We start from the raw sequence: 72,089 nt of genomic DNA, 5'->3' as shown, positions 1-72,089 counted from the left end.
AAGTTAAGTTTTTAAGAAAATATTAATAGAGGGATATTAGTATGCAACGCATTAATTGTCAGGAATTCGATAAGTCACCGATGTATATTTTAAGTACCAAATTATCTTTCAGTAGAAAATACTTATTTAAAAGACTTTATCTCACACTCTCGTGATTGTTGATTCAGACTATACTTTTAAGTCAGAATGTACGCTCCCGTTGTCCTATTTGAAGTTAAAAATACTTTTTGAAAATAAATAAGTTCTAATTGCTTTTAAAGTGCTCTCGCTGTTTTTAAAATCAATGCCTAGTTTTTACTATCCAGTTCGACCCTCACGCTCTCGCGATTGTCGGTTCTCACCTTAGTTAATTTCCCACTCTCGTGGCAAAATCGTATTAAATAGCTTCTCACTCTCGTGACAAAGTTAATTAAATTTAAATAAAAAACCACAACCAGAAAGATTGTTTGAGAAAAGAAGTTTTACACCGATTATTATTAAATCCCGTCTAATTAAATTGTTTACATATCGATACCGGTAGTTTAGTCGGACATGTTAAATAATACAAACACAGACGAGCATAAATAAATTAACAATACAACAAACATAATTATAATAATAATAAAGCAATAACAATAATAATTGAATAAAAACCTGGAAATTGGATTAATCGAATATGCTGAATCTTGAAGTACTTGAGTAATCCTCCACAGGTCGGTAGGATTCTGTTTCTTCGAAATAATTGCTTAAACTAAATTAAATAAATTGCAGTAGTTTCCCAGTGTAGGAAACTACTACTTTGGCTAAATGAAAAAATGGAAAGGGAAAGGAAAAACGGGAACTCTGAACGGAATGGTAAATAAATTGCGGTAAAAAAAAACAATGTTGCTGAAGAAAAATAAATAGAAAATAGAATTGCTGTGGAAAATAAATGCAGAGAAAAATCTTGAAAGCTGGCTTCAGGGAGAAAAATCAAGCGTCCCTGGAGGTTTCCAACTTCCATCCTTTTATATTCTCCATGTGGTCTTGGCAGTTGAGAGAAATAAGGGTGACTTGGTTGAGTGAGAAATTCACGGGAAAGTGGGTTGAGGAGCGAGGAAAATGGGCGTGTGGGTCACTTCTGTTGACAAATTCAATACGCTGCTTTTAGCCTTGTGACGATCGTGGTGGGCCTGTGACGGTCGTGACACCCAGGGCGTGACAGTCGTGATAGGGTTTGTGACGACCGTCACATGCACAAGATTTATATTTTCTGCTTTTCTGCTGTTTTCTCTTCGGTTTCTTCTTCTTTTCCTTCCTTTTCTATACTTTGCTCATTTAAACATGGGAATTGAAATACCTGCAAAAATAACTCGAACACTTGCAGAATAATCGGAATATAAATGAAAGTGGTACGATTTTTGAGTGTAAATCAAGACAAATATACGATGTATTTTCGCATTATCAGAGCTGTTTAAAAAAATTATAAACTAAACCGAACCGTTGATTTGAACCGAATTGAAGTTAAAATAACCGAACCGTTATGTTTTGTTAATGAACCAAACTATATTGCACAAACAATTTTAGAGCCGAACCGAAACTAAAACCAAACCAACTGAACCTGTAAACGATCTGAATTGAAATTGAAAAATGAAAAATACTAAAAATATAGTCTTAATTTAAAAAAAAAATAGTATAACGGTTTGATTCTTTAATAAATGGTTCGGTTTAGGAAAATTAACTTCTAACGGTTCAGAATTGTAAAACCCTATACCAAACAAATAATTGTGGTTCAGTTCGGTTTTGAGTAAATTAAAACGGTTCGGTTTAGTTCAGTACATTTTGTCTATGATTTGATTAAGTTCAGTTCAGTTTTCTCACTAACCATACCATGAACAATCCTATTTGACATATCCCAAAAAATACCTATACCAACGATACTATTTATCCGTCCTTTTTAGTTTCACATACCCACCGCCAAAAACTACTGTGATAACTTATAGGGGTGGTTTTTATATTTGTTGGACAAAACTCTGATGTTATTCCCATCATTTCTTTTGGAATAAAATTTATTGAGAACAATAAATTTATTGCACCCATAATTTCTAGTTAATTTTCTATACACATAGTTGAGTCATCGTTGTTATAGGTTTTATTGACACCTTATTTTCCACCAACTTTTTTTCCGTTGGTATAGGTATTATGTTGTCAACATTTTTTTAATGTAATTTGTACTTGTCAAAAAGTACAGGAGTGTGTGGTACCTCTAAGTTAGTAGGGATAATCATATGCATTAGTAGTTTATAACGATTATGGCTTACCCACGAAAGCGAAAAGTCTTGTTTGGCGGTGTTTATGATGGTGAGAGAGAGACAACTCACATGAGGTGAGATACTCCGTGTTTATGTGTCATGCTTGGTAAGTTATGATTTGACTATATCCCTTTAGGAAAAAATGTATTTATAGAGAAACTTTGGGCCTAAGGTTTCCTTGGAAATGATAATTACCCACCCCATTAACAATGGACCGTTGAATCCCTATTTCATTAGGAGTGTTTGGTTAAATTGTTGACCTTAACTTCTCTTTGACTGAGGAACGCCTTTTTCCACATTTCCCACGACCGAGCGAGTATGAAGCACCTAAGGCGAGGCAGTCCCTAATAGAAAGCAGTAGATCAAAATTGCCCCTTAAGGGAAATATCTAGTCATCTTGCATTTAATAAACCTTTCTATCACTACACAGTCCCTCAAGCACGAAGTCTTTTGATAAAGGGCAAATTGCTTTAAACACATTGCATTGGGGATATCTGTTATAGGGGATCCAAGTTCTTCAAGAGAGATGTTAAGCCCCTTGGACATGACTTTTATCAAGCCCTTAAAGCCCATTGGGTCGGATTTTGGTTGCACCCTTTAGAATGAACTTCAAATTAGATCTCGCCCGATAAATCTCCAAGTTACTTCAGAAGGGGCGTTTGAGATATGCTTGTTTGATGAGACTCTTAGTCCTTCGGGTGAGACTATATATTTATCCTTCACTAATGAGACTTCATGTCCCTCGGACAAGGCATTGAGCCCCTTAGGGAGAGACTTCTATCAAACTCTCAGACAAGACTTTAAAGTCTCTTAAGCCAAACTTCAGTCATGTCCCTTGGGCTAATATTTAAGTTAGATCCCTCCTGAGAAAACTCTAAGTTACTCAGTCAGGGTGTTTTGAGATAAGCATGTTCGATGGGACTCTTAGTCCCTCCTGTGGGAGTCCATCATAATTATATTCAAAGTCGTCAAAATGAGCTAGCCCATATTGGCCGGCCCGCCAAGCCCGAAAAATCTTAGGGTTTGATCCTTAAAATTAGAGTCTATAGTTTTCAGGGCTTTTTAGCCAGACTCTAAAAAAACCTCTACCCATTCAGGCTAACCCGTATGGGTTGTAACACCCTAAACCCTGATACTTATGTATTAAGCTTTACATGACAATCTAAGGTGTCACCAATGAAAAAACCTTTAACAAAACAAACATATATCAAACACGCAATGGAATATCCATATCTTACAACACCTATCATCGCATGTTCACCTTCACTTAGGGTATCATCGCGGCAGTATCGATCTTATTTCAAATGATAAAAACATTGCAAATTAGAATTTTAGTCTCAATCTTCAAATCCCAATAAATGGTTTTCAAAAATAAAGAGTTATCATATTATACTCTTTAACCACTTCAACACAAACTAAATGAAACCAATTAAGCTCCAACAAAACATATTAAGCAAACAAACGTTCCCAACCCCGATGTTACATGATCAAAGTAAGACTTCTAAACAACGATGAAACTAAACGAAGTAACTCCAGGAGCTAACTTCCACTTACAACAACAAACTCTACTCTGAAGTATCTATAAGATGTCCATGGTAGATAATATGAAAGCAAAAGGGGGTGAGAAACAAAAAACCAATATAAATAGTGTAAAGAATGCTAAGGTAGAGAACACATCACAAAACATACATTCAGTTACACAAATCAACAACCACATATTCTCACACCCTTCACAACAACATATACACATTCACATCCAATCATCAACATCATGAACAACTAACTACATATGCAATCATGTATGCAAATGTAATCCAAAATTGACTCATTATGCATGCGTTACCATTCTTGAAAACTCAGGTTCATCTTGCTCCCGATCTCCACCATATGACCAAAGCACACCAAATTGTTACCATCATTATAGGTAACGCTTCAATGATTCCCACCTAAAACCGATTATTCACTCCCCATCCCCACTGTAGGACCAGAGCACACCATAATTCATTATCATCACCATAGTTAACACTTCACTAATTATTCATTAGAATTAACTACTCGCTCCCGATCCATACCATCGGACCAGAGCACACTAAAACTGGACCAAAGCCCATACACCATGATGCATGACTCGTAATAACATGCATTATCACCATAAAGTTCACCAAAAGAATCACCATGCACATTTCACCATTTAAGCACCCCATCATTCATCATATGCAACAATTATTTAATGTTACGACATCAATAAACACAACAAGCACAAAATAGCAGTAGCTTAATAAATGAAAAATTTGTAGGCATTTATTAATGTTAGTTCACCATAACAACAATACATCATTGGATAAACACAACAATTTGCTAATCGATCATACAAATCATCATTAACATTGATATAGTAGGCACAATATTATAACTTAAATAATTATCCAAGAACCATAATAAGGTGGCTATGCGTGTTAGCTTTCCAATGTTTCGAACGGCGTCTCGTTTGGACTTACGGAACAAAAGTTATGGTCAAAATCGACAAAGAGGTCAACTATCCAAAACATGAGCCAATCGATTGCTCCAGGGGGAACAATCGATTGTCTCAACTCAATGACTTCAATTTTTTTTCAATTTTTGACTTAACCAATCGATTTCTCAAGGAAGCCAATTGATTGGTCTATGCTAAAATTGCCCAGAAACCCAATTTTAACGTATATTAAGTATCCTCTTCATCCTATAACTTCCTCTAATCATTTTAGTAAATTCATCCAATTTTAATAGACCCTAAAACATGAATTAACAGTGAAACATATCATCAAAATCAATACTATATACATCACTTATTTCTTCATGATCCATGGCAATTTCATAATCAAATTTAACAACAAATTTCATCAATTCATGAAAAACACTCAAACTTTCACACCTTCATCAATGGTAAAACTTCGTACACACATATTCATGATAGTTCATACATGGATACATCAAAGAAACACATATAAACACAAGATCCATCAATAATTTCCATAAATTCATCATAAACCATTCATAAGAAGAAAAACCTGAGAACCCTAATGAGGTTAAGGACTCCTCATCACTACCCCGTCATGCAATACACCTAATTGGTAGCCCTTTCTACCCCTTACCTTGGATTTCCACCAAATGATGATGAATCAAGTAATTTCTATGACTTCTCTCTTCAAAACTCAAGCTTTCGCTCTTCTCCCTTCCAAAAGCTCTTTCTCCCCTTTTGCCTCTTTTCTCAAATTTTACGTACTGACAAATTCTCCCTAAAAACCTAGTTTCTCTCCCAACTTTTAAAATATATAGTACACTCATTTTGCTTAATTATTATTTTTTCCCAAATTAATCTTAGCTTTTCTCCTCCATCCCAAACTCTCCTCAAATCCCCCAATGGTCAAAACTCATATTTTCTCCAATTTCTTATTTTACCAATAATAATAATAATAATTAAAATTCCAATTATTATACTTATTTTCTAGTTTAATCTACCTTCTCACTACATCCTACTATTTCTACCACACTCCAACAACACATATTCAAAAAATTTATTTAAAATTACACCAATATCCAATAATTAAATAAAATAAATCTAAATAATTTAATCGAATTTTAGGGTGTTACAACTCTTCCCCACTTAGAAACAATTTCATCCTCTAAAATTACCTCAAGGAAATAGAGTCGGACATGACTCTCTCATCTGACTCTCCAGCTCCTAAGTTATGATTCCACCAGATAGTCCTCCCCACACTACCTTCACCAAGGCAATCTTCTTACCATGCAACTACTTCACTTCCTGATCCTTTATCTGCATGGGCAATGCCTCAATAGTCAGGTTATCTCTCACCTATATATTGTCTACTTGTAATACACGAGACATATCTAGAATGTATCTCCGCAACTGAGACACATGAAATACATCATGAAGATTATAAAGTGGTGGTGGCAAGGAAATTCGACAGGCCACATCTCCTATCCTCAGTAAGATTTGGTATGGACCAACAAAACATGGCGTAAGTTTTTGAGACTTCAAAGCTCGACCAACACTAGTTACTGGAGTAACTCTTAAAAACACATGGTCTCCCTCTTGGAACTCAAGTGCTTTCCTCATCTTATCATGGTAACTCTTCTGGTGACTCTGTGAAGCTTTCATATTTTCTTGGATCATCTTGATTTTCTCAGCAATGTTTTTTTACTTTTAATCATCGTGATAATGGACTAATGGTGTCTTGTCTTGGTGCATGTAAGAACAAATATCAAACAAAAAATATAATCAAGGCGGATATCTCTAACCTTAAAGACCCTTTTACTTTTAGGCTTGCACAACTCCACACATCTAACCCGGGTAATCTTCGTACCATCCTCCCCAAGTAATGTCGTTGTAGGCAAAAAATATCTATTTCTCCATCGAGCATAACATTTTCATTGTTGAGAGAACATAAAGAAGAATATAATGCACCACCAAATTGATGAGAACCACCATCCCATCCAAATTAATAACATGAGTTCTCAACAAAAACCCTGAAGTGCATGAAAGGTATTGATCCCACTTTATAGTTAAGGAAATGGTTTGTCAACTTCATAAAAATACCACCTACATTGACCTCTAAAACCCTATTTTATGTAAAGTTAACCTAGACACTAGAGACAACATAGAGTTTTTACCTGCCACCCCCACACTTAAACCAAACACCTCCCATATTTTAATATTGATGAAAATACCCTTCTCATTATTTACCTATTCGATATATTTCATTGGGGTCAAAAAATTTAAGTTTCGAGAAGCTATAAAAAACTAAATATTCAGTATGAAAATTTTCAAAATTGGGTGAAAATTTTGCAAGTTTACCATATTTTTAAAAAACCGGTATGAGTTTTTACTAAATTTTTTAAATATCTGGTCTTTTTTGGAATATTGTTGCATTTTTAACAAACTTTTTAAAAATCTTGTAGATTTATACCTGATATTCTTTAAAAATATCTAGAGATTTTGAGGATTTTTAAATCTGGAGCAATTATATCAGATTTTTCCAAAAAAAATCCTGTATTTATGGGGAATCCTATTTTACGTACCAAGTTTTTCTAAATATTTGGGAAACATAAAAAACACTAGATTTTTTTGAAAAATCCAATATACATAATTTTTTCCTAGTTTAAAAGTTCTAGTAGTTTAGAATGATTTATTTTTGCGGTTCATATCTTGATGATTCCTCTATCGATTTTATGCAGTTTTTCATCATTGATGCTATATATTTGACTTGCATGTTTCCTTTTTGTCTTGTTAAATATTTAATATACTTTCGGTATCTCTGACATTGATAATTCATTCTTTATATATTTAAAATGATAGATATTTCCCTCTTGAGCTGACCTGTTAGCATGGCCACAATCCATTGGTAATCAACATGGTATCATTGTTGTTACTATTCATTCTGATACTGCAAATGGGATCAGAGGAAGGAAGGATAAATTGATTATGAGTTATAAGAGATGAAAAAGCTATAAAAAGAAGAATTCTTCTAAAGGAAATTATAGTATGAAAGTTAAATGTCCATTGATGTCGAGATCTATGCCAAGTGGTAACAGTTGGAAGGTGATGATTAGGTGTGGGTTTCACAATCAGAAACTAGCTACAGATTTAGATGACCATGACATATTAGCACGTTTAAAAGATGAGGAAAGACACTTTGTGAATGAAATGACAAAATACAATATGGCTCCCATGTACATAGTTGTTGCTTTGAAAGATAGAGATCCAGAAAATCTCACGAGTGTTACGTATGTGTTTATTAAATTTCATATTTTGTTGAGTAATGAATGTACATATAAAACAAAAAGGAACCAACTACCACTACTTGAGATTATTTGTGTTACATCAATGAATTTGACGTTTTCGATTGGATTTGCCTATTTGGAACATGAAAGGGAGAAAAACTTCACATGGGTTACCTTCTGCGTGTCAACTTGCCAGTCTTCAAATAAAAGGTGAGACCGTTCCATTATAATCGATTCATGTATTTAGAAAGAAATTAAACATTGAAGAGCATGATGTCACTCAAGAAGATAGTGGGACATAGTTGGATTTAGAAGAAGAATGTGAAGAGTTGAAGAAGTAATTCAATATATTAGATATTATAGGCCAAAAGGTGATGAATAAAAAAGTCAGGAACTAACACCTCCATCCACAACTTCCATGTGTCTACCACCAGTGAAACACAAGTCAAAGAGGGGAAATAAGAAAAGTAAAAAGGGTCAAAAGAGTGATGTGCATCGTGATCCTTCACAGTGGGAGTATGCTGAGGGCTTATAAGGAAGTGAGACTACTAAGAGATCATGTGCAAAGCCAATTGGAAGTCAACCCTCTAGTCAGTCTTCAAGACGTCTTTACTTGTCTCAGTGTCCTGTTTCTTACACGAATACATTAATGATATTGTTGATGCGGGCCAATATTGAAATTATGGTTTCCGTGCTATTGTAACTTTACTTGGACGGGGCAAAGAGTCTTGACCTTTGGTTCAGACGCAATTAGATGTCGATGTTTATCAACACTTTCAATTGTATTCCAATGTGTTTCTGAAGTTAGGAGTTTGTTGCAAGTAGCTAGCTTGGGCGTGTAGTTTCGTGAGAAATAGATGAAGATTATTGATATGGGTTACCCTATTGCTTCTAGATATAGTGTCATATCGGTCTCGTTATCCAAGAATCTTAACATCATTTTCTTCCTATTAGTGGTATGTCCATCCATAGTTGTGAGTAGACTTAAGCTTATTGTAATTGATTTTATTAACAACAATCATTGGGTTCAATTGAAGTTTAAACTCATTCTCTATTGCCTCCCATCACTGACTGTTGGAGACAGAGTTGTAGTGAAGGTACAAAAACATGGGAAACAACATATACGGGACATATAAGATATTGGGAAGAAGAAGTTAAGAAGTCAACATATTCTTTTTTGTATTGATATTCTAGTACGTTTTGTATCATATTTTTCTGATTTTATCAGGTTAATTGTATATATTGTCATACTATTTTGTTAAAAATATAAAAAACTTAAGTTAAAAAACAAAAACTTTTAAAAATCCCCACTGCCTACCGGATTTTTCACATATTCAAAAAATTTGGTATGTATCGGATTTTTCAAAATATCTAATAAGTAGTATAGGTTACCAATTTTTTTGAAAAAACTGATATAAATGCATGGGACATTTGAAAAATCCAGTATTTAACCCTACAATTACCAGACACTAATGCGTTTTTATTGGAAATTTTTTAACCCTACAATTAACCAAGCACACGAGTTACTCATAGCAGTTTTATCCCCATGCATAATTTGTTTGCATCCCCTAATTTGACGCATAACCAAGAAAATATTGCTGGTAACGAATTTTTTTATTAATAATGTTTTTATTCCATATAATAAAAGTGTATAACTAATACGTTACGTATGATAACGAGTACACACATAATTCACAACGACGCAGAACAACATACATATGCAGTCCTAGATAGTTATACTGCGTATTATTTATTTATTTAAATTATAATTTTATTTATATGTATAATGTCCTTGCGTGGTGGAGAAATGGCATTCAACAGTTTTTAGTGCACCAGCAGCGAAAATCATCCCTGCACCTGCCACTAACTAGTCGCTCTTTGTTTTTGCAATTATCGTCACAGCCACCATTTAGGAAGCATGGTCCCTTGTATTTGGCAGACAAATTCTCACAAGTTTTTGCCTCACACACCACGATTTCTTCTGCATCAAGAAACAAATACAGCAAATGCTATTAATTAGTATTAAGTAATCATGAATATTGAACTAAGCAATGATGATTACTTATATTAACCAAATGTCTCATAATTTTTTTTTGAAAATGTGATAAATACAAAGGAGGATTTATTTCGGAGATACATTTCCAGAATTCTCCTGAATTATATAAGAACAACACCATTGTCTAAAATTCAATTTTTGTGAGGCCAACTTATATTAACGTAAAATCAAAGTAAAGTTCAGTTTTGCCGATCAATTGACATATCTTTCCAATCGATTAGATGGTTAAGAAAATGTTTGGATAGCTTTTTAATCAATTGGTCTCGATTTAGAAAACCGTTTCATGGTAGAAACATATTTTAAGGTTTGTGTGTTAGTTTCCTTAGTACCATTAAGTTACTACATTACTTTTACAATACTTAATTCACTCAGCCAGACATGACTTGACAAACTTTTACATCTTTCACCAGAGTAGCTTCAACACTTTTCAAGATAATATTTGAATGTATAAACACTTGATCTTGAGTTTTCTTTATAAGATGTTTTGATTAACATTAATGTTGAGGGATATGCATGCATTTTCATCATCAAAATTGTGGATGATAGTCTTTATTACATGCAAGCATATATATTCATATTTCTCCCCTTTTTTGATGATAACAGTGTATCTCTCAAGGGAGGTAGAAAGAAAACAACACATGTATATTTTTGGAATAGTTAAACTCCCCCTGAGTTAATTAAACACCTCCCCTTGAATGTAACCATTTAGAAATGCATTTTCCATATCCATTTGGAATAATTTGAAATTCGTGATGTAAGAGAAAGCTAATAACATCCTTATGGATTTTAATCTACATGAGCATATGTTTTATTTAAATTTATTCCCTTTTGTTGATTATACCCTTTCGCAATGAGTGGCTTTATTTTAAAAAAAAATTCCTTCTTCATCCAGCTTGTTGCAAAATGTTAAAACAAGAATTGTTTATGTCCTTAAAAGGTTTAGATGATAACAAAATATGTAAAGAACAATAGAGTTTGCTAACATTTTGTTTAATTGTGTAGGATCACAAACATAGAACTAACCCTGATTGTTAGCATATGTGGATAAGTAATTTAAAGTCTGATTCTGATTTGTCAGAATATGAACTTGTTCATCGCCTTTGAAGGCATCAGACTCTGGCGTCATGAACCGACTTCTGATGACAACTCAGACTCTAAAGGTGTGAAGAGCAGTTGATCTGTACCTTGAACCAAAGTAGTCTTGTCTTATCAAAGTCCCAAATTTCTGGACAAAGTCAATTAAGATTTTTACTTTAAAAGGCTCAAGAAAAAGGGATGTGACACCTTCAGACTATTCTACCTTTTGGTAGATACTTATTATGATTAAAGATACTGAGAGCAATGTTATAATTCACTGGATAAAGATTGATACTAGATGCAAGTATCCAACGTCTCTCTTGGCATACTTCTTCACTAAATTTATTGTTGTTCAAACCTTCAACGACTCTTTTTCTATCGCTATAAAAGGAAGCTGAAGACTCAAAGGAAGGTTACAACATAATAACATATAGAAAGATTCTAGCATAACTTTGAGTTGTTATTGTAACTGTTATAGCAAGGTTAAAAACCTTTTTGGTTGTTGCATAACTATTATACTTATGATTATGTATCAAATTATAATAGTTATCTTGTCTACTAAATAGTTTATTTAAAGTGGAAGAAGTCTCTTGCATGCATGCCTGAGTTAGGAAGTCTTGAACCAAAGGGTTTAAGCAGGAAGTCTTGAGTATTGGCTTAAGCAAGGAAGTCTTGAACCATATGGTTTAAGCAGGAAGTCTTGATCAATGGCTTAAGAAAGGAAGTCTCATTCTAGGTAGATTGAGGAAGGAAGTCTTGAACTAGAGGGTTTAAGCATGAAGTCTTGAGTAGTGGATTAAGCATTTGTAATCAATTATGTTAGAGTGAACAATTTTTTTTGAGGCAAGGGGACTGGATTGCTCTCAGTTAAGGAGATGAATCAGGATAATGTTTGTGTGTTGCTTGCATTTACTTCTTAACTTTATTTTCCGTTGCTATTACACTTTCTGTTAACTGACTCTAAACATAGTTCAGACTTTGAAGTTCTATGTTCAGAAGCAGAACGAATTTTGGCATACACAATTCAACCCCCCTTCTCGTGTATTTTTCTTACCTTCAGTTGGCATCAGAGCACGGTCTATGCATCAACACTTAATAGTGGCACAAAAAAGATCCTGAGAAATTTACTAATCTTATCATGCCTAGCACTTCCTCTGTTATTGATGAAGATTCACCTTGTGGCAACAACAACCATAACCAAAATACATCTGGTTATACTGCCAGACCACCAACATTCAGCGGTGATTCCACTGAATTTGAATGGTTTAAGACCAAGATGTACACTCATTCCTGATAAGAAAAATAACTATAGAAAACATCGTAGAGTGAGAGACATTCTTGTTGATGCCTTGCCTCATTATAAGTATATAAAGATTATTGATAAGTCTACTGCTCAGACTATCTTTAAATCCTTATGTGCTACCTATGAAGGTAATCAACAAGTGTAAGAGGCTAAAGCTAATCTTCTGGTTCAGAAATATGAGTTGTTCAGAATGAAGGAGGATGGGAATATTGAATCTATGTTCTCAAGATTTTAAGTTCTTGTGTCTGTACTTCAGGTCTTAAGTAAGAGTTACACTACTGTGGATCATGTCAAGAAGATTCTTAGGAGTTTTCCAACCAAATATAGATCCAAAGTAACTTCTATTCAAGAAGATAAACACTTAAACACTATAAGTCTTGAGAGTCTTGTTAGCAACCTCCAAAGTTGTGAAATGTTTTAAATGGAGATGAGCCTGAAAAGCAAGTTAAAACCTTGGCTTTAAATTCTTGAGAGATATGAGAGATCTTCTCAAACTAAAAGGCTCAAAGAAGTCACTCATGATGAAGCTTATGATGAAGGATTTGATGATGATGAACTAGATTTTATCATTAGAAGATTTCGACAATTGGCTAGAAGGAAGAACAAATTCTCTTGTAAGAGAGATTGCTTCAAAGGGTCAGGATTTGGGAGTAAAGATCAGGATGGTTGTTTCAACTACAACAAGCTTGGTCACTTCATTGCTGAATGTCCTAATCCCCACAAAGACAAAAGTAAGAAGGTAAACTTCGAGAGTAACAACTTCAAAATCAAGTTCAAGAAAATTCTCATGGCAACATGGGAAGAAGTCGACAATGAAGGAGAAGATGAAGAAGTCAACCTCACCCTGATGTTTTGAACCTTTTCAAATTCAGAATCCGAAGCTAGTTCTAATCCAAAGTCATAAGATACAAATCGGGTACTTTATAAACTCTCTATATCTTACTTGGGTGCTCTTTTTCCTGATTTCATGGAAAGATGCTAGTAGAAAGCTAGGCATGTGAAAATGCACTACGCCAAATAAGGGAAAAGATGACGCTTTTTTTGGCCTATAACAGCGCTTTAAAGCGCCCTCTAATCTGGCGCTGACATAGGTAAAGACAGCGCTTTTTTCCTGGTGAAAACGCTCTCTAAAGTGGCTCTTTAAGCCCTTTAAGGGCAACTTTAGAGGGCGCTTTTTAAAGAAAGCGCCCTCTAAAGTGGAAACTTTTAAGGGTTTAGAGGGCGCTTTTACTGGAAAGCGCCCTCTAAAGTGGAAACTTTTAAGGGTTTAGAGGGCGCTTTTACTGGAAAGCGCCCTCTAAAGTGGAAACTTTTAAGGGTTTAGAGGGCACTTTTACTGTAAAGCGCCCTCTAAAGTGGAAATTTAAAGGGTTTAGAGGGCGCTTATTTTGGAAAGCGCCCTCTAAAGTGGGTGGTTATTTAATTTTTTTTTTTAAAAAGCGCTTTATTTTATTTATTTATTTTAGACAACCTGTATATTGAAGCAGTACACCCAAAACTGTATAATTTGAAGCCCTTTTTCACACATTGCATTCAACAAGCCTTATATACAACAATCCATACATATACAACAATCCACTGATATATAATCATTTAACTTCTAAAGATTCTAAATATACAACCAATTCATAACTTAAAAAGAAATAAAACTAAGTAGCAAAAGCATCTCTGAGATGTATGTTTTTTTTGCTAGCAGCAGTCTTCTTAGCAACAACCTCTTTTTGTTCAATATCAATAGCATGAACCTAAAATATCATAAAATTAGTTAGGTGAAGTATAAGATCAAGAATTAACATTTTCTATGCATAAATATCATATAATTGTGTTTATACCTTTTTTTTTGATGCAACTGACTCGATTTGCTGCGTAATCCCCTTATATTTTTGGTCCCTTATCTTTTGAAGATAGAATTGATATTTGTTTAGATGGACATGTTCCATTGTCGTAGAGGGATACTTTCAAATATCCAGCATCATCATCTACGCGAATGAGGCTTGACGACAATGGAACATCTCCATCTAAACAAATATCAATTGATACTTTCAAGTATCCCTTGCCCCTTGCACGAATGATTGACTTCATAATAGCCATTTTACCTGTAATAAAGAAAACAATTAAAATCAGATGACAAATATAAAAACAATTAAAATCATAAAAGTCATTTTACCTGTAATAAAGAAAACAATTAAAATCATTTGACCTGTACCTTTTTCACTAAGTTCTCTTTCTTTTCTTGGTTGGAATATGTTCTACATGTCTCTTAACAACACGGACGGTTGGATTGATCCAAATACCCTCATTATGATCATTTCTAATATATGAATCATTTGATATAATGTTCTCATCTTGATCATTTCTGGTAAACGATTCAATCTCAACATCAATATCACCTTGATCTCCAGTGTTTTCATCAATTACTTTGTTGGAAAAAAGAACTATAGACCATTTCGTACTTTTCGGATCATTGACATAGAACACTTGTCTAGCTTGAGAGGCTAGAATAAAAGACTCATCTTTGTATCCCACCCTATTAAGATCCACTTGCAAAAATCCTGACTTATCCATTCGAATGCCGTTATTATTTTCAACCCACTTGCAACCAAATATAGGAATCTGAAACTTCTCATAATCAAACACCCAAATGCGCTCGATAACACCAAAATACGACAAATTTGCAAATTTGGGGTTTAAGTCCTTCACACTTGATATGTGCATTTCTTCAGCTACCACGGTGACACCACTATTCTGCATAGTACTTTTATCATCTTGTTCTTTGGTATAAAATGTGTATCCATTAATCGCGTATGCGCTATAAGAAAAAACATGGAAACTTGGACCATATGCTAAGTGTCGCACCTCGAAAAAATGGGGATACGACTTCAAAGCGAAGCGCGATCGCACGCTCGCAATGATGGACTGAACAGAGTCGCCACCGAACTTTATTTATTCCTAAAAAGGAAAGGGGAAATATCGATAAAACCCAAGACAAAAAAAAGGATAAGATATGGTCATCGCAACCAATATCAGGGTTCGGGAGTCGATTACGCGAGGGGAAGGTATTAGCACCCCTCACGTCCGTTGTACTCAACGGGAACCATTAGGTCCGTTGTGTGCATTAATGTTAGCTGAATTGTTAGGCTTTTCGAATTATTAGGTGGGAAAGAAAGAAAGGAAGATAGAAGAAATGTTTTTGGATTTTTAACGAAGGACTAAACCTAAGTTTTTTATTAGTGGGTCTGACAAGATTTACAAATCCTGCTCCTACGTATCTCAAAAGAGAAATCAAGGCTTACGTAGTTCTGGGTAGAAAATGTTTGTTTGTTGGTCGATTTTAGCGAAAGCTACTTTGTGTCAAATCGACGAAAACATTGTTGGACTACCTAAAACAGGTGGAAAAACATTGCCTTGCATTGTTTTGAAACAAAGTACCTTTCGTTTGTGAAAAGGTTTAAGAGTCAATCGCACGGCGACGAGAAAAAGAAATTGATTGGTTTGGTGTATTTTGAGTGATGGCGAGGACTTGGATGAGCGAGATATACATCTCGAATCCTAGTCTCAGGAGTGCACAGCATACGCCATGTTCCATTTCCATCTTTATTGAAAAAAGTATTAAGTAGGAATTAAGTATTTTGAAGTTTGAAAGACGAGTACTTGTGACCTACAAGCTCTTACAACTTGGGTCTAATACTCGGGACTACGTCTGGATATTCCACCCAGGCAGTCTGTTTCTTTCCAATATTGCCAAGAAAATGATTCGAATATTTATAAATGTTTTGGAGGGAAGACGAATATTTATGACTTACAAGCTCTTACAGCTTGAGCCTAATATTCGGGATTACGACTGGATATTCCCTCCAGGTAATCTTTTTCTTCCAACTTTATTAAGAAGAGGTTTTGAATCTTGGAGTGTGAAAGAGAAGACGAATATTTATGGCTTGCAAGCTCTTACAGCTTGAGCCTAATATTCGGGATTACGACTGGACATTCCATCCAGGTAATCTTTTTCTTCCAACTTTTTATTTAGAAAATAATTTGAATATTAGAGTGTTAAAGAGAAGACGAATATTAACGGCTTGCAAGCTCTTACAGCTTGAGCCTAATATTCGGGATTACGACTGGACATTCCATCCAGGTAATCTTTTTCTTCACGCCTTATTAAGAAAATGGTTTAGATACTCATAACGATTTTGGAGAGAAGACGAATATTTATGGCTTACAAGCTCTTACAGCTTGAGCCTAATATTCGGGATTACGACTGGACATTTCATCCAGGTAATCTTTTTCTTCACGTTTTATTTAGAAAATGATTTGAATATTAAGTTAAAACAATTAAAGTACCGAGGTTTGAAATTATTGAAAGTTAAGTTGATGTTACTTAAGAGCTCATTGTAAGAAGGCCCAAGAGTAAGCCATGTGAAGAAAATAAATAACACAACAAATTATATTTACAAAACACTTAAAAATTAAATCAAAGAAAGATAAAATCGGGATTTGCACGGATGGAAATTGAGGAACACACAAAACCTAAATAATGTGCTCAAAGCCGGTTTGCACATATTGACAACAATTGAAATGTCATATGCGATTAATCGAAACGCGATGAAATACTATCAATATATCGATAAAAATATTCATGGATAAATAACAAGAAAATTGTCAAATCCATAAATTACAAATCGATGTTTAACATTAAAATCAACAAGTGTTTACAAAAAGGAGAAAAAATAAAAATAAATAAAAGGTTTAAAATAATAAAAAATGGTAATAATAATAAAAACTAGTAGAAAATAAAAAATATGTTAAAAACCAAGGATTGAACCCAGAACTTAAGGTTTAACAAACAACATCTTTACCAACTCAACCAAATCGACATCCCTGTTATATAGTTTCAAACACTAATACATAATATAACAAAAGATGCACCAAACCTTTTAAATAAAACACAAAGTTGGAAAACAGTAACTACGAATAACAGAGCTCATGTTGAAAACAGTGACTACTAATAACAAAGCTCATGTTGAAAACAGTAACGATCCAAAGCTCAGTTTTCTTTCCATTTTGAAAAAATCAAAATCTTAACAGCAAGTTAACATCACAAACAGGCAACGGTGTTGCTAAATCAAACATGGAATTCAAAGCATAATCGAAATATGGAAATAAAGCTCGGAAAGGAAGCTAACCGGTTGCGGCGAGCTCGACCGACGAATGTGAGTAAGCGTTTTACCTGAACCGGTTTTGATCTTCTCGTCCGCTCTTCACCACCAAGAAAAACTATGGCTTTCTTTTCTTCTTGCCGACTACTCCTCTTTCTCTTAGTGAACAGTAACAACGGTTTTTGTGTTTTTTTCAGAATCCTCTCTTCCCTATAGGTGAACAGCGGCGGCTACTATATGGAATTAGGGTTTTTTCTGGCTCTCCTCTTATGAACAGTGGCCTCCTATTATATATCTCTCATCTCCTCTGCTCTCTGCTCTGTTTCCTGCTGTGTTGCTGTGCTTCCTCAGAGTAGTGGGAAGTGTCTGTACGGAGGGTGCTGTGTAGTGGAGAGGTCTTTTTGTCCTCACTCCAGCTTGTGGTCCCCTTCTCAATTCTCTTCATTTTGAAAACTCTACTGTTGGTAAGAAAAACTTTCACCACTGTAACTTACTTAGCTGAAAAGTTTGTTTTAGAATTAACTGATTTTGGGTATTTGTATTGCAACAGCTTCGGCGTGGATTGAGGTTGGTCTTCTCGAGCCTCACTGTAAGGCCGACGGCTGAGACATCCACAGTTGAGACAATGAATGACATACCGGTAAATTTTCCATTCAAGGTAGGAAGCACTTTACCGACAACCTTAGCAGCTCAAACACTTAGCAGCAATTTAAACCGATGGCTTGGAGTGCTTTTGTGCTATTCCGGGATCCGTATTATGTTGTTTGTTTTTGTACTTAAGGAGGTGGAGACGAATGGAATTCAAAAGCAATTGAAGTATATGGGATGCTGAGACCGCGACTTGCTCATTGGAAACTACTTGAGAGTGAAAAGTTACCAAAACTTTGCATGCTGCTGAAGAACAAACAGAAGAATGTCTTGCCGGAAACGTCGATGCATTTGAAATGAAGTCACCAATACCGAGTGATCTTAATATGCATCACATGGTTGATTCAGAAATTGAGCAAGTTCGCAAACTTGCTGTTATGAACAAAGTTGCTCCAATGCGCCATTAATCGATTCCCTCGTACTGTACGTTGGAATGCAGGCAATGGAGTAGCTCAAGTCTCGAGTTCCCCACGCACAATCACCACAAACTTGAAGTATGAGAGGTGCTCAGTCTGCTTGTTACTTCCTGTGATATATTATCATTGAATTGATGACTGTCGGTATCCCGTTCTTGGCTCATATCAGGAACTTGAAACGCCTATTGTTTGATTCTGCTCTGTGAAAGTAGAATTTGAATTATGAGTAATATCTTCCAGAGTTGCTTCAGAAGACTCCTTGGTGTTATCTCCAATAGCATCACTATTCCGACATGAATTCTCAGTAGCCCCTATAAGTTGGTCCTATTGAACCTCAGTCACAGATGATCCTGAACTTCCGGAGGATGCTTGAATCCATCTTGACCAACTGTTGCAGTTCCTTATCTTATCACCCTGCACTTCCACATTTTTTACAACTCCATCTCGAATACGATCAATAATAGCCGGTACTGCTGTCAAAAGGGTGGGCTTTAAGACAGTAACATCTCCTTTGGTTCCTTTGATTTGCCGAGTCCAGGCTTGGAGAGAAAACCATCAATTTCGCAACTCTCAGATATACATAATGACGTGGGTTCCAAGCAGTTGAAAGTGTTCATGGCAAGCACTGTTATGATGTTATCTTTTAGAGAATCATTTCCTTGTGTCTTAAGTACCACAGGCTTTGCATTTTTTCCAGTAGTGTTGGTACAACCAAATCAAACACCTTTTGCAATAAGGGCATAAACCAACTTGCCATATTCCTTGCGAATGTTCCGCTTAAACTCTTTGCTTCGCACCAGAAGATTATAGAACAACTTTTTAACTGTGACAGTCGTTCCAACTTGCCGCGCGGTTTTCGTTTCAACTGTCAAGTTTCCAAGAGCACAAAGAGAACTCAATGCCTCTCCTCTAAAGCCAAAAGTAGTAAGAGACTGAAGATCATGAAATTCCGATAATTTTGAAGTATGATGCTTCAGTGCAAGAACCTTGCAATTGTTTGGGGAAATGCCGCAACCGTTATCGATGACCTGAAACCATTCTTCATCAGAGTCTTTGAGAGAGATTTTGATGCTGGTGGCGCCGGCGTCTAAGCTATTTTCGACAAGTTCCTTAACAGCGGAGGAGAGCGATGGATGTAAAGCTCTAGGGTGTTCCGCAGCGGTGCTGAGTTTTTTCATGACCTGAGAGCCGTTTGTATCTTTAACAATGCCATTTTGATGCGTTTTATTTGGTAAATCTTTCAGTCTGCGTCTTGGGCTAGCAACAGTGTATGCTACCTGTTGGGGTTGTGGTCCAGATTGGTGGTTTCTGTTCCATATTTGAAGGGTGATACACCAAGATTACTTGGTGAAATGTTCCTAAGATTACTGAAAATGTCATCACATCAAGATTCAATTCTGTGCAGGTTGGATTACCATATGATCTTGAGAATCCCTTAGACAAATGCTGAACCTCTCCAGGATCAATTAGATTACCTTCCAGATTTATGCAAATTTCAGTACGAAAGCAGTGGCTTATTTATAATAAACACAACGGAGCCAGTCTTGGGTTGTTCATATTGCTGCAGCAATTCTCAAGACAAAACAATGCAATGGTTGTAGTGTGGAATCTCAGGAAGTGTTAGATGTCGAAATTTCAGCCTGCGTTCTGCAGTATGAGAATTGCCTTGAGGCTTTAGAATGGATTGTCCAAATTTGGAAATTGAATCAGCAATATTTGGCTAGCACTGGATTTGGAGACACGGCTTTGGAAAATGATGAATAAAGAACCTCGCGCAACGGCTCTGGCAGAGCTAGCAAAGCATCAGCTGCAAACGGGTCTGAGACCGGATTAATTCTTTAAGGAGTAGCATTTCCACTAGAGCCATCAGCATCTGATTTATCATCAGAATTATTGATCTCAAGAACTTCAATTGTCGTCTCATGACATCATGCAAATCTTCATCATCCACAAGGTTCACCGAGTCACCATCTTCATCCACATATCTCAGAATAAAATTAGCATCAGTAACAGCCTAGAGCTCTCGCACATAAGTGGACTATTTCTGCATCCTTGGGGACAACTTCTTAGAGAAGTATGCAATTGGATGTTTATCTTGGCTTGGCACTACACCAATACCAGAACCCGAAGCATCAATTTTGAGAATAAATTGTTGATGAAAATCTGGAAGAGCGAGTACTTAAGCTACTGTAATTGCCGCCTTAAGCTGCTTGAAAGCAATGGCTGCTTGGTTATTCCACTAAAAAGCATCTTTTTTCAATAATGATGTCAATGATGCTGCAATAGAGGCATATGATGAGTTTGTGGGCGTAAAGGTTCATGGTACAGTAGCGGGTCCATTATCGACTGAACTGTTTTGACTGTCCCCGCTGCTTCCCGTGATAGTGTCAAAAGTAGATTTTTTGAATATCAGTTTCAGGGACTGAAGACGGTCTTTTATCAACAGAATTATCAACCGGTGGTAACACACCTGTGAGGGTATTGATTGCCTAATCCAAACACGGGTCAGACCAAGAGTAGTGGAATGCAAAGGACAACTGAGGTTCTGATTTATCCTCATCCGCTTCAAGTGTTTCCAATTGATTGTCTGCAACAGGTTCCCAGACTTGTTGAACTGGACAGTGGCACATCTGGGGGGAACTTTTCTTTGTCCTTGGACGTAAAACCACTGCATTTTGAAGGAATATTAAACAATTCTACTTGGTCATTGCTGCTACAAAACTCCTCCCAGTAGGGGCAATTCTAAGGCACTTTGTTTGAATAATATGTCTTCCACGGTTAGCTACAGATCCTGGCACATTTTGTCCTAGGTTCCCTCGTGTTTGTCTTTCAACACCTTCTTCAATGTCACTGTTATAATCATCAATCAAATCTGGAGGGCCAGCTTCGGTCACATTCTTTGAGTTTAAATGGTCAAGCACACCATCTAATGAAAGATTATGAGTTATCTGGAAGCGTCGCAACAAAACCTGATCGGCAACATCATACATGCAGGTACGTCTGCTACTGCCCCCGGCTAATATGTAGCTTCCGTCAGCTGAATAACACAAGGTTGTGAAACACTTCCCGGTACTTGAGTTAGCAAATGTTCTACGGTCAGTCATAAGACGACCTCCGGCAATATCTCTAGAACCTTCAATTGTATACATCAGTACACCATCTATTGGATCCCAAAACTGAATTTGCCCATCCAATGTACTGCAAGCTAGCTGTCTTCCATCTGGACGATAAGCTACTGTCAAAACATCATGTGTGTGTGGCCATGTTTCAACTGCTCCTTTCCCATCAAACACATCCCACAACCGAACAGTCTTATCCCATGATGATGAAGCCAAAACAGCATTTGTAGGAGAAAATACTAGCCTGTGAACAGGAGCTTCGTGATCACTAAGCACGTCTAACAAACGGCCAGTTCTCATCGACCAAACAAATATCTCAAATGAATCTGAAGTGACTGCACATATCACTTCACCACTTTGATCTTCACTTTATTATCATCTGCTCCGGTAGCAAGGAGTTGAGAGTCCGACGAATATGCCACACAATTGATATCAAAGTAATGACCCTGTTGCTTCAAAATATAACTCTCAGACCGCCATTCCCACACAAAGAGCTGACCCAGTTTGGCACAACCAAAAGACAACCAATTTCCATGGTCATTAAACAAAGCAGTGGTGATCTTCTCTTTTTGATATGGACGTCATATGAATGCACACGAAATCCAGCATCTGATACAACGCAAACACACCATTTGAAAATCCCACAACCACCATGTCTAACCCTCTATGATAATGGCAAGCTGAAACCTTTGTTGGCGCCTGATTAAAACAATCCTTCCTCAACTGTTAACTCCTGAATGTCCGTGAGGGCTTCCATGAGATAGCTGTGACAGAGCAGCAGGTAGATTATTTGATGAAAATCTTCCACTAGAAAGACTTGATGTAGGTTGCTGAACTGCTCCAGATGGCATGCTGTTTAATGATGAGTTTCTTGATGTAAGTGTACTAGGCACGTTAGGAATGTTAAAGCTCCCGTGCATGTTGTGCAACCCCTAAATACCACCAGTGTGCTGATAAATCGGCGAGGCTGCACCAGAATGACTAGAGAATGATGTAGTAAAAGAACGCCCAGCACCGTCTGGAAGATTTGAAGCAGATCCGTTCAGAGAAGACTGCAAACACAACTATCAAGTAAACCGAACATTGCAGGAATTTCAACAGATCAGGCAACAATTCATCCCCGCGACAAGAACAATGTGTAGAGTCTTCTCCTTGAAAACAAACACCAACTTGCGATCGCGAGAGGAAGATCACGAAAAAAAAGGTGAAATGGATCAATTTGATACGAGAATTTGGAAACTGAATTTTGTCTCTTTTGTAGGAGTTGCAGCTTGGCTAGATTGAGATGCATCCGATGTGCTTTTCACAACATGTTCCTTCACGCATGAAGCACTTGCAGTCCCATCAGCAGCATTAACAACTTCAAGCAACATCTGTTTCCCAGAGCGTTCATTAGCATCACTTTCTAAATCTTGGGGATGGGATGAAGCCTTCAAAGCAGTAGGTTGTTGCATGCAAGAAACATTTGTCCATACATTGCGTAAAACTCTTGACGGAGTACCATGTAGAGATGGATTAAATATTACAGAAGGATGAGGAGCTGTGCCAGTCTCCTATGCTGAAACTTGCATGGGAAGGTCCTGAGCAAATGACACTGCAGATTGACTAGTTTGAGCTCTTTCACAATATTCATCTATCTGATTAGTGGAAGCCATTCGATCAACATGACTTGCACTATCACATTGAATACTTGCTACTTGTCCTCCAAGATTAGCCATATTCTGATTTTATGCATGGATGAATATGATTGAATGAATGTGAGAAGGTCCTTGGTCATGAATGAATGATTGGAATATGAATGATTATGTGGGAATCTTTAAACATGAATGGATGGAAAATCTCAATGTGAAATGAAGAAAATATGAATGCAGACTTTAAAATGTGAAAAATGTAAAAATATGAAATAGTAAATATGCACATGAATTAAGGAGTATGTATGGAATTTCTTTGAATTATGAATGAATGAGAAAATGAATATGCATGATGACCCAAAAATAAAATATTTCGTACTTGACACATGATTTACTCGAAAGGGGGATGAAACTGGTAATAAGACAGATGACAGATGAATAATCACCTCGATGACATTGGAACGAAATATGAAACATGAGGTTCACTTGATTCTAACAAATGAAAGAGTTTTTTTCAAATCTCGCATGGCTAAGGAGATTAATCATTTTATACCAAAAATCAAGAAACAAAGCCCAAAAGACAAACATGGACTGGTCATGGTAGCGAGTCCAACAACAAACATTTTTTTGGATAGTATCATGACCAGATGGAATGGTCATGAAGAAAGAATGCAAATGAGTGATTGATGGAGAAGAATTTTCAGGGCCAAAATCGGGGTATGACAGTTGTCCCTATTTAAACATCCTCCACCAGAGAAAAATGAAACAACGTTTTTCATCGGATCGCAGTGGGGGATGGTTAAATACCATGGAGACCCAGATTTTGAACCTGAAAAATGAAAATGCTATGATATGATATGCATGGATGCAGGACTATTTATTTTTGATTTTATCTGTTAGGGACACAGTGAATCCTTAACAGGAGATGCTACTAGACAGACCGATCTGTGGGGAATGTTGATGGCCCAAAGGGAGACAGACAAATGGTAAAAACCAACTCGCTGGGGAAAACAATCCTGCTGGAGAATCAGACACACACTAGAGAGTACTCAAAGTGAAACTAGATGAACGACACTTAGAATACAAGAGATTCCGGCAGTAAGTTCACACATGACTTACTAAACCCGAGTAAGAAAAATTTCTACAACAGGTTCACACATGACCTGACAACATTGGAACAAAAGGTTCAGCAACAGGTTCATACATGACCTGACAATACTGGAATAATCAAAGAAAAAGATTCTTCAAAATAGGTTCAGACATGACCTGGTAACACAGGAATAAAAGCTCAACAGCAGGTTCACACATGACCTGACAATGCTGGGGAATACCAAGAACGGTTCTGACAGCAAGTTCAAACATGACTTGACAACAAACAGGAAAATTCAAAAAGAGTGTATCAACAAGTTCATGCATGACCTGACAACACTGAAATAAACATAGAGAAAGATTCTTCAAAACAGGTTCATACATGACCTGGTAATACTGGCATGAAAGCTCAACAACAGGTTCATACATGACCTGACAATGTTGGGGAATATCAAGAATTTCTGACAGCAAGTTCAAACATGACTTGACAACAAACAGAAAAAATTCAAAAAGGGTATATCAACAGGTTCATACATGACCTGGTGACAAACTTGAACATTTTGAGAAAATTTCCACAACAAGTTCATACATGACTTGACAATATTGGAACAAAAAGTTCAGCAACAGGTTCATACATGACCTGGTAAAACTGGAATAAAGGCTCAACAGCAACGGGTTCATACATGACCTGACAATGCTGGAGAAAATTAAGAAGTTCTGACAGCAGGTTCAGACATGACCTAACAAACTCAGAAAAATTCAAAAGAGTATATCAACAGGTTCATACATGACTTGATGACAAACTTGAACACTTTGAGAAAATTTCCACAACAAGTTCATACATGACTTGATGACATTGGAATAATCAAAGAAAAAGATTCTTCCAAAACAGGTTCATACATGACCTAGTAGTATTGGAATAAAGGCTCAACAGCAACGGGTTCGTACATGACCTCACAATGCTGAGGCAATCAAAGAATTTTCTGACAGCAGGTTCAGACATGACCTAACAAACTCAGAAAAATTCGAAAAGAGTATATCAACAGGTTCATACATGACCTGATGACAAACTTGAACCTTCTGAGAAAACTTCCACAACAAGTTCATACATGACTTGACAACATTGGAACAAAAGGTTCAGCAATAGGTTCATACATGACCTGGTAATACTGAAATAAAAGCTGAACAGCAGGTTCATACATGACCTGACAAAACAGGAACGTTCAAAGAATTTTCAACAACAGGTTCATACATGACCTGACAACACTTGACTATTCAAAGAGTATTCAATTAACAGGTTCATACCCTTGATACTGCCACGATTTTATTTCCAATTAGATTTTTTCCTTCTTTCTTTTCGACAAGCTGAGACTTGGGGAGTCCGATTGACTGAACATTAGACAAATATTCAGTACAAAACTCAATCGCTTCTTCAACAATGTATCTTTCAACCATACAACCTTCTGGTCGACTTCGGTTCTTCACGTACCCTTTTAATATTTTCATATAACGTTCAACAGGGTACATCCATCTCATATAAGCTGGTCCACACAATTGTGTCTCTTTCACAAGATGAACAACTAGATGTACCATTATGTCAAAAAATGATGGAGGAAAAAACATTTCAAGCTCACACAAAGTAATAACGATTTCTTTTTGCAACATTGGTAAGATCGCAGGATTGATCACCTTACTGCAAATTGACTTGAAGAAAGAACACAACTTAGTTATAGAGCTTCTTACTTTTTCTGGAAGAATAGAACGTATACCTATTGGGAGAAAATGTTCCATTATAACATGGCAATCATGGGTCTTTAAACTCTTTAACTTGAGGTCTTTCATAGACACAAGTCTTCTAATATCTGAAGAGTACCCTTCTGGAACTTTAACTTCACTTAGAAACTTACACAATGTTTTTTTCTCCTTTCTAGATAGAGTATAAGCAGTAGGCGGTAGATATGTTCGTTTTCCTTTCTTCAAGGGTCCTAATTCAGTTCTTATTCCCATCGCTATCAAGTCCTTTCTTGCCTTAAGGCCATCCTTAGACTTTCCTTGTATATTGAGTAACGTGCCAATAACACTTTCAAATACATTTTTTTCAATATGCATAACATCAAGAAAATGTCTCACATACAAGGACTTCCAATACGACAATTCAAAAAAAACTGACCTCTTCTTCCACCCACTTTTGACAAGTGTCTGGGCAAAAGGCTTGCCAAACTGAGTATCCAAATCTTTCACCTTTTCAAAAATTTGATCACCCGTCAATATAGGTGGAGCTCTGCCTTGTTCTGTCTCTCCATTGAACGCCTTTCTCCATCCACGGTAGTGATGATTTGAATTTAAGAATCTCCGATGACCGAGAAAGACATTCTTCTGACCAAACTCCAAGCGCTTCCAATCTGTTTTATCTTCACAAATAGGACACGCACATTGACCTTTTATGCTATACCCTGATAGATTTCCGTATGCTGGAAAATCATTAATTATGCCAAACAACATCGCCCTCAAGTTGAAACTTTCTTTCCTATATCCATCATAAACCTCCACACCGGTCTCCCACAAAATCTTTAAATCTTCGATTAAGGGCTTCAAGTACACGTCTATGTCATTCCCTGGTTGTTTAGGTCCAGAAATCAACATAGCCAACATCATGTACTTACGCTTCATACATAGCCATGGAGGTAGGTTATAAATCATAATAATCACAGGCCATGTACTGTGTGAGATACTCTGGATACCGTGTGGGTTCATTCCATCAGTAGATAATGCCAAGCGAAGGTTTCTTGATTCTTCTCCAAATTCAGGATAATCATTATCAATTTTCAACCACTGTGGTGAATCTGCCGGATGTCGATACTTTCCATCTATAATTCTTTCATCTGCATGCCAGGTCAAGTGTCTTGAATCGGTTTCACTACGAAACATGCGTCTAAATCTCGGAATAACAGGAAAATACCACAAGACTTTTGCTGGAGACAACTTGTTCTTATATCGCGAGACACCGCATTTAGGACACTCATTTAACGATGCATACTCATTTCGAAACAAAACGCAATCGTTTGGACATGCATGTATCTTATCATAGCTCATGCCAATAGAGCACAACATCTTTTTGGTCTCATATGTTCGATTGGGAAGAACATTATCCTCAGGAAGCATATCTTTCAAAAGGGCTAATAACTCTGTGAAACTTTTATCCGACCATCCATTGCCCGCCTTTAAGTTGTACAACTTTAATACCGCAGACAATCTTGTGAATTTAGTGCAACCATCATACAAAGGTTTCTCTGCATCACTTACCAACCTCTCAAACATTTCGGGACAATCCTTAAGATCTCCTTCAAGTGCTTCTGCAATCTCTTCAACTCGATCACAATCGTATGTATCTGCGCCACTATAGTTTGAGGCATAGGTCGTACTATCCCCCGGTTCAACATTCTCGTTACTTTTCTCACCATGCAAATTCCAACATGTATAACTTCGATCAATTCCATGCCTCATTAGATGCGATGTCAACTGAACTGCGTCAACCCGTTTCCCATAACAACAACCCAAGCAAGGACATATCATTCTACTGGGGTCTTCGGCATGCGCAACGGCAAACTTAACGAATTCTGATACCCCACTCTCGTACTCTCTCGACAATCGATTGTAAGACATCCATGTATTATCCATTACTAATTAGAATAAACAAAAAATAATTTCAGAAGAGAAACCAAAAATGGGATGAGACAAAACAATTTCGCTTTATTGAGTTAGTCTCTGTGCAGGGCATTCATGTCTCCATTTACTCTATCAAATAACATCCATACCTAAACTTCTTAAGTTACTAGCTACGCTATGTACGCTAAGTTACTAGAATCAAAGGTTTCTAATGTCTCTATAATGCAACCATAACCGAACCCTAACAACAGTCTTTGAATGTGATTCATAGCGATATCAAATTCAGCAATTTAAAAACCAACCGTCAATTGCCTAATAAACCCAAACTATTTAAATGACTATGAATATTGAAACTTTACAGGTCGAAACAAACGTAGCATAGACAACAATAACATAAAACTGAAATGGGGCAAAGCTAAAACAAAGCAATAGTGCAAGTAATAATGTATGCTAGAATAAATACACTCATAAGCTGCATCGTGTACCTTTGATTGGTAGAAGGAGGAAACGTCGTAGATCTAACAGAGGTGGAAGGAGAACGCCTTAGAAGTAGCGAAAATCGTAGCAGTGAGAACCCTAACGTGAAAAAGAACGAAAATAACAGAGAGTGAAATAACAAAACGCGCAGTATGTTATAATTTTAATGTTTACTAAAGGGGACCTTAGAGGGCGCTTGTGGAAAAAAAGCGCCCTCTAAAGGGGGCCTAAGAGGGCGCTTATGAAAGCGCTCTCTAAGGCTTTCCAGAAGCGCTTTATAAACTGGAAATGCACATGAACTTATAACAGCGCTTTATAAAAAGCGCCCTCTAAGGGTAACCTTAGAGGGCGCTTTCTGAAAAGTGCCATGTATTGTTGTCCCTCTATCTCCTCCTTATTTTTTCGCTTCACCTTAGAGGGCGCTTTATTACAAAGCGCCCTCTAAATTGCGCTGTCTATTGCTCCTTATTTTTTCGCTTCACTTTAGAGAGCGCTTTTGTAATAAAGCGCCCTCTAAGGTGCGCTGTCTATTCCAGTTTTTGGCGTAGTGATGCTAACAAGGAAACATGACCTTTTGAAAGATAAGTTAAAACTTTCTGAAGAAAAATTTGAAAAACTTGAGAAAAATCAAATTGCTTTAGCATAAGACATGTCTGATAAAACTCTGGATAAAAATGATTTACCTCTTCAAGATTTCATTATATATGGGTTTGAAAGAACGAAACTTGCTTCCATGATCTATGGAGTAAGTAAGAGTAAAGGAGAAGGCCTTGGATATTATCATAAGCCTTATAATCCAAGGACTTATATTTTGGTAAAACCATTGACCCTTCTTCTTCAAGCTATGCTAAAAAAGGGTTATATGCTTACTTTATGTTTGTTGCTGAAAAAGGTAAAAGTGTGGATCAATAAGAATCTATGACAGGTGATTCTTTAGCTCTAAGAGAACCAAGATCTCTGTCTTAAGAGTCAAAGGTCCTAAGTAAATTAGAATCTAAGACTTCTAAGTTTAAGGTTTTGAAGAACTCGGAACCAAAGGCTGCTGCATCTAAGGTTTTTAGAGATTCAGAAGTAAAGGTTAAAACTTATCCTAGATAAGATGTCAGGAATGAATTTAAACCTTACTATAAGGCTAAGTCACAAAGTAAGAAGAAACCATGCAAACATATCCTCAATGGACCCATAAGAGTATGGGTACCAAAGACTGAAATTGTTTTTGATACATATGTGCTTAAAGTAAAGAACAAGGCAACAAGTGCTCCAGGACATTAGTTGCTCATAATCTTAAAAAAGAAGAAGGCATAAATTCATAATTCTAACTCCAAAAGAGGAAGAAGATGAGGAATCATGAAGAAACGAGAAAGACAAGCTTACTGGTACTAGGAAGACTGATGTCCTCCTATGGTGAATGGGTGCTTCAGACTTGTGGCTTTATCTCTGAAGTTTATCCAATTAACTTTAGAAGTCTGAGAAGACTTCTGGTAGTGTCAGAAGAGCATTGTTGGAACAAGAATGTTTCCCTTTAACAATCTGAAAAGTTGATACTGCTAATTATGAGGTATATTTTTTATTAGATAGTTTCTAATCCTAACATTTGCTAATGTTTGTCAGAAGATCTTTATATTTATGAAGGAATAATTATATTTTAAAGTGATAATTTTACTTCTGTCAAATGGGCATAAAATCATACTCTATATCAGTGTCTCATGTGGTTCAAAACCTACCTTAATCAAAAAGCTCTGAGTCAGCTTTTGAGGTATATATAGCCTCTAAAGCATCTCTGCTCTAGATGCCACGAATAAGGTTAATTTCCTCTGATATGCACACAAGTGGACACTCTTTAGTAACTACCTCTAGCATTTGTCCTCTTACGAGTCATAAATTTGAAACTTCGATTGACAAGCGAATTGTAACTATTTGATAATATAAAATCAGAAGCGTGCACTATAATGTTGACACTTCAACATAATTTGTGCCACATCACAATCATTCCTATGTGGCACATTCCAAATTTCATCTTTACTTCTCAAAAGACACAATCACATAGTTTTAGAGGTCTCAGGTTCAAGTCTCAACAAATGCAAAAAGTATATTAACCTAACAATTATTTATTAACTTTGATACATATTATTTTCATAAATCTTATATAATATCATTTTTTATTTTTCTTGCAATTCTTTTGTAATTATAAATATAAAATAAAATAAATTTTTATATATATTTTAAATTTTATTTTCTATTTTCTATTCTTCATATCATGATGGACAAATAAATCACTACGCCAAATAAGGGAAAAGAGGGCGCTTATTTTGGCCTATAACAGCGCTTTTAAGCGCCCTCTAAAGTGGCGCTGGCATAGGTAAAGACATCGCTTTGTTTTCCTGGAGAAAGCGCTGTCTAAAGTGGCCACATTATAGTGCGCTTTCAGAAAAAAGCGCCCTATGGAGTGGTCCATAAAGGGACACCTTAGAGGGCGCTTTCTGGAAAAAGCGCCCTCTAAAGTTGTCAATGTAAAGTGTTTAGAGGGCGCTTTTAGGAAAAAGCGCCCTCTAACGTTGTCAATGTAAAGTGTTTAGAGGGCGCTTTCAGGAATAAGCGCCCTCTAAAGTTGTCAATGTAAAGTGTTTAGAGGGCGCTTTCAGGAAAAAGCGCCCTCTAAAGTTGTCAATGTAAAGTGTTTAGAGGGCGCTTTCAGGAAAAAGCGCCCTCTAAAGTTGTCAATGTAAAGTGTTTAGAGGGCGCTTTCTGGACAAAGCACCCTCTAAAGTGTTAGTTATTTTAAAAAAATTTGTTTGAAAAACAGTGGATATTTAATTGGTAACCTGTTCGCATGCTGCAAAAGTGTAAAATTCATATTGATTTCATCATTTAATCCAATGTTATACACCATTAATCCATTGATATATACAACATGAATCCATTTATATACAACATTAATCCTCCATATATACAACATTAATATATGATTCTTTGATCAACAATATACAACAACATATTCATGATTTAGTAAAATTACAACAACAATATACAACATATATACAACAACAACATACAACAACAACATTCCATACATATATGTACAACAATATACAACCTAGCTATATGATTCTTTGATCAACAATGAATTGACACAATTCATCCTTGATTTCATCCAAATTTGCTCTTGAGTAAGTTTTGTATTCCTCAAAGTACTACAATTAAGAGAATAAAACATATTCATGATTTAGTAACAAATTAGATGAAATATTCGATAATATTAAAATAAACCCTAAGTTATTATTCCATACCATTTTTGGGATGTCTATACGATTCAACGCAATGATGTCTCTCATAAATCTCAATACAAAAAATCCGCAATCGACCGAATTATTTTGCTGAGGACACTACACAGAAAAACAAACAATATATATATAGTTAATTTCTTACAAACACTATTATAAGCAAAAAAACAAACACTATTATAAGCAAAAATAAGATACTTAATATATACCTGAACTCTGATCCAGGTAATGTCCTTCCTATTGCGGTATTTCTTTTTCAATCTAAATTTTATTATTGCCCTAACAAAATAAAAACGTATATTGAGATCAATCTGACAAACATAATTAAATATACAAATACACACGAATATTTAGGGGAATTTCACTTACGCGTCAACCGTCTTCTTCATATTCGGATATTTACTCCAATCACCCGATAAAGAATCGAGATAATACACTATTAGTCTCGAAAGATCCATAACAACCAACACCCAGTGACCACTGTAAAATAAAACAAAAATTTAGATGAATGAAAATTTTCTACGTAAAAGATATACATAGATTAGAATGAAATTATTAGAAAGAAAATCTAACCCGTTGCCAGAATTAAACGGTAAAAAATACAAACTGGGTGTAGTATTATCACCGGCCGCCATGAATATATCGACTAGATCATTCTTTACGGATGTTGGATTATTCGTTATTAACGTTGCATTGATACGGGAAGCAGCAATAAAATTGAAACGGTTACACAATTCAGTTCCCCGCATCAATGTTACATACATATACCTTAAATAGAAACATAATAAACATTAGACTACTCATTGAAATGTGTAAATAAATTGTTCAACTAAGTAAATTATAGATTGATCGGAGTACCATATGTATGTATGAATGACAACGATGTCCAATTCGGTGTGTTCAAAAAGTTGTTGGAAGTCCTCCTTTCCAATTATTTCGAAATGAGCAGCTCCGAAAACACCTTCATCAAAATTTATAGTACGAATGGCCCCATGCATAATATCGGACTCCTCCACCATTTTCTCAAGACGCATCATAATTTGAGATTTTGTCCCGGACGTCGTTGGAATATCCTTAGCAGCGCTTTTCAACTCTCGACCGGGAACCTAAAAATTCATATAAAATAAATCATGACTTTTTGTGATGCAACAGAATCGTTGCGTATATAATTCAATGGGTATATATATTTGTACCTCTTTTTGAGATGCAACCGACTCGATGCGTCTTGAAATCCCTTTACCAACTTTATGTGTGGGTCTTGTAGGAGTCTAACATTACCATATAATTGATTAAATATCATAATTGTAGCTGAATTGAAATGTGAATACTAAATATTCATAATCATTTAGAACATATATACCTCGGCATCAGGGAAAATTAGATCTGACGGCCAACCAACAAAGGTCACTAGTATCTTTTGCCTCGGAGGCGCACCTTTCCTCTCTATACCTTGCATTCTCGATTTGCAGTTGGAGTACTTGTGCCCTTAACTCCGCCAAGGTCTCCATCACCTCTTTGTTGGTAGGATTTTTTGTTTTTGGTTTTTTATAAAATGACGACGGAGTCACACCAAAACCCTTACCCCTCACACGACCGGAATACTCAGGAACATTTAGTACTCGACTAAATACGCTCCTGCAATCCTGGACCTCGGTTGAAGGTACGGTTTGGGATAAAGTCTCCTGAAATATTATTAGAGGAGATTAAAATTGAATTATATGTCTAACAAAATTTTCGATATAATTAAAGAAATAATGTTACATATACTTACACATTCGTCATAAACATTTTGGACCGCTTCAACGACAGCCCCATCCTTCCCAACCCGAGCAGCCTTCCATAATACGTGCTCCGGAAGAGATGTTGCGTCACTTTTCTCCTCGGCTAGCTACACATTGAATTAGATTATAAGATCATCAATTATAACATATTGTGACAATGTATAAGCTCATAGCATTTGAATATACTCACAATTCTTTGTTGTAACCGTGCATAACCCGTACACCCTTTTTTGTACGGATACGCGGGTTTTGATGCCCTTTTCCTATTTTTGTCGCTTACTTCCTGGATAAAAAAGTTTAAGGCATATTAGAACCAAGTAACTTAACAATTGTATAATACCATAATTAATAGACATTACATGGAATTTTTCGTTTCTTCGTTTGGCGACAAAGTTATCCCATTCATCGGCTGAAATAATCTCGGCATACTTCATTGGCCGTTCTCCTTCAACAAATTTTCCTTCCTCATCCTTGAGAAATTTGTTGCACAAAAAGGATCGAAATCCTCGGAGTCTTTTTCCGGCCAATTGAATACAATATTTTTGCCGACTTTCATCGATGTGAAAGGATCTCTAAAAAACATACAAATGGAGTGTGTTATTATAAAGTAATATTATAACAATATATGGTTAACAAATAGTCAACAAAAAAAACATATAACAATATATATCTCCGACCATATTTTTTCCTTGCCAACCTTCAAGTCCGGACTTCTCCAATTATCACATGTAATCGGAATATGTTGTCGAACAAGGAAACCAATGTAACTTGCCAACATTGAACCGTTAGGCTCAATTAGTTGGTCTTCAGCACTCCAATGTACTTCAAATTTTACACCCTTGTCTCTTGCACGAATGATTGACTTCATAACAGTCAATCCTCGTTTGATTTCTTTTTCAACATTATTACGTGATTCATTCGCGGCATGGGTATCGTCTTGGTTAGCCATTTTATCTGTAATATAGAAATGATTCAATAAGACCCAAGTAAGACAATGATTCAATACGTCAACACATTCATATACCTTCCATTTCTCTCATGTTACAACAATCTAAACTCTTTTTTTTATCATTATTGAATACAAACTCACACACACCTACTGCATGCAAAAGACCAATGCAAACTTATGGTGTTTGGAACATGAACAAACTTGCATCCATAATCATCAAACTTCCAAGCACAAGCTCAAACACACTTCAAATATATCAGTTTTCAATCAGAAATAAAAAACTCAGTTTGCCCTAAACAACATTAATCAACATAATGCACAAAATGAAAAACTAAGTTTAGAAAATGCCCTAATCAAACACATGAAGAAAGTGAACGGTAACGATGGAGAAGAGAAATACCTTAAAGGTGACGGTAACGATGGAGAAGAAAGTGAACAGTGACGGTGGAAGAGGATAACTCAGTGAACGTGAACGCAGCAGCAGAAAAAGGCGACGGCGACGATGACGGTGAGGGAGGGAGAACGAACGGAGGACGAGAGTAATCGCAGTAGAGAGTAATCGCAGTTGAGAGAAAACCCAGTTACGTAAACGAAATAGCTTATAGAGAGGGAAAATAAAGAGACATGCAGTATATGTTATAATTTTAATGTTTACTAAAGGGGACCTTAGAGGGCGCTTTTGTAAAAAAAGCGCCCTCTAAAGGGGGCCTAAGAGGGCACTTCTGAAAGCGCTCTCTAAGGCTTTCCAAAAGCGCCTTCTAAACTGGAAATGTACATGGACTTAGAGAGCGCTTTTTCAAAAGCGCCCTCTAAGGGTAACCTTAGAGGGCGCTTTCACTAAAGCGCCCTCTATTGTTGTCCCTCCATTTCCTCATTATTTTTTTTTTGGCTTCACTTTAGAGGGCGCTTTGTTACAAAAGCGCCCTCTAAAGGGGGCCTAAGAGGGCGCTTCTAAAAGCGCTCTCTAAGGCTTTCCAAAAGCGCCTTATAAATTGGAAATGTACATGGACTTAGAGAGCGCTTTTTTAAAAGCGCCCTCTAAGGGTACCCTTAGAGGGCGCTTTCAATAAAGCGTCCTCTATTGGTGTCCCTCCATTTCCTCATTATTTTTTCGCTTCACTTTAGAGTGCGCTTTGTTACAAAAGCGCCCTCTAAAGTGCGCTGTCTATTCTAGTAGTATGCTCCTTATTTTTTCTCTTCACTTTAGAGTGCGCTTTTGTAATAAAGCGCCCTCTAAGGGGCGCTGTCTATTCCAGTTTTTGGCGTAGTGAATTAAAGACGAATAACAATATTCTTGATTTCTCTCGTGTAAAGATATATAATTAGAAAAATAGATTTATAGTTTGCACAATGTTTTTCTCTACATTAACTATAAGGAGTAATTTATAAAATAAGAACTCTAATACTTTAACTAATATTAACAATAAAATCACATAAATATTTTACGATAACATTAATAAGAAATTAAGATTATTCTTTTAATAAAAATGACATAAAAACTATATTAACCTAAAAATATTTACTTAAATATATATTATTTGCATTATATTTATAAACAAAATATTTATATATTTTTTATGTTATTTTTAAATTATTAAAAAGAAAGAAAGGAAATTTTGATATCTACTTTTAATATATAAAAATTAATTACTACCAAATTTACGTCATAACCTAATTAAAACTAATAAAACATGGTTATTCAAGTCTCTAATTGTCTTTTTGCATTATTGGTATTTGTTAATTCAATGTTAATAATTATTATATTATATCTCTATTTTAAAGGAAAATATATTAATTATTATGAACCCAACTTTAGTAGGTGTGGAGACACAATTTCATATACCAATAAACTCTTTCAAATTCTTTGGCAAACACATTGTATCCCTTTCAATTACAAATACCAATAAACACAATTTCATCTTTCCAAAGATATTTTTTACTGCTTCTTTTACTCTTTCAGTGTATTTCACTATTTCCATTAACCCTAAATCTCCTTGATTCTCCCATAATAACCAATTTTCATCCGCCAGAGCATTGGTGTGGCGGAGTTTCAAATTCAAAAAGAGAAAATGTATGTGTTTTATTTTCTTCATCTACGTATCTCATCATTTTTTACAAATAAAAAATTGAATAGTATATAGTTGTGCAAATCATTTTAGGTTGATTACAATCCTTTCGTTTCAATTTCAATTTCAGTTATTTGTTCATCCATCAAAGCATTTGTGTGTCAGAGTTACAAAGGAGAAAAGCTAAGAGGTTTTATTTTTTTTCATCTATCAATCTCATCTTTTTTACAAAGTCGAAAATTAAATGATATATATATATATATATATATATATATATATATATATATATATATATATATATATATATATATATATATATATATATATATTTGCGTTTGTTCGTACATGAATACCTTCCTTTTTTAGAAGATATATATTTTTTACAAATATAATTTATGCAACATTACAATATTTCTATTTGATTTAAGGTCTCATTCTATTCTCATGGGTGCTTTGAGTCAACTCAATTTAGTTTCTCGGCCTTCTTCCATTCACATTTATGTCAATTCTATTTGAATCACGGTAAACAAACAAATCATTATTGATTTATCCAAAAAAACTATTTTCATAAACACTATGTATTCTCTATATCTTCTTAAACAAATCCAGAAAATCCATTTTCATAAATATGTGTGCATTCTCTATTTTACTCCAAAATCCATCTCAAATAACCAAATCAATTTCATTTAATTCTTTTTCCTTCTTTATTTACACTATTTTCATCCCAGAATTTTGGTTCTAACCCATTATTTTTCCTCTATCTCAATTTAAAGTGAGCATGGTGACAATGGCAAGTTATAATATTCCTGATTTTGATTCCATATATTTCAAATTTGTTGATTTTGGTGATTTTTTTATTTTGACTTTTGATTTCATCTATTTCGGTTAAGTTCTAATTATTGTGTTCTAGATTTAGATCTATTTTGATTTCTATCTATTTCGATTTTGCATTATAGATTTTGGTGATTTTGTATAAAGTTTTTTCGCTTTTATGTTTTAAATTTTATGTTTCATCTTTGGTGATTTTTTATTTTGATTTATTTTAAAATTAGTTAGGTATCTATTTTATGGATTAAAATAAGAGCTACTTATGTGAATTTTAATTTTGATCTTTCTTTTTATTTCGTACCAAATATATATATATATATATATATATATATATATATATATATATATATATATATATATTTTTAGGTTGATTACAATCCTTTCGTTTCAATTTCAATTTCAGTTATTTGTTCATCCATCAGCGCATTTGTGTGTCAGAGTTACAAGGGAGAAAATGTAAGAGGTTTTATTTTTTTCATCTATCAATCTCATCTTTTTTACAAAGTCGAAAATTAAATTATATATATATATATATATATATATATATATATATATATATATATATATATATATATATATATATATATATATATATATATATATATATATATATATATATATATATATATATATATTTGCGTTTATTCGTACATGAATACCTTCCTTTTTTAGAAGATATATATTTTTTACAAATATAATTTATGCAACATTACAATATTTCTATTTGATTTAAGGTCTCATTCTATTCTCATGGGTGCTTTGAGTCAACTCAATTTAGTTTCTCGGCCTTCTTCCATTCACATTTATGTCAATTCTATTTGAATCACGGTAAACAAACAAATCATTATTGATTTATCCAAAAAAACTATTTTCATAAACACTATGCATTCTCTATATCTTCTTAAACAAATCCAGAAAATCCATTTTCATAAATATGTGTGCATTCTCTATTTTACTCCAAAATCCATCTCAAATAACCAAATCAATTTCATTTAATTCTTTTTCCTTCTTTATTTACACTATTTTCATCCCCGAATTTTGGTTCTAACCCATTATTTTTCCTCTATCTCAATTTAAAATTTCAATATAAAGTGAGCATGGTGACAATGGCAAGTTATAATATTCCTGATTTTGATTCCATATATTTCAAATTTGTTGATTTTGATGATTTTTTATTTTGACTTTTGATTTCATCTATTTCGGTTAAGTTCTAATTATTGTGTTCTAGATTTAGATCTATTTTGATTTCTATCTATTTCGATTTTGCATTATCGATTTTGGTGATTTTGTATAAAGTTTTTTCGCTTTTATGTTTTAAATTTTATGTTTCATCTTTGGTGATTTTTTATTTTCATTTATTTTAAAATTAGTTATGTATCTATTTTATGGATTAAAATAAGAGCTACTTATGTGAATTTTAATTTTGATCTTTCTTTTTATTTCGTACCAAATATATATATATATATATATATTTTAGGTTGATTACAATCCTTTCGTTTCAATTTCAATTTCAGTTATTTGTTCATCCATCAGCGCATTTGTGTGTCAGAGTTACAAAGGAGAAAAGGTAAGAGGTTTTATTTTTTTTCATCTATCAATCTCATCTTTTTTACAAAGTCGAAAATTAAATATATATATATATATATATATATATATATATATATATATATTTATATATATATATATATATATATATATATATATATATTATATATATATATATATATATTATATATATATATATATATATATATATATATATATATATATATATATATATATATATATATATATATATATATATATATATATATATATATATATATATATATATATATATATATATATATATATATTTGCGTTTGTTCGTACATGAATACCTTCATTTTTTAGAAGATATATATTTTTTTACAAATATAATTTATGCAACATTACAATATTGCTATTTGATTTAAGGTCTCATTCTATTCTCATGGGTGCTTAACATGTACCTTATATATTATATATTAGCATTTCAAGTATTGTTCCAAATTCAAGAAATGAACTTATCATGTTGAATGAGCAAAAGCTGTAAGAAAACTTTATTCAAATAAAGCCATGGCAATGTAAGTTATGTTTTTTATCAGGTGAACGTTTGATATTTTTATTCACTATAAAATTATATATCTTTTGTTTTATTTATAATGATGAAGATATATAATATCTGTTATATATGTGTAATTTTTTCAGATGTATGATCAAGTATGATCATTTTGAATTATAGAGCCTGAGTGAGTACTATAATAGAAAATATTCAAATTGGTAGATGAAGAATTACATTTTAAAACTATTTTGAGGAGGAAGAATGCTGCAAAAGCCAGAATTTATAGAAAGAGTGTTATTGATGACAAGAAATCTAAGAGGTTGAAAACTGCTCTAAAAGAAAACGGTACATTTGATAAAAGACACGACAATGACTCAACAGCTTTGAGGATACCACTATCAGAACTTTCACCAAACATACTAAATGACGGTCGTGGTATAGCCAACGTTGAAGTAAGTCGTCAACTTCATTTGTCCTTAAAGACTAAGCCAAGTACCAATAATAATATCAGATCAAAAAGGATATCAAGCAGAAACATTACCAAATTAGGAGTTAACTTATCTAAGAGGTTTGACAATACATTTGCTGCAACAACATCAAACCAAGATCCAATACCAGAATTGCAACTCAATGAGCTTTTTGCATCTGATAGTGGAGACGATAATATGAATGATGAATCTGACGGTATATTCTTAATTATTTTTCATTTGAGTTAATTTGTTTATGATATATCATAGAATATTACAATATTCTTAACACAATAAATGTTATGTCAAAAGGTTACAGTTCAGCAACAAATTCAAGTTTTGATGATGATGAAATGTCTAATGGAACAAATGCTATGGAAACTTTTGAAATTACATCAGGTATTTTAAAATGATTTACTATAAATAATATTTTATTATTATGAAATACAACTCATTTAACATATGAATTAAATACTATTGATGATCAAGAGGGTATTATGATATAGGGGATCCTGTCATTGAATGTCAATATTGTGGTGCAAATATGTGGTATTCGGAAAGGAAAAACAAATGTCGTCATGCGTCCAATCCTAAATTTTCCATGTGTTGTGGATCAGGAAAAGTTCAGTTACCTTTGTTAAAACCCGCTCCTAAAGTTCTACAACATCTGTTGTTTGACAACGAATCATGTGAATCAAAAAATTTCCAACAACAAATTCGAATGTACAACGTTATGTTTGCATTTACATCTCCCGGTGCGAAAGTGGACAATCGATTTAACAACGGTAGATGCCCTCCCAATTTTCGTATCCAAGGTCAATCATGTCACCGAATAGGAAGCATGTTACCGGTGCCAGGTCAAAATCCACGATTTGCACAACTATATGTTTATGACACTGAGAATGAAATTGAAAATAGAATGCATGGATTCAGGTTAGATATCTATTATTTTCCAAACTTTAAATTTATTTATTTAAGAAACTTGCAATAAACTGTTTCAACTCTTTTCATTATAGGTCAAAAAGTGGAGTTGATGTTAATATTGTGAGAAAACTATCTGAAATGTTATATGAACATAATGTTCATGCACAATCATTTCGCATGGCAAGGGACAAACTTTGTGAAGAAGGTGTTTCTGATTTAAAACTTCGTTTAATATCTGAACGAAGAAATGATGGAAGGATATATAATCAACCAACTGTATCCGAAGTAGCTGCTTTAATTGTTGGAGATGTCGACACTGCAGAAAAAAGAGACATTATAGTGCAAAAACAATGTGGCGAACTTCAAAGGATAGATGAGTACACTACGCCAAAAACTGGAATAGACAGCGTGTAACACCCCAATTAAAATAAGATAATTATTTAATTTAAATTAATATTTTATTTATTAATTTAATTGAATAATTGGAAGTTTGGATTATTATCATTATTTTGGAATAATAATTATTGGGTTATTATTTTGTTGGAATAAAATAAGTTGGAATAATAAAAAGTCCTAATTTTTGGAAAAGGGTTTTCACGTGAAAAAGGAAAAGAGAAGCGGCTGAAAGAGAAAAGGCAAAGAGGCAGAGCAAAAGAAGAGGAAAAGCTTGAAGCTAACGGAAGTGCCGGATTAACTCAGGTAAGGGGGGTTTATCATCGATTAACGGGTATTATGGGATAGTATGTGATGGGTAGTGAGAAACCATTGAAATTGCCTCTGATTGAATGATATATGTGATGAACTTGTGACTTATTGATGAACGAATTGGGTGATGATTGATGAGAAATTCGTAGGAATTAGAGGTAGAAAGGTTAACAATTTGTGAAATCGAAAATGTATGATTCGTGTTAGATGTTATGTGTAATATTGTGTGAAATTTGGACTGTGGAAGGGTAAATTGGATAGATCTCGTAGCAGAAAAAGCCATTGCAGATCTGAGAGTTCTGGTTTCTGGTCATACGCGTATGGCACTAGGCAATACGCGTATGAGATGGCTGGTACGCGTATGGTACTAGGCAATACGCGTATGGATGAGGAAGATGATGTTTTGAACGTGTTTTGGTCTCTGTTGGTACGCGTATGGGAATGTGATACGCGTAGCATACGCGTATGGGCGTGGGCATTACGCGTATGGATTTGGTCAGGCGTGGGCAATACGCGTATGGGCATAGGCAATACGCGTATGGGCAGAATTGTGATTTTTCTGTGCTGTTGTTATGCAGTTTTTGGTTGTTTAGGCTGAGTGATGTACTTAGCTGATGTATGATGTAGCAGGGATCATTTCCCGTTGTTTTGAGTAGTATAGGTATTAGTAGAATGTGCTAATACTGTATTTGATTATGTGGCATGATGTGATATGCTTTTGTGATAAAATGTATTAATGATGTGTGATGATAAGCATGATGCTATGAATGTATCAGTTATGTATGCATTTGTGAATAGACTGTTTTATGGCTTAGAGTGTGAGCTTATGTCTATTCTTGAATTGTTGCTGTTGTTGTTGCATTGCTAGGTGATTAGCATGCTTATTCTAGCCTTTGGGGCTGTAGCTAATTCCCATGGTGAGGAATTAGTGAGTGAACCATGGTGGGTTTGTTGTTGATGTTTGCATGCTAGATGATTAGTGTGCATAGTCTAGCCTTCGGGGCTGTAGCTAATTCCCATGGTGAGGAATTGGTGAGTGAGTCATTAGATCTCAAATGAGTGGGACTAGTGAGCTTAGTAGCCGTATCTGGATTTGATCGGTGAGCTTGAACTGTATGTTCAAGAATAGTCGGTACCGCATGTGTGGAGTCTCATTTCATAATGAATGTATGGCATATAATATGAATGGATGTATTCCAGTATTATATGTGTGTTATGTGTTGTGTTGTTGATGTTGAGTATGGTTGAGATTATACATATGCTATATGTTACTGTTGAATATGATGTTTGAACGGATATTGCCGTTGCTGAGTGCGTAGTCTGATTAGGGTGAATTGATGTGTTATTACTTAGCATTACATGTTGTTCTATAATGCTTATTATATTGATTGAGGAACTCACCCTTACATCTATTTTTCAGGTAACGAGCAGTGAGTTGAGTAGAAGCTAGTGCTATGGAGTCTAGTGTCGTCCTTAGTGGGTCATGCTCTGGTAGATGTAACATCGGGAGGGAATGTTTGACTATGTTTTAATTTAGTTGTTGATTCAACTTTACATGTAATGTAGTACATGATTTGAATGTCGATGTTTTGTACCCGCTGCGAATTATGCAAAAGAGTCTTATTTTGATTTAATAAATGAGCATGACAGGATATTTTGATAATTGTTGTGAAATGATTGTGTGACACCCTTCGGGGCATAATTACTCTGATTGATATGTTATTATTTTAATTAAATATTTTGGGGTATTTAGAAGGGTGTTACATTAGTGGTATCAGAGCATAGTCGGTCGAGTCGAGTCGTAATTATTCTGTTTCCCCTGTACGGTATAGGTGTTGTGTAACCTATCAGTACTCATTGTTTTAGTTTGTTTGGGTTTTCAGAATAGAGATGGCTGGAAGAGGTAGAGATGATGCTGCAATTGCTGAGGCTCTGGGTATGCTAGCTGGAGTACTTGGAGGAAATCCGAATGTTGTGGGAATGGGAGCTGCTCGTCAACTGAGTGAGTTCCAGAAGAACAATCCTCCAATGTTTAAGGGAGCATACGATCCAGATGGCGCTCAGAAGTGGTTGAAGGAGATCGAGAGAATCTTCCGAGTAACTGAGTGTGCCGATAACCAGAAGGTCAGGTTCGGTACGCATATGCTGTCAGAGGAAGCTGATGATTGGTGGGTTGCTACCCGCACTGAGTTGGAATCTGCTGGAAATGCTGAGATCACTTGGGCTGTGTTCAGAGAGAGATTTCTGAGGAAGTACTTTCCAGAGGATGTCAGAGGAAAGAAAGAAATAGAATTCTTGGAATTGAAGCAGGGTAACCGGTCTGTTACTGAGTATGCTGCTAAGTTCACAGAGCTGTCAAAGTATTATACTCCCTATAGTGAGGCTACTGGGGAATTTTCCAAATGTGTGAAGTTTGAGAACGGGTTGCGTCCCGAGATCAAGCAGGCGATTGGATATCAGCGGATCAGGGTGTTTTCTGATTTGGTTGACTGTTGCAGGATTTTCGAACAGGATTCCAAGGCTAGAGCAGAGAGCTATCAGCAAAGGGTTGATAGGAAAGGTAAGAATCAGATTGATCGTGGAAAACCGTATGCAGCTGGCAAAGGTTTCCAGCGGCAGAGTGGGATGAAGAGGCCTAGTGGGGGAGACTCTAGTGCCCCTGTTAAGTGTTATAGATGTGGTCGGGCTGGACATCGTGTTCATGAGTGTACCAGTGCTGAGATGAAGTGTTTCAAGTGTGGAAAAGGTGGTCACTTGGCTGCAGAGTGTCGGTTGAAGACTGTAACTTGTTTCAACTGTGGAGAGTTGGGTCATATCAGTCCACAGTGTCCTAAGCCGAAGAAAGAGAATCAGTCAGGAGGCAAGGTCTTTGCTTTATCGGGTTCTGAGACTTCTGCAGATGATCGTTTGATCCGAGGTACGTGTTATATTAATGGCTTTCCTCTTGTAGCTATTATTGACACAGGTGCGACTCATTCTTTTATATCCTTGGATTGTGCTGTGAAACTTAAGTTAGAGATATCTAAGATGCTTGGAAGTATGGTGATTGATACTCCTGCGAAGGGTTCAGTGACTACTACTTCAGTTTGTTTGAGTTGTCCTTTGAGTATTTTTGGTAGAGACTTTGGGATAGACCTTGTGTGTCTTCCACTAGTGCAGATTGATGTTATCCTGGGTATGAATTGGTTGGTGTTTAACCGAGTTTCTATCAACTGTTTTGATAAGACTGTGATATTCCCTGAGATTAAAGAAGGAAAGGATTTGTTTCTATCAGCGAGGCAGGTGAATGAGGAAGTAGCAGATGGGGCAGAGTTGTTTATGCTGTTAGCGACTTTGGAAGCTAAAGATAAACTGGTGATTGGCGATCTAGCAGTGGTGTGTGATTTTCCTGATGTGTTTCCTGAAGAAGTGAATGAATTGCCGCCAGAGCGTGAAGTTGAGTTCTCGATTGATTTGGTACCTGGTACTAGACCGATATCGATGGCTCCGTACCGTATGTCTGCTGTTGAGTTAGCTGAATTGAAGAGTCAGCTGGGAGATTTGTTGGATAAGAAATTTATTCGTCCGAGTGTGTCGCCGTGGGGTGCACCAGTGTTATTGGTTAAGAAGAAAGAAGGTACTATGAGGTTGTGTGTGGACTACAGGCAACTGAATAAAGTGACGATCAAGAATCGGTATCCTTTGCCGAGGATTGATGATTTGATGGATCAGTTGGTTGGTGCGAGTGTGTTTAGCAAGATAGATTTGAGATCTGGGTATCACCAGATACGTGTGAAAACTGAGGATATTCAGAAGACTGCTTTCAGAACAAGGTATGGACATTATGAGTATTCTGTAATGCCTTTTGGTGTGACTAATGCGCCTGGAGTATTTATGGAGTATATGAATAGGATTTTCCATCCGTACCTAGACAAGTTTGTGGTAGTGTTTATTGATGACATTTTGGTGTATTCGAAATCTGAAGAAGAGCATGCTGAGCATTTGAGAGTGGTGTTGGGAATTCTACGAGAAAAGAAGTTATTTGCTAAACTGTCTAAGTGTGAATTTTGGTTAGAAGAAGTTAGTTTTCTTGGTCATGTGATTTCAAGAGGTGGTGTTGCTGTTGATCCTTCTAAGATAGAAGCGGTGTCTAAGTGGGAAGCTCCGAAGTCAGTTTCTGAGATAAGAAGTTTTCTTGGACTTGCAGGTTATTATAGGAAGTTCATTGAGGGATTTTCTAAGTTGGCGTTACCGTTGACGATGTTGACTAGAAAGGGGCAAGCGTTTGTTTGGGACTCAAGATGTGAAGAAGGTTTCCAAGAGTTAAAGAGAAGGTTAACTACTGCTCCTATCCTGATATTACCGAGTTCGTCGGAACTATTCGAGGTTTATTGTGATGCTTCATTGTTGGGTTTAGGTGGTGTGTTGATGCAGAATAAGCAGGTTATAGCTTATGCTTCGAGACAGCTAAGGGTTCATGAGAGGAACTATCCGACGCACGATTTAGAGTTGGCAGCTGTGGTGTTTGTTCTGAAATTATGGAGGCATTACTTGTATGGGTCAAGATTTGAGGTTTTCAGTGACCATAAAAGTTTAAAGTATTTGTTCGATCAGAAAGAGCTGAATATGAGGCAGAGGAGATGGTTAGAATTTCTGAAGGATTATGACTTTGGTCTGAATTACCATCCGGGTAAAGCAAATGTAGTGGCTGATGCATTGAGTAGGAAATCATTGCATATGTCTATGTTAATGGTTAGGGAATTGGATTTGATTGAGCAGTTTAGAGACTTGAGTTTGGTGTGTGAGAGTACTCACAATAGTGTTAAATTGGGAATGTTGAAGTTAACAAGTGGTATTCTGGATGAGATCAGAGAGGGTCAGAAATCCGATATGCTTTTGGTTGATAAGTTGACTTTAGTGAATCAAGGTCAAGGTGGTGAATTCAGAGTTGACGAGAATGGTGTTTTGAAATTTGGTAATCGGGTGTGTGTTCCGGACGTTGCCGAACTTAAGAGGAGTATTCTTGAGGAAGGACATCGTAGTGGCTTGAGTATTCATCCTGGAGCTACGAAGATGTATCATGATTTGAAGAAGTTATTTTGGTGGCCGGGAATGAAAAGAGAAATTGCGAGCTTTGTTTATTCCTGTTTGACTTGTCAGAAGTCAAAGATTGAGCATCAGAAGCCGTCTGGGCTAATGCAACCGTTGGCTATTCCAGAGTGGAAGTGGGATAGTATCAGTATGGATTTTGTTTCTGGTTTGCCGAGGACAAATAAGAATTTTGAAGCCATTTGGGTGATTGTTGACAGGTTGACAAAGTCGGCTCATTTCATTCTGATCAGAATGGATTATCCGTTAGAGAGATTAGCCGAGTTGTATATTGAGAAGATTATAAGTTTGCATGGTATTCCGTCGAGTATTGTTTCGGACAGAGATCCTAGATTTACATCGAAATTTTGGGAAGGTTTGCAGAGAGCTTTGGGAACTAAGCTGAGATTGAGTTCTGCATATCATCCGCAGACTGATGGTCAGACTGAGAGGACGATTCAGTCATTAGAGGATCTTTTGAGAGCTTGTGTTTTGGAAAAGGGAGGTGCTTGGGATTGTTATTTACCTTTGATTGAGTTTACCTACAACAATAGTTTTCATTCGAGCATTGGTATGGCACCGTTTGAAGCTTTGTATGGTAGGAGATGTCGGACACCTTTATGTTGGTATGAGTCCGGTGAGAGTGCTGTGGTTGGACCGGAGATTGTTCAACAAACTACGGAAAAGATTAAGATGATTCAGGAGAAAATGAGAATTGCTCAGAGTCGTCAGAAGAGTTATCATGATAAGAGGAGGAAGTCACTTGAGTTCCAAGAGGGAGAGCATGTGTTTCTTCGTGTTACTCCGATAACTGGTGTTGGTCGAGCTTTGAAGTCGAAGAAGTTGACACCTCGATTTATTGGTCCTTATCAGATTTTGGAGAGGATAGGAGAGGTAGCCTATCGTATCGCTTTACCGCCATCGCTTGCGAATTTGCATGAGGTTTTTCATGTGTCTCAGTTGAGGAGGTACATTCATGATCCGTCGCATGTAGTCCAAATAGATGATGTACAGGTGAGAGATAACCTGACTGTGGAAACATCACCTATGAGGATCGAGGATCGAGAATTGAAGCAGTTGCGGGGTAAAGAGATTGCCTTGGTGAAGGTAGCTTGGGGAGGACCAGCAGGTGGCAATGTGACTTGGGAACTTGAGAGCCAGATGAAGGAGTCTTATCCGGAGTTGTTCGCTTGAGGTATGTTTTCGAGGACGAAAACTCTTTTAGTGGGGGAGAGTTGTAACACCCCAATTAAAATAAGATAATTATTTAATTTAAATTAATATTTTATTTATTAATTTAATTGAATAATTGGAAGTTTGGATTATTATCATTATTTTGGAATAATAATTATTGGGTTATTATTTTGTTGGAATAAAATAAGTTGGAATAATAAAAAGTCCTAATTTTTGGAAAAGGGTTTTCACGTGAAAAAGGAAAAGAGAAGCGGCTGAAAGAGAAAAGGCAAAGAGGCAGAGCAAAAGAAGAGGAAAAGCTTGAAGCTAACGGAAGTGCCGGATTAACTCAGGTAAGGGGGGTTTATCATCGATTAACGGGTATTATGGGATAGTATGTGATGGGTAGTGAGAAACCATTGAAATTGCCTCTGATTGAATGATATATGTGATGAACTTGTGACTTATTGATGAACGAATTGGGTGATGATTGATGAGAAATTCGTAGGAATTAGAGGTAGAAAGGTTAACAATTTGTGAAATCGAAAATGTATGATTCGTGTTAGATGTTATGTGTAATATTGTGTGAAATTTGGACTGTGGAAGGGTAAATTGGATAGATCTCGTAGCAGAAAAAGCCATTGCAGATCTGAGAGTTCTGGTTTCTGGTCATACGCGTATGGCACTAGGCAATACGCGTATGAGATGGCTGGTACGCGTATGGTACTAGGCAATACGCGTATGGATGAGGAAGATGATGTTTTGAACGTGTTTTGGTCTCTGTTGGTACGCGTATGGGAATGTGATACGCGTATGGGCGTGGGCATTACGCGTATGGATTTGGTCAGGCGTGGGCAATACGCGTATGGGCATAGGCAATACGCGTATGGGCAGAATTGTGATTTTTCTGTGCTGTTGTTATGCAGTTTTTGGTTGTTTAGGCTGAGTGATGTACTTAGCTGATGTATGATGTAGCAGGGATCATTTCCCGTTGTTTTGAGTAGTATAGGTATTAGTAGAATGTGCTAATACTGTATTTGATTATGTGGCATGATGTGATATGCTTTTGTGATAAAATGTATTAATGATGTGTGATGATAAGCATGATGCTGTGAATGTATCAGTTATGTATGCATTTGTGAATAGACTGTTTTATGGCTTAGAGTGTGAGCTTATGTCTATTCTTGAATTGTTGCTGTTGTTGTTGCATTGCTAGGTGATTAGCATGCTTATTCTAGCCTTTGGGGCTGTAGCTAATTCCCATGGTGAGGAATTAGTGAGTGAACCATGGTGGGTTTGTTGTTGATGTTTGCATGCTAGATGATTAGTGTGCATAGTCTAGCCTTCGGGGCTGTAGCTAATTCCCATGGTGAGGAATTGGTGAGTGAGTCATTAGATCTCAAATGAGTGGGACTAGTGAGCTTAGTAGCCGTATCTGGATTTGATCGGTGAGCTTGAACTGTATGTTCAAGAATAGTCGGTACCGCATGTGTGGAGTCTCATTTCATAATGAATGTATGGCATATAATATGAATGGATGTATTCCAGTATTATATGTGTGTTATGTGTTGTGTTGTTGATGTTGAGTATGGTTGAGATTATACATATGCTATATGTTACTGTTGAATATGATGTTTGAACGGATATTGCCGTTGCTGAGTGCGTAGTCTGATTAGGGTGAATTGATGTGTTATTACTTAGCATTACATGTTGTTCTATAATGCTTATTATATTGATTGAGGAACTCACCCTTACATCTATTTTTCAGGTAACGAGCAGTGAGTTGAGTAGAAGCTAGTGCTATGGAGTCTAGTGTCGTCCTTAGTGGGTCATGCTCTGGTAGATGTAACATCGGGAGGGAATGTTTAACTATGTTTTAATTTAGTTGTTGATTCAACTTTACATGTAATGTAGTACATGATTTGAATGTCGATGTTTTGTACCCGCTGCGAATTATGCAAAAGAGTCTTATTTTGATTTAATAAATGAGCATGACAGGATATTTTGATAATTGTTGTGAAATGATTGTGTGACACCCTTCGGGGCATAATTACTCTGATTGATATGTTATTATTTTAATTAAATATTTTGGGGTATTTAGAAGGGTGTTACACAGCGCCCCTTAGAGGGCGCTTTATTACAAAAGCGCACTCTAAAGTGAAGAGAAAAAATAAGGAGCATACTACTAGAATAGACAGCGCACTTTAGAGGGTGCTTTTGTAACAAAGCGCACTCTAAAGTGAAGCGAAAAAATAATGAGGAAATGGAGGGACACCAATAGAGGACGCTTTATTGAAAGCGCCCTCTAAGGGTAACCTTAGAGGGCGCTTATAAAAAAGCGCTCTCTATGTCCATGTACATTTCCAGTTTATAAGGCGCTTTTGGAAAGCCTTAGAGAGCGCTTTTAGAAGCGCCCTCTTAGGCCCCCTTTAGAGGGTGCTTTTGTAACAAAGCGCCCTCTAAAGTGAAGCCAAAAAAAAAATGGAGGGACAACAATAGAGGGCGCTTTTGTGAAAGCGCCCTCTAAGGTTACCCTTAGAGGGCGCTTTTGAAAAAGCGCTCTCTAAGTCCATGTACATTTCCAGTTTAGAAGGCGCTTTTGGAAAGCCTTAGAGAGCGCTTTCAGAAGCGCCCTCTTAGGACCCCTTTAGAGGGCGCTTTTTTTGAAAAAGCGCCCTCTAAGGTCCCCTTTAGTAAACATTAAAATTATAACATATACTACATGTCTCTTTATTTTCCCTCTCTATAAGCTATTTCGTTTACGTAACTGGGTTTTCTCTCAACTGCGATTACTCTCTACTGCGATTACTCTCGTCCTCCGTTCGTTCTCCCTCCCTCACCGTCATCGTCGCCGTTCGTTCTCCCTCCCTCACCGTCATCGTCGCCGTTCGTTCTCCCTCCCTCACCGTTCACGTTCACTGCGTTATCCTCTTCCACCGTCACTGTTCACTTTCTTCTCCATCGTTACCGTCACCTTTAAGGTATTTCTCTTCTCCATCGTTACCGTTCACTTTCTTCATGTGTTTGATTAGGGCATTTTCTAAACTTAGTTTTTCATTTTGTGCATTATGTTGATTAATGTTGTTTAGGGCAAACTGAGTTTTTTATTTCTGATTGAAAACTGATATATTTGAAGTGTGTTTGAGCTTGTGCTTGGAAGTTTGATGATTATGGATGCAAGTTTGTTCATGCATGTTCCAAACACCATAAGTTTGCATTGGTCTTTTGCATGCAGTAGGTGTGTGTGAGTTTGTATTCAATAATGATAAAAAAAAAGAGTTTAGATTGTTGTAACATGAGAGAAATGGAAGGTATATGAATGTGTTCACGTATTGAATCATTGTCTTACTTGGGTCTTATTGAATCATTTCTATATTACAGATAAAATGGCTAACCAAGACGATACCCATGCCGCGAATGAATCACGTAATAATGTTGAAAAAGAAATCAAACGAGGATTGACTGTTATGAAGTCAATCATTCGTGCAAGAGACAAGGGTGTAAAATTTGAAGTACATTGGAGTGCTGAAGACCAACTAATTGAGCCTAACGGTTCAATGTTGGCAAGTTACATTGGTTTCCTTGTTCGCCAACATATTCCGATTACATATGATAATTGGAGAAGTCCGGACTTGAAGGTTGGCAAGGAAAAAATATGGTCGGAGATACAGGTACTTACCATATATTGTTATATGTTTTTTTTATTGACTATTTGTTAACCATATATTGTTATAATATTACTTTATAATAACACACTCCATTTGTATGTTTTTTAGAGATCCTTTCACATCGATGAAAGTCGGCAAAAATATTGTATTCAATTGGCCGGAAAAAGACTCCGAGGATTTCGATCCTTTTTGTGCAACAAATTTCTCAAGGATGAGGAAGGAAAATTTGTTGAAGGAGAACGGCCAATGAAGTATGCCGAGATTATTTCAGCCGATGAATGGGATAACTTTGTCGCCAAACGAAGAAACGAAAAATTCCATGTAATGTCTATTAATTATGGTATTATACAATCGTTAAGTTACTTGGTTCTAATATGCCTTAAACTTTTTTATCCAGGAAGTAAGCGACATAAATAAGAAAAGGGCATCAAAACCCGCGTATCCGTACAAAAAAGGGCGTACGGGTTATGCACGGTTACAACAAAGAATTGTGAGTATATTCAAATGCTATGAGCTTATACATTGTCACAATATGTTATAATTGATGATCTTATAATCTAATTCAATGTGTAGCTAGCCGAGGAGAAAAGTGACGCAACATCTCTTCCGGAGCACGTATTATGGAAGGCTGCTCGGGTTGGGAAGGATGGGGCTGTCGTTGAAGCGGTCCAAAATGTTTATGACGAATGTGTAAGTATATGTAACATTATTTCTTTAATTATATCGAAAATTTTGTTAGACATATAATTCATTTTTAATCTCCTCTAATAATATTTCAGGAGACTTTATCCCAAACCGTACCTTCAACCGAGGTCCAGGATTGCAGGAGCGTACTTAGTCGAATACTAAATGTTCCTGAGTATTCCGGTCGTGTGAGGGGTAAGGGTTTTGGTGTGACTCCGTCGTCATTTTATAAAAAAACAAAAACAAAAAATCCTACCAACAAAGAGGTGATGGAGACCTTGACGGAGTTAAGGGCACAAGTACTCCAACTGCAAAACGAGAATGCAAGGTATAGAGAGGAAAGGTGCGCTTCCGAGGCAAAAGATACTAGTGACCGAGCTAGTATCAATCATCAACCGAAATTTCCCGAGGTAATTATATATGTTATTATGAAATTAAAATAGCACTTTTTTACTTGACACATATACAAGTTAACAATAACATTTATTATTGGTTTAGGGCATTTCACCTTGTCAGCTGTATCTATCGTCACCAACTTATCGCATAGTTGGCAAGGGAAAAGTGCACAATACTTCGGGTGAATTACTTCACCATAATCCCCTCCCGGTGGGATTTATGAAAGTTTCGGTTGACCTCGTATTAGATATGGACGCCCGTCTACCATTACCTGACGTTGTTTCAGAGACAACGTTGATGCGAGATGCAGTCGGATCCTTTGTTGGTTGGCCGTCAGATCTAATTTTCCCTGATGCCGAGGTATATATGTTCTAAATGATTATGAATATTTAGTATTCACATTTCAATTCAGCTACAATTATGATATTTAATCAATTATATGGTAATGTTAGACTCCTACAAGACCCACACATAAAATTGGTAAAGGGATTTCAAGACGCATCGAGTCGGTTGCATCTCAAAAAGAGGTACAAATATATATACCCATTGAATTATATACGCAACGATTCTGTTGCATCACAAAAAGTCATGATTTATTTTATATGAATTTTTAGGTTCCCGGTCGAGAGTTGAAAAGCGCTGCTAAGGATATTCCAACGACGTCCGGGATAAAATCTCAAATTATGATGCGTCTTGAGAAAATGGTGGAGGAGTCCGATATTATGCAAGGGTCCGTTCGTAGTATAGATTTTGATGAAGGTGTTTTCGGAGCTGCTCAGTTCGAAATAATTGCAAAGGAGGACTTCCAACAACTTTTTGAACACACCGAATTGGGCATCGCTGTCATTCATACATACATATGGTACTCCGATCAATCTATAATTTACTTAGTTGAACAATTTATTTACACATTTCAATGAGTAGTCTAATGTTTATTATGTTTCTATTTAAGGTATATGTATGTAACATTGATGCGGGGAACTGAATTGTGTAACCGTTTCAATTTTATTGCTGCTTCCCGTATCAATGCAACGTTAATAACGAATAATCCAACATCCGTAAAGAATGATCTAGTCGATAGATTCATGGCGGCCGGCGATAATACTACACCCAGTTTGTATTTTTTACCGTTTAATTCTGGCAACGGGTTAGATTTTCTTTCTAATAATTTCATTCTAATCTATGTATATCTTTTACGTAGAAAATTTTCATTCATCTAAATTTTTGTTTTATTTTACAGTGGTCACTGGGTGTTGGTTGCTATGGATCTTTCGAGACTAATAGTGTATTATCTCGATTCTTTATCGGGTGATTGGAGTAAATATCAGAATATGAAGAAGACGGTTGACGCGTAAGTGAAATTCCCCTAAATATTCGTGTGTATTTGTATATTTAATTATGTCTGTCAGATTGATCTCAATATACGTTTTTATTTTGTTAGGGCAATAATAAAATTTAGATTGAAAAAGAAATACCGCAATAGGAAGGACATTACCTGGATCAGAGTTCAGGTATATATTAAGTATCTTATTTTTGCTTATAATAGTGTTTGTTTTTTTGCTTATAATAGTGTTTGTAAGAAATTAACTATATATATATTGTTTGTTTTTCTGTGTAGTGTCCTCAGCAAAATAATTCGGTCGATTGCGGATTTTTTGTATTGAGATTTATGAGAGACATCATTGCGTTGAATCGTATAGACATCCCAAAAATGGTATGGAATAATAACTTAGGGTTTATTTTAATATTATCGAATATTTTATCTAATTTGTTACTAAATCATGAATATGTTTTATTCTCTTAATTGTAGTACTTTGAGGAATACAAATCTTACTCAAGAGCTCATTTGGATGAAATCAAGGATGAATTGTGTCAATTCATTGTTGATCAAAGAATCATATAGCTAGGTTGTATATTGTTGTACATATATGTATGGAATGTTGTTGTTGTATGCTGTTGTTGTATATATGTTGTATATTATTGTTGTAATTTTACTAAATCATGAATATGTTGTTGTATATTGTTGATCAAAGAATCATATATTAATGTTGTATATATGGAGGATTAATGTTGTATATAAATGGATTCATGTTGTATATATCAATGGATTAATGGTGTATAACATTGGATTAAAGGATGAAATCAATATGAATTTTACACTTTTGCAGCATGCGAACAGGTTACCAATTAAATATCCACTGTTTTTCAAACAATTTTTTTTAAAATAACTAACACTTTAGAGGGCGCTTTGTCCAGAAAGCGCCCTCTAAACACTTTACATTGACAACTTTAGAGGGCGCTTTTTCCTGAAAGCGCCCTCTAAACACTTTACATTGTCAACTTTAGAGGGTGCTTTTTCCTGAAAGCGCCCTCTAAACACTTTACATTGACAACTTTAGAGGGCGCTTTTTCCTGAAAGCGCCCTCTAAACACTTTACATTGACAACTTTAGAGGGCGCTTTTTCCAGAAAGCGCCCTCTAAGGTGTCCCTTTATGGACCACTCCAGAGGGCGCTTTTTTCTTAAAGCGCACTATAATGTGGCCACTTTAGACAGCGCTTTCTCCAGGAAAACAAAGCGCTGTCTTTACCTATGCCAGCGCCAGATTAGAGGGCGCTTAAAAGCGCTGTTATAGGCCAAAATAAGCGCCCTCTTTTCCCTTATTTGGCGTAGTGGTATCATACCAGTTATTTAGGATATCAGTATCCATTATTATTTCCATATGGTGAGGATGGATATAGACCTAATGTGAGGCACCGTGATAAAGGGACAAATATTCGCCACTTCACAGACATAACACAGTTAGAACAGAACAATAAAGATATTCCTTGGGAAGAAGCAACAAAGCGAAATCGACTTACAATAAGAGAGTGGTTGGCCTTTAGAATTCAATCAAGATCTAATGAAGCACAAACATTGTTGCGATCAAGGAGACTTTATCAACAATTTTTGGTAGATGGTTTTATAATGATGGAATCAGAAAGACTTAGGTGGCTTCGAAAGAATCAGTCAAAACTGAGGGTTGGCAAGTATCACAATTTTAATGAATATAATTCAAATGGAGAAACGCACGGGTCAAACACAGGTAAGAGGGTTGTGTTACCTTCTTCATACGTTGGTAGTCGTAGATATATGGATCAACTATACTTTGACGAAATGGCAATATGCAGCTATGTCGGATTTCCAGATCTTTTCATTACATTCACATGTAACCCCAACTGGCCTAAAATTCAGCGTTTGCTTGGTTCTGTTCATCTAAAAGCATCAGATCGTCCTGACATCATTTCAAGAGTCTTTAAAATGAAATTTGATGAGCTTTTGTCTGATCTCACAAAGAAAAGTCTATTGGGGAAAGTTCTTGCATGTGAGTAACTTATTCCATATTCAATTAATCGTATTGTTATTTTCAAATTTATCATTCGTGTGCTGACTATTGTATATATTTTATATATTTATTTTTATAGATATGTATACAATTGAGTTTCAAAAGAGAGGATTACCACATGCTCACATCATAATTTTCCTCCATCCATCTAACAAATATCCAACTCCAAGTGATATTGATCGCATTATTTCAGCTGAAATACCTGACCAAGATACCAATGAAGAGTTGTATAATTTGGTTAAAACTCACATGATTCATGACCCGTGTGGATTTGCAAGTCGATCTTCACCGTGCATGAAAGATGGAAAATGTTCTAAATATTTTCCAAAACAGTTTCAGCCCGAAACAATTGTTGATCAAGATGGGTTTCCGGTATATAGAAGAAGGGACAATGGACATACAGTTCTTAAGAATGGAATTCAAGTCGATAACCGGAATGTTGTTCCATACAATGCAAAGTTGTTGACAAAGTACCAAGCTCACATAAACATGGAATGGTGCAATCAAAGTACATCGATTAAGTACTTATTCAAGTACATCAACAAAGGTTACGACAGAATCACCGCTGCCATTGTACCGAATGATGATGGAACTTCCAACCAGCTGCAGAATATTGATGAGATCAAACAGTATATTGATTGTAGGTACGTTTCTAATATATCACTTGAAATATGATGTCATGCAATTTATCTATTTCAACAAAAAGTGTGCAGTTTTTCTTTACATGCATGGTGTAGAAAATTTTATATGTACACTATTTTGACTATATGTGTCATAATAAAATTTATATATTCTGTCTACAATAATCATTCTATTAATTTTAAATCCATTGCCTTTCATTATATTATTTGTAGGTACATTTCTCCGAGTGAATCATCTTGGAGGATATTCTCCTTTCCAATCCATGGTAGAAAACCAGCTGTTGAGAGACTGTACTTTCATTGTGAAGGTCAAAATTCGGTATATTACACTGATTTTGACCGTATCAATATAGTTCTGGAAAAACCAAGTGTAACTGAATCGATGTTTACATCATGGTTCGAAGCAAATTGCAAGTATCCTGCAGCACAAAATTTAACTTACAGCAAATTTGTTTCAAAATTTGTTTATGTTAAGAAAAAAAGAGAATGGAAACCCCGTCAAAAAGGTTACACAATTGGTAGGCTTATATGGGTTCCTCCAACAACTGGCGAATTGTACTATCTTAGATTGATGCTCACACATGTCAAAGGCCCCCGCAGTTATAATGATATAAAAACAGTGAATAACGTAAAATATGATACTTTCCGGGATGCCTGTTTTGCTATGGGTTTTATCGGCGATGATAGAGAATTCATTGCAGCTATTAAAGAGGCAAATCATTGGGGTTCAGGTCAATATTTGAGATTACTATTTGTTCACATGTTATTATCAGGCAGCATTAACAGGCCAAGACATGTATGGAGTAAAACATGTCATCTCTTAGCTGATGGAATACTATATGCTCAACATCGAATTGCAAACAATAGAGGTATTATTTTTCCTATATTGTGAATTTTTATTATATTTATTTGTTTGATTCTTAAAAGTAAATTTGTTTTATAGTTTACACTTATAATTACTATTGTATAAAGGTTTGAGGTTGTCGGATGAAGAGATAATGAATTTAACATTAATTGAGATTGAACGAAATCTTCAAAGGAAGAGCCGAAGTCTAAAGGAATTTGCTGGAATGCCTTATCCAAGTGGATATGTGGTTGAGCAGTTGGGAAATAAGCTCATATACGAAGAGCGGAGTTACAATCCAGCCAAACAATTGCAAGAATACAATAATTTATTCTTAAATCTTACAGGTAAATATGTTAAATGTTTGTAAGTTTTGTCATAATTTTATAAAGTTAACTTTTAAAGTATGATTTTATCTTACAATTTTTTTAATGTATAATTAATTTATTCACTGCATGTTTGCTATGTATTTTTTTTAAATTAGATGAGCAAAGAGGTGTATTCAAGCGAATAATGGAAGCAGTAAACAATCAACAAGGAGGCGTATTTTTTTTGTATGGATACGGTGGCACAGGGAAAACCTACATGTGGAGAACTCTAGCTCCCTACATAAGATCAAATAAACAAATTTGTTTAACTGTTGCTTCATCGGGCATAGCTTCACTACTACTTCCAAGAGGTCGAACGGCTCATTCAATGTTCAAGATTCCAATACCTATAATGGAGTCTTCTACATGTAATATCGACAAAAGTAGTGATCGTGCAGAGCTACTAAAAATGGCAAAGTTGATAATTTGGGATGAAGCTCCAATGGCACACAGATTTTGTTTTGAAGCGTTTGATAAAACCCTTAAAGACATAATGGGGCGTTCCAATTGTTCTGACAAATTATTCGGAGGGAAAGTAATTGTATTTGGTGGAGATTTTCGGCAAATATTACCAGTTGTACCAAGGGGCAACCGTTCAGATATAATACATTCTATAATAAATTCATCATACATCTGGGATCATTGTGTTGTGCTGAAGCTTACAAAGAACATGCGACTCTAACAAGCCGGCAATACTTCAAGTACATCTGAATTAGAATTGTTTTCTAATTGGATATTAAAAGTTGGCGATGGGAAATTGGAAGAACCTAACGATGGTTACACGGATATTCCTATTCCAAATGATTTCTTAATTTCTAACTATGATGATCCACTAGAAGCCATTGTTAGTGAAACATATTCGAATTTTCTTAACAATTACAAGAATCCAAATTTTTTGCAATCAAGAGCTATATTGGCAGGAACAATTGAAACGGTTGACATCATAAATCAATACGTTTTGGGATTCATACCAGGTATGCGTTATCCATTGTAAACATATTTATAGATACATTCATATATTTATATGTACTAACATAGATTTATAATAATAAAATTTCAAAATTTTTCCCAAAGGTGATGAAAAGGAATATTTAAGTTCAGATTCTGTAGACACTTTTGACGGTGAAGGAAATGAAGCTTTTGATGTTTTGACCCTGGAATTTTTGAATACACTTACAACTTCCGGTCTACCTAACCACAAGATTAAATTGAAGATTGGGACCCCTATTATGTTGCTTCGAAACATTGATCAACCTGAAGGTCTCTGCAATGGAACAAGGCTTATAGTTACAAGATTGGCAAACCACGTTATCGAGGCAAATATTATATCTGGAAAGAATATTGGAGGGGTTATCTATATTCCAAGAATGGATATGACTCCAACACAATCTCCGTGGCCATTCAAAATGACTAGAAGGCAATTTCCCATAACTATATGTTATGCTATGACAATTAACAAATCTCAAGGCCAGTCATTGGATTATGTTGGATTATATTTGCCTAGAAGTGTATTTAGTCATGGTCAACTATATGTTGCAATATCAAGGGTCAAAAGCAAAAAAGGGCTTAAGATATTAATCCATGACAAGGATAACCATCCATTGAATTCTACAACAAACGTCGTGTTCAAAGAAGTTTTTGAAAACTTATAGAACGTAAGTTTTTCATTAGTTATATTATATCAACAAATGTCGTTGTTTATTATTAGAATTTTATTGAATGAGTTGTATAAAATATACATTATGTTTTAACATTTGTTTATATGGATGTAATTGTTTTTTTACAGGGTAATGAATCATCACTTCCTAAAAGGTTGCGAGCAGGTTTTGTATAAACCCAGTTTTGTAAGGACCAAAGAATTGTACGAAGTTAAATCATTTTTGTTGCTGGACTTATTTCTCACAATTTTAACTAAAATTGTGAACCTTTTGTTTCAATATCTTTTGTTGCATTAAACCTTACTGTATCAATTGCAATTAATTTCAACATTTGATAGTATTCATTACTATATTTTAAAACAAATGAGGTTCTGGTATTTCTTTTACATGGTTTATGTATTTTGGTTAAATAATCATTTATTATGAAGGTTAATATTTGCGCTTTTATACCTCAAATTAGTAACAGATTGGAAAATTTCATCCATTACTAAATAAATATATTTTTATTTCTTATGTCCAAAATCTCAATGATAAATTGAATGTTTATTCATAACATTAACAATGGAATGTTTATTATATATCAATATACCAATAAATTGTAAAAATACTTTTGTATTATATTTTTTGGTTATTTCCTTAATATAGTATACAAAAAAATTAAGCAAATTATATTACTATAAATTAATAATGTTTTACTTTATTATGTCCCAAACTGGAAAAAGTTATTTGTGGAAATTTTTTGAACCCATTTATTGATCATTTAACATCAATTACATTACAAAAAACTCTTATGCAATAAATTTGTGTACGTTGATCCAACCATATATATATATATATATATATATATATATATATATATATATATATATATATATATATATATATATATATATATATATATATATATATATATATATATATATATATATAAACAAAAAAATATATTATATTTTAATTTTTTAAAAATAAATTATTGCACTTGTGCGACCCGTGCGAACGCACGGGTCCTTTACTAGTATCATTTAAAAAAATATCTCTAAAATAATTTTAGATTCTTTCTATTCTACCCTCTTCATTTCATGTCGAACAAATTAACTATAAACATATAACATGATTCTTTATTTTTCACATATAATGAAATAGAATTTAAAGTTTGCACAATTATTTTTTATAATAATGATCATAATGATTATAATAAAAAACAAAGATAACATTTTCTAAATAACTATCATATTTCAACTAATATAAGAACAAAATTGATAAACATTTTAGAATATCACTCATAATAAATTAAAATGATTCTTTTATAAAAAAAATAAGTTAATCAAGTAACTAGCATTTGAATGTTTCTATTTATCATATAACTTACGTTTGACAATATAGAGATATTTTAAAAATCTTTTTGAAAGTTTAATTTGTTTATATAAAATCAAAAGTGTGTACTATAATGTTGAAACTTCAACCTAACTTGTGTGACATCACCATTATTTCTATGTGGTATATCCAAAATTTCATCTTTATTTTTCAAAAGACACAATCACATAGTTTTAGAGATATCGGGTTCAAGTCTCATCAAATAAAAAAAAATATTAACCTAACAATTACTTATTAACTTTAATACATATTATTTTCATAAATCTTATATAATATCATTTTTTATTTTTCTTGCGATTCTCTTTTAATTATAAAAATTAAGTAAAATAAATTTTGATATATATTTTAAATTTTATTTTCTATTTTCTATTCTTCATATCATGATGGACAAATAAATTAAAGACGAAAAACAATATTCTTGATTTCTCACGTATAATGATATATAATTTGGAAAAATAGATTTATAGTTTGCATAATTATTTTCTCTACATTAACTATAGAGAGTAATGTATAAAATAAGAACTCTAATACTTTAACTAATATCAACAATAAAATCACATAAATATTTTACGATAACATTAATAAGAAATTAAGATTATTCTTTTTATAAAATTAATATAAAAAATATATTAACCTACAAATATTTACTTAAATATATATAATTTTCATTATATTTATAAACAAAATATTTATATATTTTTTCATTTATTTTTAAATTATAAAAATGAAAGAAAAGATATTTCGATATGTCATTTAAAAAATATCTCTAAAGTAATTTTAGATTCTGTCTATTCCACCTTCTTCATTTCATGTCAACAAAAATAAAATAAACACAAATAACATAATTCTTTATTTTTCACATATAATTAAATAGAATTTAAAGTTTTTGCATCTATTTTTTATAATAATGATCTTAATGAATATAATAAAAACCAAAGATATTATTTTCTAAATAATTATCATATTTCAACTAATATCAATAACAAAATCAGATAAATATTTTGCAATATCACTCGTAACAAATTAAAATAGTCCTTTTTCTAAAAAAAATTAAGTTAATCTAATAAATAGCATTTGAGTGATTTTATTTATTATATAATTAACGTTTGACAATATAGAGATATATTTAAAATCTTTTTGAAAGTTTTATTTGATAATATAAAATCAGAAGTGCGCACTATAATATTGACATTTCAAGATGATTTGTGTCACATCACCATTATTCCTATATGGTAGAGTCCAAATTTTCCTCTTTACTTCTCAAAAGATCCAATCATATAGTTTTAGAGGTCTCAGATTCAAGTCCCAACAAATACAAAAAATATATTAACCTAACCATTACTTATTAAATTTGATACGTATTATTTTCATAAATCTTATATAATATCATTTTTTATTTTTCTTGCAATTCTTTTTTAATTATAAAAATAAAATAAAATAAATTTTGATATATATTTTAAATTTTATTTTCTATTTTATATTCTTCATATCATGATGAACAAATAAATTAAAAAGGAATAACAATATTCTTGATTTGTCATGTATAAAGATATATAATTTGCACAATTTTTTTCTCTACATAAACTATAAGGAGTAATATATAAAATAAGAACTCTAATAATTTAACTAATATCAACAATAAAATCACATAAATATTTTACGATAACATTAATAAGAAATTAAGATTATTCTTTTTATAAAAATAACATAAAAATTGTATTAACATAAAAATATTTACTTAAATATATATTATTTTTATTATAATTATAAACAAAATATTTATATTTTTTTCTGTTATGTTTAAATTATTAAGAAGAAAGGAAATAAATTTTGATATATCATTTAAAAAAAATGTCTCTAAAATAATTTTAGATTCTTTCTATTCTACATTTTTCATTTCATGTCGAACAAATAAACTATAAACAAATAACATGATTCTTAATTTTTCACCTATGATGAAATAGAATTTAGAGTTTGCACAATTATTTTTTATAATAATGATCATAATGAATATAATAAAAAACATAGATAATATTTTCTGAATAACTATCCTATTTCAACTAATATCAACAATAAAATCAAATAAACATTTTACAATATCACTCATAATAAATAAAAATAATTGTTTTATAAAAAAAAATTAAGTTAATCATGTAACTAACATATAAATGTTTCTATTTATCATATAACTAATGTTTGATAATATAGAGATATTTTTAAAATCTTTTTGAAAGTTTTATTTGTTAATATAAAATCAGAAGCGCGTGCTATAATTTTGACACTTCAATATAATTTGTGCCACATAACTATTATTCCTATGTGGCACAAAATTTCATCTTTACTTCTCAAAAGACACAATCACATAGTTTTAGAGGTCTCAGATTCAAGTCTCAACAAATGCAAAAAATATATTAATCTAACAATTACTTATTAACTTTGATACATATTATTTTCATAAAAATTATATAATATCATTTTTTATTTTTCATAAAATTATTTTTTAATTATAAAAATAAAATAAAATAAATTTTGAATTTTATTTTCCATTCTATATTCTTCATTTCATGATGGACAAATAGATTAAAGATGAATAACAATATTTTTGACTTCTCACCTATAAAGATATATAGTTTGGAAAAATAGATTTATAGTTTGCATATTTTTTCTCTCTAAATTAACCATAGGGAGTCTAATAAAAAATAGAGGGAGTAATGTATAAAATAAGAACTTTCATATTTTAACTAATATCAACAATAAAATCACATAACAATTTTATGATATCATTAATAATAAATTAGTATAATTCTTTTAAAGATGAATAACTTTACGATAACAATTTTATTTTCTACTCTATATTCTTCGTATCTTGATGGATAATTTTTTTTAAAGATGAATAACAATATTCTTGATCTCTCACCTATAAAGATATATAGTTTATAGTTTGCACAATAAGAACTCTAATATTTTAAACAATAAGAACTATAATATTTTAAACAATAAGAAACGTGCATTATAATAACGACACTTCAACATAATTTATGCTACATCACCATTATTCCTATTTGGCACAGTCCAAATTTTCATCTTTACTTCTCCAAAGACCCAATCACATAGTGTTAGAGGTCTCGGATTCAAGTCCGAGCAAAACCTAACAATTTCTTATTAACTTTGATACATATTATTTTCATAAATCTTATATAATATCAATTTTCTTATCATTTCCATAGCAGTCTTGGAGTATAATCCACAATTTCCTTATAGAGATTTGTACCATATTTAGAATACTTCTTGATTAAGTTTCTGATTTTGACGAGTCAGATGATTTGTTGAGCGTGAATCAGAGTGAGCGGAGTTAGAGTCTTTGAGTAGAAGCTTGTAGTCTTCATATAGATGTTTGTTAAATTGTCTTCAGATAGATGTTTGTTGAATAGTCTTTAGATAGATGTTTGTTGAATAATCTTCAGATATATGTGTCTTCTGATGTTGTCTTGTAGAGTCTTCAGATGTAGAGTCTTCAGACATCAGATATGAACTTGAATGTCAGATTCTATATGTGATTCTTTCAGAAGTGTTCTTGTTCGGAGTCATATATGATCTCTTTATTGCTGGATCAACTTTTATGGACTTTGTTAGATGCCATATATTATTTTCCCCAGATTCATTTTTCCTTAGAAACCTGCACACTTAGAGAAAATTATTAGGGTACCACATAATTTCATTCTTTGCTATCATCAAAACTTGGAGATATATTGCAGAACCAAAATCTTGTTCTAACAAGTCGAAGTGCACAAGTATCTGAAGAAAAGGTGGAACAGGAAGAGATTCCTGTTGAGATGGAGCATTTCGATGATGAATTGCGTATCCTAGATCAAATAAAAGAAGAAGCATAAGATGGTGAAGATACTGAGGAAGTTGAGGAAACTTTCGATGATTACCTGTTGACAAGAGATAGGCCGAGAAAAGTCATCAAACCACCTCAAAGACTTGGGTATGTAGATCTCATACCTTATGCCTTAATATCTGCAAGTGAGGTTCTAGATGAAGAACCTAAAGACTATAAGGAAGTTATGAGGATTCGAAATAAGACTGAATGACTGAAGGCCATGGATGATGAGATAAAGTCTCTTCATGATAACCATACTTGGGAATTGATCAAGAAACCTGCTGGAGCCAGGTTAGTCAGCTGTAAGTGAATTTTCAAAGTTAAGGAAGGAATCAAAGAAGTGACGTCAAAGAGATACAGTGAAAAATCGGTCACAAGGGGTTTTGTAACACCCCGATAATAATATGGTAATTATTTAAATTAAGTTAATAATATATTTATTAATTTAATTAGATAATTGGATTATTATTATTATTATTTTGGAATAATATTATTGGATTTTATTATTGGAGTATATAAGTGGGAATAATAAAAAGTCCCAATTTTTGGAAAAAGGTTTTCACGTGAAAAGGAAAACAGAGCAAGCGGCTGGAAGTGGGAAAGGGCAAAGAGGCAGAGCAAGAGAAGAGGAAAAGCTTGAAACTAACGGAATTTGCCGGATTAATCAGGTAAGGGGGGTTTATCGTCGTTTGATGGGTCTTATGGGATAACATGTAATGGGTAGTGATAAACCATGAATTTGACTCTGATTAGAATGATGTATGCTGAATCTGTGAAACATTTGATGAACGAAATTTGGATCCCAATTGGAAGAAATTCGTAGGAATTAGATGTAGTAAGGTTAGTAAATTGCGTTGTCGAAATGTGTATGATCTGTAATCTGATAATATGGTTGATCGTTGTGTAAAATTGGACTGTGGAAGGTTGGGTTTGGAAGATCTCGTAGCAGAGAAAACCCATAGCAGATCTGGAAAACTGGATTTTGGTCATACGCGTATGGCACTAGGCGATACGCGTATGGGAGGGCTTGGAAAAGGGGAAAATTGGCGCTGATACGCGCCATACGCGTGTGATACGCGTATCCTGTGCGTGGTACGCGTATGGGGTAGACCATACGCGTATGAGTGAAAAAGATGATGTTTTGAACGTGAAATTGTCTCTGTTGGTACGCGTATGGGCGTGGGCAATACGCGTATGGACTTGGTCAGGAATGGGCAATACGCGTATGGGCATAGGCAATACGCGTATGGGCAGAATTGTGATTTTCTGAACTTTGGTTGGACAGTTTTTGGTCATTTCAGCTGAATGATGTAACTTAGCTGATGTGTGATATAGTAGGGATTATTTCCCGTTGTTTTGAGTAGTATAGGTATTAGTAGAGTGTGCTAATACTGTGGTTGTTATTTGGCATGATATGATATGCTTATATGATAAAATACTGATGATGTGTGATGGTATGCATGATGCTGTGAATGTATCAGTTATGTATGCATTTGTGAATAGACTGTTTTATGGCTTAGAGTGTGGGCATATGTCTATTCTTGAGTTGTTGTTGTTGTTGCATTGCTAGGTGATTAGCATGCATATTGTGGCCTTTATGGTGGTAGCTAATTCCCATGGTGAGGAATTAGTGAGTAAATCATTTTGATTGTTGTTGATGGTTGCATGCTAGGTGATTAGCGTGCATAGCATAGCCCTTGGGGTGGTAGCTAATTCCCATGGTGAGGAATTAGTGAGTGAGTCACTATGTCTCAAATGAGTGGGACTAGTGAGCTTGGTAGCCGTGCCTGGATTTGGACGGTGAGGTTGAACTATATGTTCACGAATAGTCGGTACCGCATGCATGGAGTCTCATTGCATAATATATGTATGGCGTATAATATGAATGGATGTATTCCAATATTATACGTGTGTTTGTGTTGGTGTTGAGTATTATGTTGAGTTGATGTGCTGTTACTAAATATACGTTTGGATTAGGGTGATGAAGTGTGTTAAATTACTTAACATGACATGATATCTTATAATACTCATTATATCGATTGAGGAACTCACCCTTACAACTGTTTTTCAGGTAACGAGCAGTGATTGAGTAGGAGCTAGTACTTGGAGTCTAGAGTAGTTCCTTAGTGGGTCATGCTCTGATAGATGTAACATCGGGAAGGGATGTTTTAAATGTTTTACTGTTGGTTGTGAACCATTTTACATGTAATGTGTTACATGCTTTGATTGATTTGATTTATATCCACTGCGATTTATGCAACTGTTTATTTGATTAAATAAAGAGCATGACTGTTATTTTGGAACATGGTGTGAAGTGATTATGTGACACCCTTAACTGCATAATTACTCTGATGTCGTATTTTGATATTTAATTAAATTATTGGGGTATTTTAGAAGGGTGTTACATTAGTGGTATCAGAGCATAGTCGGTCGAGTCGAGTCGTAATTATTCTGTTTCCCTGTACGGGATAGGTGTTGTGTACCCCTATCAGTACTTATTGTTTAGCTTGTTGGGTTTTCAGAATAGAGATGGCTGGAAGAGGTAGAGATGATGCTGCGATTGCTGAGGCGCTGGGTATGCTAGCTGGAGTACTTGGAGGGAATCCGAATGTTGTGGGAATGGGAGCTGCTCGTCAATTGAGTGAGTTCCAGAAGAACAATCCTCCAATGTTCAAGGGAGCATACGATCCAGATGGCGCTCAGAAGTGGTTGAAGGAGATCGAGAGGATCTTCCGAGTAACTGAGTGTGCCGATAACCAGAAGGTCAGGTTCGGTACGCATATGCTGTCAGAGGAAGCTGATGATTGGTGGGTTGCTACCCGCACTGAGTTGGAAACTGCTGGGAATGCTGAAATCACTTGGGCTGTGTTCAGAGAGAGATTCCTGAGGAAGTACTTTCCAGAAGATGTCAGAGGAAAGAAAGAGATAGAGTTCTTAGAGTTGAAGCAGGGTAACAAGTCTGTTACGGAGTATGCTGCTAAGTTCACAGAGCTGTCAAAGTATTACACTCCCTATAGTGAGGCTACTGGGGAATTTTCGAAATGTGTGAAGTTTGAGAATGGGTTACGTCCCGAGATCAAGCAGGCTATTGGGTATCAGCGGATCAGAGTATTTTCTGACTTGGTTGACTGTTGCAGGATTTTTGAACAGGATTCCAAAGCCAGAGCAGAAAGCTATCAGCAAAGGGTTGATAGGAAAGGCAAGAATCAGAATGATCGTGGAAAACCGTATGCAACTGGCAAAGGTTTTCAGAGACAGAGTGGGATGAAGAGGCCTAGTGGGGGAGACTCTAGCGCCCCTGCTAAGTGTTACAGATGTGGTCAGGCTGGACATCGTATCCATGAGTGTACCAGTAATGAGAAGAAGTGTTTCAAGTGTGGAAAAGGTGGTCATTTGGCTGCAGAGTGCCGGATGAAGACGGTGACTTGTTTCAACTGTGGAGAGTTGGGTCATATTAGTCCACAGTGTCCTAAGCCGAAGAAAGAGAATCAGTCAGGAGGCAAGGTCTTTGCTTTATCGGGTTCTGAGACTTCTGCAGATGATCGTTTAATCCGAGGTACGTGTTATATTAATGGCTTTCCTCTTGTAGCTATTATTGACACAGGTGCTACTCATTCCTTTATATCTTTGGATTGTGCTGTGAAACTTAAGTTAGAGATATCTGAGATGCATGGTAGTATGGTGATTGATACTCCTGCGAAGGGTTCAGTGACTACTACTTCAGTTTGTTTGAATTGTCCTTTGAGTATTTTTGGTAGAGACTTTGGAATGGACCTAGTGTGTCTTCCACTAGTGCAGGTTGATGTTATCCTGGGTATGAACTGGTTGGTGTTTAACCGAGTTTATATCAATTGTTTTGATAAGACTGTGATTTTTCCTGAGATTGAGGAAGGAAAGAGTTTGTTTCTATCTGCAAGGCAGGTGAATGAGGAAGTAGCAGATGGGGCAGAGTTGTTTATGCTGTTAGCGACTTTGGAAGCTAAAGATAAACTGGTGATTGGTAATCTAGCCGTGGTGTGTGATTTTCCTGATGTGTTTCCTGAAGAAGTGAATGAATTGCCGCCAGAGCGTGAAGTTGAGTTCTCGATTGATTTGGTACCTGGTACTAGACCGATATCGATGGCTCCGTACCGTATGTCTGCTGTTGAGTTAACTGAATTGAAGAGTCAGTTGGAAGATCTGTTGGATAAGAAATTTATTCGTCCGAGTGTGTCACCGTGGGGTGCACCAGTGTTATTGGTTAAGAAGAAAGAAGGTACTATGCGGTTGTGTGTGGACTACAGGCAATTGAATAAAGTGACTATCAGGAATCGGTATCCTTTGCCGAGGATTGATGATTTGATGGATCAATTGGTTGGTGCGAGTGTGTTCAGCAAGATAGATTTGAGATCTGGGTATCATCAGATACGTGTGAAAATTGAGGATATTCAGAAGACTGCTTTCAGAACAAGGTATGGACATTATGAGTATTCTGTAATGCCTTTTGGCGTGACTAATGCGCCTGGAGTATTTATGGAATACATGAATAGGATTTTCCATCCGTATCTAGACCAGTTTGTTGTGGTGTTTATTGACGATATTTTAGTGTATTCGAAATCTGAAGAAGAGCATGCTGAGCATTTGAGAATGGTTTTAAGAGTTCTACGAGAAAAGCAGTTATTTGCTAAACTGTCAAAGTGTGAATTTTGGTTAGAAGAGGTTAGTTTTCTTGGTCACGTGATTTCAAGAGGTGGTGTTGCTGTTGATCCTTCTAAGATAGAAGCGGTGTCTAAGTGGGAAGCTCCGAAGTCTGTTGCCGAGATTCGCAGTTTCCTGGGTTTGGCTGGTTATTATAGGAAGTTTATTGAGGGATTTTCTAAGTTGGCGTTACCGTTGACGATTTTGACTAGAAAGGGGCAAGCATTTGTTTGGGACTCAAAATGTGAAGAAGGTTTCCAAGAGTTAAAGAGAAGGTTGACTACTGCTCCTATTCTGATATTACCGAGTTCGTCGGAATCATTTGAGGTTTACTGTGATGCTTCATTGTTGGGCTTGGGTGGTGTGTTGATGCAGAATAAGCAGGTTATAGCTTATGCTTCGAGACAACTGAGGGTTCATGAGAGGAACTATCCGACACACGATTTGGAGTTGGCAGCTGTGGTTTTTGTTCTGAAGTTATGGAGGCATTATTTGTACGGGTCAAGATTTGAGGTTTTCAGTGACCATAAAAGTTTAAAGTATTTGTTTGATCAGAAAGAGCTGAATATGAGACAGAGGAGATGGTTAGAATTTCTGAAGGATTACGATTTTGGTTTGACTTACCATCCGGGTAAAGCAAACGTAGTGGCTGATGCATTGAGTCGGAAATCATTGCATATGTCTATGTTAATGGTTAAGGAATTGGATTTAATTGAGCAGTTTAGAGACTTGAGTTTGGTGTGTGAGAGTACTCACAATAGTGTTAAATTGGGAATGTTGAAGTTAACGAGTGGTATTCTGGATGAGATTAGAGAGGGTCAGAAATCCGATGTGCTTTTGGTTGATAAGTTGACTTTAGTGAATCAAGGTCAAGGTGGTGAATTCAGAGTTGATGAGAATGGTGTTTTGAAATTTGGTAATCGGGTGTGTATTCCAGATGTTACCGAACTTAAGAAGAGTATTCTTGAAGAAGGACATCGTAGTGGCTTGAGTATTCATCCTGGAGCTACGAAGATGTATCATGATTTGAAAAAGTTATTTTGGTGGCCGGGAATGAAGAGAGAGATTGCGAGTTTTGTTTATTCCTGTTTGACTTGTCAGAAGTCAAAGATTGAGCATCAGAAGCCGTCTGGGCTAATGCAACCGTTGGCTATTCCAGAGTGGAAGTGGGATAGTATTAGTATGGATTTTGTTTCTGGTTTACCGAGGACAAGTAAGAATTTTGAAGCTATTTGGGTGATTGTTGATAGATTGACGAAATCGACTCATTTCATTCCGATCAGAATGGATTATCCGTTAGAGAGATTAGCTGAGCTGTATATTGAGAAGATTGTAAGTTTGCATGGTATTCCGTCGAGTATTGTTTCGGACAGAGATCCTAGATTTACATCAAAATTTGGGAAGGTTTGCAGAAGGCTTTGGGAACTAAGCTGAGATTGAGTTCTGCATATCATCCGCAGACTGATGGTCAGACTGAGAGGACGATTCAGTCACTAGAGGATCTTTTGAGAGCTTGTGTCTTGGAAAAGGGAGGTTCTTGGGATTGTTATTTGCCTTTGATTGAGTTTACCTACAACAATAGTTTTCATTCGAGCATTGGTATGGCACCGTTTGAAGCTTTGTATGGTAGGAGATGTCGGACACCTTTATGTTGGTATGAGTCCGGTGAGAGTGCTGTGGTTGGACCGGAGATTGTTCAACAGACTACGGAAAAGATTAAGATGATTCAGGAGAAGATGAGAATTGCTCAGAGTCGTCAGAAGAGTTATCACGACAAGAGGAGGAAGTCACTTGAGTTTCAAGAGGGAGATCATGTGTTTCTTCGTGTTACTCCGATAACTGGGGTTGGTCGAGCTTTGAAGTCAAAGAAGTTGACACCTCGATTTATTGGTCCTTATCAGATTTTGGAGAGGATAGGAGAGGTAGCCTATCGTATCGCTTTACCGCCGTCGCTTGCGAATTTGCATGAGGTTTTTCATGTGTCTCAGCTGAGGAGGTACATTCATGATCCGTCGCATGTAGTCCAAATAGATGATGTACAGGTGAGAGATAACCTGACTGTTGAAACATCACCTATGAGGATTGAGGATCGAGAGTTGAAGTAGTTGCGGGGTAAAGAGATTGCCTTGGTGAAGGTAGCTTGGGGAGGACCAGCAGGTGGCAATGTGACTTGGGAACTGGAGAGTAAGATGAAGGAGTCTTACCCAGAGTTGTTCGCTTGAGGTACGTTTTCGAGGACGAAAACTCTTTTAGTGGGGGAGAGTTGTAACACCCCGATAATAATATGGTAATTATTTAAATTAAGTTAATAATATATTTATTAATTTAATTAGATAATTGGATTATTATTATTATTATTTTGGAATAATATTATTGGATTTTATTATTGGAGTATATAAGTGGGAATAATAAAAAGTCCCAATTTTTGGAAAAAGGTTTTCACGTGAAAAGGAAAACAGAGCAAGCGGCTGGAAGTGGGAAAGGGCAAAGAGGCAGAGCAAG

At 35.1% G+C, this 72,089-nt stretch overlaps 1 long non-coding RNA gene, 1 other non-coding gene and 2 pseudogenes across 2 annotated transcripts; 2 read left to right on the top strand and 2 right to left on the bottom strand.

Moving 5' to 3' along the window:
• Window positions 1–13,988: 13,988 nt before the first annotated feature.
• On the bottom strand, window positions 13,989–17,992 carry LOC127086357 (uncharacterized). Its single transcript, XR_007789465.1, has 3 exons — window positions 14,694–17,992; window positions 14,320–14,583; window positions 13,989–14,232 (listed from the first exon to the last, which is right to left on the bottom strand). It is a non-coding gene; the product is annotated as an uncharacterized LOC127086357 (long non-coding RNA).
• A 3,408-nt stretch (window positions 17,993–21,400) lies between these two features.
• On the bottom strand, window positions 21,401–22,743 carry LOC127082027 (periodic tryptophan protein 2-like; annotated as a pseudogene).
• A 23-nt stretch (window positions 22,744–22,766) lies between these two features.
• On the top strand, window positions 22,767–22,847 carry LOC127089985 (small nucleolar RNA snoR35). The gene has a single exon (XR_007791529.1). It is a non-coding gene; the product is annotated as a small nucleolar RNA snoR35 (small nucleolar RNA).
• Window positions 22,848–39,688: 16,841 nt separating this feature from the next.
• On the top strand, window positions 39,689–59,647 carry LOC127082026 (uncharacterized; annotated as a pseudogene).
• The last annotated feature ends 12,442 nt before the right edge of the window (window positions 59,648–72,089 follow it).

This window comes from Lathyrus oleraceus, chromosome 5 (genome assembly GCF_024323335.1).
Source record: "Lathyrus oleraceus cultivar Zhongwan6 chromosome 5, CAAS_Psat_ZW6_1.0, whole genome shotgun sequence".
Taxonomy (NCBI): Eukaryota; Viridiplantae; Streptophyta; class Magnoliopsida; order Fabales; family Fabaceae; genus Lathyrus; species Lathyrus oleraceus.
Note: the sequence above shows the minus strand (reverse complement) of the source record. Positions and strands in the feature narration are given on the sequence as shown.